Below are 72,089 nucleotides of genomic sequence, written 5' to 3' on the forward strand. Positions count from 1 at the left end.
CTCACTCTGTAGTCCTTCCCTGAAGCACGCCACTGTTACAAATTTCTGTATTCTTCTAGGTATATAACTTGCATTGTACATATATTATATTTTACTTTCTTTCTTCCCTATAAAATTGGCAGTGTTATCACATTTTTCTGCAGTTTGCATTTAATTTAATATTTCGGGGTGATTGTTTTCATCAGTACAGAAAGAAAAGTCTCTCTTTTTTTCCTTTCCTTCTCCTTCTTCCCTCTCTTCTTCCATTTTCTCTAAGGTAACATTAGTTTACAAAATTGTACTCATATTAGCATATTGCACCTACTACCAAATCACCCACCCATAGTCTTCCACATAAGTAACTGAGTGCCCTCTCCTCTTTGCTTTCCACCCCCCCCCACTGCTAACCTCTGTTTTTATAGTCATATTTCTAAGGTTTGTTTTTGATTTGATTTTATCTATTTTTTCTCTATTTTCCACATGCAAATGACACTATTAAGTATTTGTTTTTCTCCTTCTATCTTATTACCAGTTCTATCCATGTTGTTGTAAATGACAAGAGTTTATTTTTATGGCTGTATAATTTTCCACAATGTGTATTTACCACGTTTTTGTCCACTTATCTGTCCTTGGGCCTTGAACTGGTGTGTTGCTTAGTATATGTAATCAAACTTTGCGCTCTATTAGTAGATATTTAGATTGTTTCCAATCTTATTATGATAGGCAATGTTACCACAAACTATTAGCATGCATCAATATGCATATTTCTCTGGATTAAAAGCTATTTAGAAGAGAAATCTGAGTCAAAGTAAATGAACATTGTATTTTGAAGCTGCTGTCATTTTCTCCAGGTCCTTTCTAACACAATTCTATGAAACTTTCATGAAATTTTGTTATTGTAAGTGAGAAATAGTACTTTGTAGTTTTATTTGCTTTTCCTCCTATGAACAAGATTGACCGTCTTGTCACATGTCGAGATTAATTTATTTTTTCTGTGACTTAACCGTTTATAGAAGTTTGCCCTCTTTATAACTACTTTGTTTTGAATTTGATATTTGGGGCAAATATCTTTACTTATAAGAGTTGAACATATTTACTGGTCAATATTAATTCACCACTTTTTACTAATAGTGTATTTTGCCTTGCAGAAAAGTTAGATTTTTATCAGCCAACTTATTTTGTGTTTTGCATCATATTGATAAAGCCCTCCTTCATGCTTAAGGTCTCAAACTTTACTATCTTTTATTGCCCTCAAAATTTAACTTTAAAATTGAAATTATTGAGCCATTGTGGATTTACTTTTTCTGTAGTACATGAGTTAAGGTTCCAGTTTCATTTCTTTTTCCTGCCAATGTCTCATAATTATTTATTTAAAAGATTTATTTCTGCATACAGAACTGGGGTACAGGCCAGAGGCTCAGGGGCAGTGAGAGGCTTCACCGGAGACAGAGTGGGGAACAGAATAGACAGATAGATGAAGTACACTGCTGAGGGGAGCAGTGGGCGGGTCAGGAGGGGTCTGCTGCGCCACGTGGTCACCTCCGGGGCAGGCGGGGATGGAACTCATGCTGAAGTGGCCGTAGCTTCTCAGTGCTGTGCTTTAACCCGCTGCGCCACTAGGGAGGGCCTAACTCACAATTATTTTAATATTACTTATTTCTCATTCAGCTGTGCCTCAAGAGTCAACATTATTACACTACTGGTTCCTGAGTACTGGAGCCTAATCTTGGACTTCCGTATTGGTAGCGGTAGCACTTACCTTCCTATGTCTTTATGTTTTAGTATCATGTGATTTTAATTATTAAAGCCATCTAATGTTTTACATAGCTGCAGGGTTATTTTTACAACATTATTCCTTTTATTTCCTATGACTTCCTAGCAACCAGATATTTATTCACGTGCAGTTTAGGACCAATTTGCAATTCATTATTACCCACGAAAACATTTTACTTGTTGATTTTATCATGTGAAATTGTTGTATTAGCACTTGAAAAATTGTCAAAGATTGAGGGCTGTTTTGACTTGCTGATTTATTTATTTAAAGATTTATTTATTTATGCTTACAGACCTGGGGTACAGGCTACAGGTGTGGTGGGTGAGAGGATTCACCAGTGACAGAGGCAGATTGACTGACTGAGATACTCTGCTGAGGGGAACCTGTGGGTGGGTCAGGGGAGGTCTGCCATGCCATATGGGTCAGCTCCCTGGTGGGGGTTGGAATTCTTGCTGCAGTGACTTTGGAGAGCTTCATAGTGTGGTGCTTTACCTGTTGCGCCACCAGAGAGAGTCCGACTTGCTGATATATATATATTTTTTATGGATGTCTTTATGAGATCTTATATATATTTCTTGCTAAATTCATTTTTAAGTCTTTTTAAAGGGTCTTTACAAAGGAAATTTAATTATACTTTATCTTACTTTGTTAATTTTAGTCAGGGATTTCTGTACAGTAACTTTTATAAAATCTAGCTTCTTGCCAAATTCTGCTTTTGTTGTAACAGTTAACTTTCTGGATTTACTGGTAAAAAATTATGTCACCTTCCAACAAAGATCACTTAAAAATCACCTTTATTGAGGTACAGTTTATATGCAATAAAATATACTCATTTTTGTTGAAAAATGTAAATGTACATGCAATCATCATCAGATTAATGATGTAAAATCTTTTTCATTGCTTCAAAATTAATCTTATGCCCTTCCCAGCTGTTGACCTGCTTCATAGGTAACCTCGGGACTTGATTTTCCTTTCTTCTATGATGATGAGTATTTGCAAAAAAGGACTTCTGAAAATGTACAAAAGTAATATTGAAGATCTTTGTAGATGTTTTCTCTTTAGGACCAAATGAACTAGACGATCAATTATTTAATGATTGGAGTGCTTTTGTCAATATGCTTCAGAAGCTACTCATATAATTAAAGGGTGCTGTTGTATCATGCAAACACTAGTCACACCCTGTGCTACAGAGAAATGAGAGAATTATTGATTTTCTTTTGCATCCATGTTGATTGAAAACCAAGGTTCAAACTAGAAATACTTCTTTTCAGTCCCTTTTAGGGCTTCCTTTACACCCTGGTTTCTCAGACTGTAGATGAGAGGGTTTAACATGGGGGATAATCATGACATAAAATGTGGAGGCCATTTTTTCTTGCTCCTGAGACTCACTGATCCTATGGTGCAGATACATGTAGGATAGCGTCCTATCCAAGATGGTGACCTCTGTGAGGTGGGAGGTGCATGTGGAGAAAAGCTTTTCTCCTCACTGCGACAGAAGACATCCTCAGGATGGCAGCCAGGATAAAGATGTAGGAAAAGATGACAATGGACACAGTGAATGTCAAGATAAACCCCACAGTGAATGTCAAATTAAAGACTGTTAATAGTAAAATATTTAAGTCAGTACTGGAGCATGACAGACAAGAATTGGGAGTTCATCATAGAGAAAGTGATTAATTTTATTAGACTTGCAAAAGTTCAATGAGAAAGTGTGTTCAATGTGTTTATAGATGCCCATGATGTAGGAACCAACTAAGAGTTGAACGCAGACTTGTTGGGTCATGACTGTTGGGTATAGAAGTGGGTCACAGATGGCCACGTAATGGTCCACTGGCATAATGGCCGGGATAGCACTCACTTGTTGCAAAGGTAGCATAAGCCAGTCTTTGTGCTATTCAGACTATGAATGAGATGGAGTGGTCTGTCTCAACAAAGTTTTGCAACATCTTGGGAGTGATAGCAGAGGAATAGCAGCAATCAACAAATGTCAAATTTTGGAGCGAAAAGTACATAGGTGTTTCCAGGGAAGACTTAGTCTTGATGAGGAAGATCATGTCAATATTACCCACTAGGGTGACAGCATAGATCATGAGAAAGACTACGAAGAGGGCCTGCCAAAGCTTGTGTTGATTAGCAAATCCCAGGAGATTGAATTGAGTAACTTCAGTGTTATTGCTTTGTTCCATTGCTAGCACAGATGAAATATTAGCTGAAAAGTTACAAAGAAAAAAAAAAACAATAACAAAGGAGAGATAGCTAAGACTATTAGGATCCTTTAATTAAATAATTAGAATAAGTAGAATATTTATTTTCACAGTGAGGTTAGAGAATATTTTCTATGACATAATTGACATATTTTAAAGACTACATCTTGATGTATGACTCCATCTTTAGTGTGGAGAAATTGCTAAGTCTGGTAGGTACCAACTAATAGGAATTTATGAACATACTAATCAGGAAACACAGAAAAGCATATTTTTAGTTAATTATGCTGCCTTATAAGTTGTCTCTATTTTAAGTAGAAAGCCCAAATTGCCTAAATTCTAACCACAGTATTTACAATCTTGACATATCCCTGAAGTTCTGTATGATCTTGCTCCAACTTATTTCCATATTCTCATTATATCCTTTTGCATTCCTTAGTAACTCATCTCTGTCATGGGACTCATGTATGTGAAGTTCTCTGTAGATGTGTTTATCAATGTGCCTATAGTTTTATTTATAAAATGTTAAATCTTTTGTGGACTAATGTTTTGTAAAATACAATAAAAAGGTCTCAGCACCATCAAAATTCTAAAGAAGTCTTACATCTTCAACCTTACTTTCTGTGGTGATCTTACCGTAGGCTGGAAACATGTTCCAAGAAAGCACTTGTCCGTGGACAACACATTGAATAGCATGATCTATAGTGTCCATCTGTCAAAATTAACCTACATGCTTTTAAATTGTTGGATAGTGGATGTTTTATGAATTGTCTCCACTACAAGTAAACCAGTGTGAATTTTTCCAGGATATATTCCTAGGTACAACATTACAACATTTTTCAATCTGAGGGTATGCATACATTTATCTTGAGCAAATTTCCCCCACCCACTTTTCATGACAGAAATGAACAAGCTTCCCATTGTGCTTAGTCATTCTCGTATATTCCCTCTTATGAATGTTAGTATGTTCCCCATGTCTTTTAGCCAGGAAATAAATGTAAAGTGATATCTAATTTTTGTTAATTTTTTTCTCTTTCATTGCCAGTGAATTTAATTAATGTTTATATTTTTCCTAGAATTTTGTTACTGTTTTTTTGATAATGGCTTGTTTTTATATTCAGTCAGTATTCCTATTGTATTGATTTTTAGATGTTCTTTATTTACCCCAGTTTGAATCTCTTGCTAGTTGTTGATATGATAGACATAGTCTCACATTCTATCACTTGTTAACTTGGCCAATGATGACCATTATGATGCACTTCTTAAATCTGAATTAATTATTCATCATTTTTGCCTCATGGTTTGTGTTTTTGAAAAATAATTGAGTAAAGTCCATTCCTTTCCCTAGCTAATTTCCTAGGAAGATTTTTTTTTTGAAGATTTATTTATTTGTGCATACAAGAACTGGGGTACAGGCCAGAGATGGGGGGGTGAGAGGATTCACCAGAGACATAGTGGGGAGTAGAACAGGCAGAATGACTGAAGTACACTGCTGAGGGGAGCAACGGGCGGGTCAGGAGAGGTTTGCCACACCATGTGGGTCACCTCCCTGGCTGAGGATCAAATTCATGCTGCAATGGCTTTGGATAGCTTCATTATGCTATGCTTTAACCCATTGTACCACCAGGGAGGGCCCTCTTAGGAGAGTATTTTTCCAACATATTTTATACCACTGATATAGTTTGATTTATGTTGTTGTGTCCAATCAATATTTATTTATACATATTATATTTATCAAAATCAAATATTTTATTAGGTGAATCAGTAAAATTTCAGTAAACTGGAGCTACAACTTCTGTGTGCATAGATCTTTCTAATGCAAGACCCAGGAATAAAAAGCAAAGTACATAATTCAGTGTGCTATCTGCATGTATTAAAATGGCACCAATGTAAAATATATAGAGAAAAATTTTGTGGGGAAACAATTAAATGAAAAGCCTGTTGATGTGATCTTGGTAGCAAGTTACAGCTTGCTACAGTGAAAAGAAAGACAAGAAATGTAGAATCTTCTCATCAACTTAATTTTCACATTTACACAAATTCTTAAAATTAAGAAATTTTAACTTATTATCTAAACCTTAAGGGAAATAATTTTCATATCTAAATTTATTCATTTATTTTTAATCATCTAGCTCTCCCAATAGAATAGTTGCACTGTTTCCCACAAAATGCATAATGTGTAATTACTTTGTCTTGTTTACTGTTGATTCCATAGAATGTAAAAGTTAGACAAAATTGTATTCTAATGACAAAATCTTGGATGAATAAACCATACCTCAGGTCTGGAAAACCAAAAGAAATGAAATCTGTCTACAAATCTGTAGGAAACATGACTTCTAGTTTTTTTGTATCATCATCTCGAGCCTCTAAGCAAAACTGCACATTATATTTCAAGGACTGCATTACTGGGTAGGCGTGATCCTGTCCCTAACAGATGCCAAATCACAGATGGATTCAGACACAACATAATTTGAATTGTGCTCTTTACCCTTTCTGAAATGTGAGGACCTGTTTCATGCAGTGACTTCGGGTATCAGGCTGTAAGACAAAGGAAATGCAGTCTCGTCAAGAGGTACCTGCTGAAGTACCTGCTGAATGGATAAAAGCACTTTGGTCAGAGGAAGCTTGAAATGGTCAGCGGGCCATTTAGATTAGACTCTGGGTAGGACAGTGGCGTTTACCATATCTCTTGAATCATTTCAAATTAAATAACAGGTAGGCATTACAGGTATGTTTGTAGAGAGCTATAAAAAAATCAGTGCAGGGAAACCGCGGGGATTACAATTGAGATGAAAAAAAAAATGTACAAAATGATGTAAAAATTAACTGTTATAAAAAAAATCAGTGCAGGGAACACACACACACACACACATACACACACATTCTCTCTCTCTCCAAATACTCCATGTTTTGCACATGCTTGGCCTGAATTGAACCTTAGTGCTTCTGAATTTCATTTTTATTCATTGATGTGCAGGGACAGGCACACAGGCAACCCAGTTTAAATTCTATTCCCATGAATTCATAAAAATAAACAGTGTGTTCCTTCCTGCCTCATTTCCATTGTCCAAAAAGGGGATCACAGAATTGTGTGAAAGGTAATGATGTTTATTTAAACAGTTTACAGTAGCAAAACATTTGAAATAGGGTTCAGTAAATATGAGTAGCTTCCTATTAAGGATCATATAGACTAACAAACAGGATCAATAGTCTTATGGGAAGATGCTCATGTCTTATTTTAAGTTGCAATGATATGCAGAGAACCCTTTTACAAGTAAAACTTTCACTTCTCCTGTGTTTTTCTCACTGTCTTTATTTATGCATGGAGAGCTCAGAAAGGATCCACACCACTATTTTATGGGGACAGTTGGCCATGGGAGTTGAGAAAGAGAAGTCATTAAACACAATAACCTCCATCTGTTTCTTTTTAAAAGAGCTTTCATTGTTCTAAAAAAGAAAAAAAGGAGAAAGAAACCTGCTTTGTAAAGATGTAAAGTGAAAGTGAAGTGATTTATACGTCTGGCCAGATGGGGCCAGGCATTAAATAGCCACTCCAAAAAAAGGAATGGCCAGGCTAGCACATAAAATTATATATCCATTCCCTCCATTCATTCACTTGCCCTGGGGTCCATTCCCTCTCTACCAGCCCCTTTTCATTCCTTCACCAGCAAAGCTCTGGGTCTGCGGTGGAACTTACTAGACTCTTGATGTTGACCCCTTTGCTCTACCTGTTCCCCCCACATACCTGGGTGGCACGTGGCTATTCCTTGGGAAATGGCATCTGCTCTGTTTACTTACACCAGAGTTCCTCTGGATTCTTTCTGTCATTGATGCAGGCTGATTGCCCATCATGCTGTTACACTTGCTTGTAACTGGGGGGTTTATACCTGGGACCTTAGGGATCAATGTTTCCTCCCTTGACAATATCAGGCTCCCAGGGCTGAGATGAACATATGAAAAAAAATGTTCAGTAATTATTTTCTGTAGAACATTTACCTTTCCTGAGAGGATAAATTTGTTCTTCATATTACTGTCATTAGGAAATTTTTTCCGAGTTGTCTTGGTATAGCACAAATAAATACTTATTTTTTTCTTGTTAGGAATAAGGCTGAGTGTCTTTTCATAGTTCTAAGAACTACTGTGCTGGTCCAGATAATTGACTTGTCACGGTAATGAGCAAAAAACATGACTATCCAAAAAAAGAAAGAAAGAAAGAAAGAAAAAGATAATCTCAATTCTCAATTTAAGGGCATAGAGTCCCTAATGTGAGAAATGAAATTGCTATTGACTTTTGTCCAATTTGCTATTGGAAGAAAAAATTTACTCTAGATCCTTTATTTCTATCTCACTCTGAAATGTATATACTAAAAAAAAAAAATAAACCTTAGATAGAGACACCCTATCTCCCATTACACTTTTACTACTAGAATATTCCAGAAATTTTGTGTAGTGTATGGCTGTAAACTGACTGGGTGAAGTCATGAATTCAATCAGCGTGACAGAATAAAACCAGAGATAGTATGTTTGTGGCTCTTTGACTAACACATATCCAGATGAAACAGAGTTGCTGTGCAAAGAAGACAGGTGAATTGATGGCCAGCATGACTCCACATTCTATCTCTTAGTTAGGGATGTTGCTTGACACCTAATAGAAGGATTTCAACTTAACGTTGACTTAAATAAAAGTAGTTACTTATTTTTCCTCCCAGCAATCATTCGGAAGGCGACTAGCACTTCCCTGCTTTGCTTAGTCTTCCCCTGGTTACCTCCTCGTCTCACGTGTGTCCTGTGGTGCCAGACAGCCCTTCCCATTCAAAGCAGGGAAAGGGGCCAGGAGGCAAGGGTGACAGCCGCATGTCGTCTCAAAGCTTGCGGCTTCTTACGAATTCCACAGGTGCGGGCTGTGTGACCCGGAGTAGCAGGAATCTCGGAGTCTCGCGTCTCATCCTCAGCTACTGGGCTCCAGTCCGTTTTGCAGAGAGCACAGCCTCTGCTTCTAGGTGTTTTATGGTCTCTCTCGGCTTCTCAGAGATACCTCAAAAGACATGGAAGATCTTGGGTCATTAAATACGGTGGAAAAGGGGAACTAAAGTGTGTTGTAAGCGCTTGACCTCTAGAGGGAGTTATCAGTGGAGCATTCTACACAGTTCATCAAATTTCCATGTGGGATTGAGTTCTAGTTCCCAGGGTGTAAACCAGCTACTTTATCTGCCCTTGAGTTTCTACCCACTGAAGTTATTAGTCTGGACTAAAATGATGGTTAGGACTTTTGTAAAAGAATGAGCACCATTTAGGCTTTTAGATCCACTTCCAGTCTAGATTTTCTCTCTCTACTGGAGAGACATTTGGAAAATGTTTCCAAAATTTCCTTATCTTATACAAAAAAGAGATGGACTCAGACTGGAGAGACTAGGTAATGACAAATATAAATCATAATATAGAGATAAGAGTTTTCAAATGTGAGAGAATCTATTCATATGAGGGTATTAGGTGGAAAGAATAATCTGAGTCATGAAGTACTTTTCAAAACAATTTATTTTACACTCAGGTTTATGGTGAATCAGGAGAGAATATATGAGCATTCTCTTTGTAGACAATTTAGGAAACTTGTTTAATGGAAATTATGGAAATTTAATTTTGATACGGATTAAATACAAATGGAGGTTTTCTAGTTTTAAGGCGTATTTAAAATCCATTTAACACAATTAAGTGCTTTGCAAGGTCTACATATAATTCTTAACATTTTAAGTAATATTATAAAACCGATCTTCATGGGCAGAATGAGATATGTTTCTTAAGTTATATTCCAGGGCATATTAGTGCCATGATATGTGATTATATTCATCATTCTAAGACTTTATCTATAGAAGGAGGAAGTATTGGTTTAAGAAATGAGCATATTTCCTATTTCAGAAACATTACAGTGGTAAAATATCTCTACTGAATGAGTTAATGTGCTGAATTTTAATAGTTGGGGTTTTGCCTAGAGGATTTTTTCCCTATCAATTTGAGAGATTCTTTTACCTCCTTGTTTCTCAGACTATAGATCAGGGGGTTCAACATGGGAATCACAATACCATAACATACGGAGGCTGCTTTCATGTTTTCCTCAGAATTATTAGAGGTAGGTTGTAAGTACATATAGGAGAGCGTCCCATAGAAGATGGTGACTGCTGTGAGGTGGGAGGCGCACGTGGAGAAAGCTTTTCTCCTCCCTGCAGTAGAAGACATTCTCAAGATGGCAGCCAGGATAAAGATGTAGGAAAAGATGACAACGGAAACAGTAAACATCAAATTAAATCCCACAAAGACAACAATTAGCATGACATTGACGTCAATGTTGGAGCATGAAAGGGCAAGAATTGGGGGACCATCACAGAAAAAGTGATTGATGGCATTAGACTTGCAGAAAGACAGTGAGAAGGTAAAGCCTGTGTGCACAGAGGAATTGATTGAGCCCACGACATAGGAGCCAGCTACTAACTGGATGCAGACTCTTCGGGACATGATTATGGGGTAGCGAAGTGGGTTGCAGATGGCCACGTACCGGTCGATGGCCATAGCGGCCAGAAGGTAACAGTCAGTAGTTGCAAATGCTGCGTACACCAGTAGTTGTATGGCGCAGCCCCTGAATGAGATGGATTTGTTCTCTACTATGAAGTTTTGCAGCATCTTTGGGGTGATAGCAGAGGTATAACAGAGGTCCACAAAAGCCAGATGTTGTAGGAAAAAGTACATAGGTGTCTTCAGTCTGGCGTCTATCTTGATGAGTAGAATCATGCCCACATTCCCCACCATGGAGATCACATAGATGAGCAGGAACGCCATGAAGAGGACATGGCGATGCTTGTGTTGAGTGTCAAATCCCAGAAGAAAGAATTCAGTCACTTCAGAGCCATTTCCTTGAGTCATGGTGACCCAAAGTCTAGAAAAGTTCAAAAGGACGGCTGAAAAAAGTTGGGGAATGTGTGATTTCTGAAAGGAAAAAGATATATAAATATCACATTACTTTTTTGGAATCAGATATTTATGACAAACCCATAAAGAGATGAATAACCAACCAAAAAAATACCCCAATTATAACAATAAGCTATAATAAAATGATGTAAATGTTGTTTCTCTCTCACACCCTTTCAGTATATCTTATTAGCTAATACTTTTGATCTGTGACTGATTGCAGGTAACTGAAGTCATGGACACTATAACTGAATAAAGGGGAACTCCTCCTGTGCTATTGTCATTCAAGAGGTTAGGAAACACCAAGTCAGTCAAAAGGGAAATTGAGGTATCTCAGTTGTTAAATACAGAGAGCCTGAAATGGTGAATGACTTACAGCCACAGCCTGTAAATTCCTTTTTTTTTTTTTAAAGATTTATTTATTTGTGCATACAGAACTGGGGTATAGGCCAGAGGCGCAGGGGTGGCGAGAGGCTTCACCAGAGACAGAGTGGGGAGCAGAACAGGCAGATCGACGAAGTACACTGCTTAGAGGAGCAGCGGGCGGGTCAGGAGAGGTCTGCCGCGCCATGTGGTCACCTCCGGGGCAAGCGGGAATCGAACTCATGCGGAAGTGGCTTTGGCTTCTTAGTGCTGTGCTATAACCTGCTGCGCCACCAGGGAGGGCCTGTAAATTCCTTTTTTAATGCTGATTTTCTGTGATGAAAGCCCGAGTTGATAGAGTCCAAGAGGACATCTGAATCACATGCTATTTGAATTTAATTTAGGGAATGATCTAGAAATCTCCCTGAAATAAGTGGCTTTAAAATTGGTTCTAGAAATGTATTTGAGATTGCATAAGATGGAGTTTTGTGGAGCCAAAGGAGGCAACTTCAAGCAGAGGAGGCAATCTGATGAAAAGCATGGTGATATCACCCCATAAACTAAGGGCAAGAGAAAAGAGGGTCTCATGTTATGTATAACTAAAGAGAGTTATGCTAATTACCAGCATTTTTAAAGTCACAAGGGGCATTTCCTGTATCGCTTTCAGAGATATTCCAGCACCAGCATTATTGAGATAGAACTGATAAGAGCATTGTGTAAGTTAAGGTGTTAATATAATAATTAACACTTATCTATGTAGAAATGTTTCCCACTGTAAGGTTAGTTAACATATTCTTCACATGACTATTTCATTGCTGTTATTTCAGAGTCACAAAGTTTAAATCTACTCTTACAACAGCAGCGTTACAGTATACAGCGCCCTTTGGTAACTGTTGTCACCCGTTGTAGTTAGGTTGGTGATGATTACCTCCCATAGTTGGAAATTTGTATACTCCTTGCCCAACATTTTCTCATTTCCTCCACCCGCTGGTCCCTGGTGCTCATAGTTCTACTCAGAGATGTTTTTAAATGAGCAAGTGTTGAGTCTGGCTTTGAATTTTCTTTTTCTCAAAGTGTTAGGGGTGGCAGTGAAATGAATTATTTTGGTCACAAAGCTCTTGCTAAGCATGAACAATATCTAAAACTTTGTTATAACTAATGAAGTTTCAAAAAAAACTCCCAACTCACCCCATCTGCAGATCAGGCTATTCTGTTTTCACTTTTGATTTTCTGGCCTTGGCAAAAAATCAGAGTCAAAATTCCTGGTATATTTCACTGACTTGGCTTTCCCTTTCAAATATTATAGCCATGTGTGTCTGTTAAGAAAAATGAAAGTTATTTTAAAAATGCTTATATTTGTGTTTAAATCTCTCTACATTTCCTGCACGGGGATATTTTTGCTTTTACTACAAATGTGTGGGAGGTTGTTTTTGAAGGAGGTGAACTGGGAATTATTCCCATGAGCATCTCAGACTCTTAAGGGCTGAATTGACTGGTACCAAGCTTCTCAGTTGAGACCATTAATTTTTTTTTTTTTTTTAGTTTCTGTTCTTTAGGGACATCTTGTTTACTGCATGGGCTCAGGGACCATTTGTTCTCTCTGAGACTGCTCTTAGATTATGAAAATTTGCTTTCTGGATCTTCCACTTAACTCTCCACTGAAGTTTTTTCCATCTGTGAAGTACAGTTAACACTCCAGACCTGGGCTTCGTCACTAGTGGTGGAAGACAAGGAGGGAATGGACATACAGTCACTTTTTGACTATGAAGGGCTTTCTGTTTAAGGGATGAGCAAGATTATCATGGCTAGGAGGTTTTCTATCTGAGAACCCTTCTTTGCTTTTTCACTAGTGCAACTGTCCCACTGTCACATACCTGAAGGGCTCTCTGGGGTCTTACCAGTTGGGATCTTCCAGTGCTGCTCTGTACCCAACATAAGTGAAGACATCTGCATGTCTTTATAGCATGGTCAGCTCCCTGCCTCCCTTTATTAACCACATGGTAATCCTTGGAAGAAGAAAGTTCACCTTCATTACCCATAGTTCTGGACCATCCTTCCAGAGAGCCATTTTTAGTGTACTTCTGAGCCTTGTCACCCTGAAGAGTTGAAATTCCACACCCCTAAACAATAGACACCCTGGCTGAACAATGAAAGATTGTTATCGCATTAATGATTTGCACATAGGTACAGAAGACAAAGAATGTGCATTGGATGGAGAGCTCCTTGCAGGCAAGCATTCTTGTTTGTTTTTGTGTAGGTGATGTCCAGTATGTTGTCCGGAAAGAGCATGTATTCAGAGCTTCATGGAATCAGTACATCAATAACAATCATCATCATCATCATCATCATCGTCGTCATCGTCATCATCATCATCATCATCATAAAGTAAATGATGGTGAATGAAGGACACCTGGTCTCTGATAGAGAAATATACCCCTTCCACCTTGTGCTGATGACTACTGCGAATACAAGAGTCATACCACCAACAGTAATGATGTGTATTACGGATTTGCCATTTTGAGGCACTCAGTTTATATGTGTTATTTTCTTTAACCCACTCACAACCCTAAAGTATAAGTCATCTTATTGTCAGCATTTTGCAGATAGAAGAACCAAGGCTCAGAGACATGAAGTGACCAGCCATGGCACAGGACAGTACATGGGCAGGAATACAGATTAGGGATCTAGAATTGAAGAGCCCATCCATCAGGTTGAGCCCACCTCAATGTGTGAAAAGAACCAAAGTGGAGAAATCATCAGTCTTGAGGAAAACCTTAAGTTGAATAATGCTGTGTTAAGTGTTCTGTCAGTACAGTAGATAATCCTAGCACCTACTATGTGCTAAGCACTAGTCTAAATTCTGGAGGCACATAGTGAGCAGAAGAATCTTGGTGACACTCAAAGAATTTGCCTTCCAGTGCATGTGGAGAACAGACTATAAACAAGGAAACTCACGAATAAGCTTGATTATTCTGATAGGGTCAGGGGGGTGAGGAGAATAAAATGCTGTGGTGTTCTAGTGCCTCAAGGTAGGCAGCACTTTAGTCAGGGAAGGGTGTGTGGGATAAACAGGCTCACTGAGTAAGATGATAGTTAAGTGGAAACTGGAGTGAGATGACCTTGTTTGTGTGTTCCCAGAACAAGAGACTGAAAGGAACAGATTTACATGGAGTAATAAGAAGGCAAGGCCTGATTTTGTAGGGCCATTGGGGTCTTGGTGAGGAATTTGGATCTTATGCTAAGTGTAATGGGGGTTATTAAGGGCAAGAGGGGGAATGAAACGAGCTGGATCATTGCACTAGACAGATGATTTTGGTGCTGATTGGAGAACCGATGATAAGAGCAAGAATGGAAGTCAGGAGACTATTATGAGGTGCAGGCAGCCGCCCCATTGAGAGATAATAGTGACTGGAATTAGGTTGTACAAGGGAAATTGAGACAACTCACTAAATTGCACTATTTGAGAAGGCAGAGTTCGAAGGAATTGCTTTTGGTTCGGATTTAGAAAGTGAAATAAAGAGAAATGAAGTTTGATGCCTCGAGTCTTGTTCTGATCAGCTGCGTGAACAATGTGCCATTTAACTGTGATGGAGAAGTGAAACAGGAGGAGGCTAAAATGCAGATGAATCAAATGAGGCATTACTCCAACCCCTATCCAACCCCTCCCCCCAAACCAACCCTCAGTATAACTGGGACATAAAATGGATTGCAAAGGCTTTCTTTTTTTTGGTAAGGGACTTTGTTAAAGTTAAAAATGGTGAACAGCTGCTAAAGGGATTTAGCAGGGTCCAAGGGGACTAAGACTGGATTCCATCAGCCCCTTTCTGGAACTCCTCAGAGCCAGAGAAAACAAATGTGGGGTGCACCCTCAGCAGCCTGGGGCAGGTGGTGGTGGAGGTAGCTTGCTGCAAGTCAAACAAAACCAAACAACCAGAGTCTGTTCCATCAGGCCTGAGCTGCATGCATAACCTGAGGGGAGCGGGCTGCAGTTCTCAGGTTGAGGTGAGCTGAGTCCTTGCCAGCCTCCTGCAGACACGAGTCCAACAACTTTGAGAGAGCTGAGTAGCTGCTCTTCAAATCCCTTCCTTTCTGACAGCCTGAGGGGTGTTATGCAGAGAGCATAAGAAGATGCATGGATCCTTACCACCAAGACAGTTACCTGCTTATTAACACTCCATTCTGCTACAGAAAGAAAGTGATGCTTTATTTTGGTCACTGTCCTTGTGTTAGTTGATACTATGCTTTGCCCCCCAACTCTGATTTTCTTAAGCTAATAATATTCCCCTGAATATTTAAGCCCAGTGGTTCCCTGAATGAGGAAAGTTAAGATTCATGGTGGCCAAAAACATTGGTGGTATATGATTTCTGCATGGCCACGTAATTTTATCACAAAAGGTGAAAGAAGTCTGATCATTCCATCATTCAACTTTTGCCTCTTCTGCCTCATGCTTTCTCTTATGTTGCCTTTGAGGATTCCGCTCATCTTCTTTACCTCAGTTGACCCATTTTTTTCTCATCCTTCCTCTAGAAGCATCTTTAAGAGGCCGTCAAATCACACTTTCTCCTCTATTCTTGTTTTGGTGATATCTCTAGGAAGTATGTCCAAACCCAAATGTTTTGTTCTCATGTCTCTCCCAAGGCCCTGAAGGACATTTCCTGCTAGGCATCTCCACTTAGGTTTTCTTTCATTACCATCAACTTAGGACTTCTTAAAGCAACCTCTATTTTGTTTCTACTTGTCATTGGCATTGAGGTCCTGATTTTGTATTGTCTTTAGTGTTTCCCATTATTAGTGTCTCACCCTGTTTCCTGGATCCAGCTTGCACAGGGAGTCTCCACTTACTCCTTTGTGTTTCATATTTGCTTCCCCAGCTGAACTCAGGTTCTTGCTAGCTTTCTCCCCAGGTTGTTGCAATAGTCACCTTGTTGGTCCTCCACCTCTATTCATTCACTCTAATCTTTCCCTTTGTATGGTTTCAAGAAGGTTTTCCTAGAGCCCAGTTCCAATGACACTGCTCTCCAGCTCCAAGTTTCCCCAAAGAGCTGCAGAATCTCCTAACCAAGTGTATACTTTCCAGTCTAACATTTTAGATTTTTTTTTCAGTAGGAATCTGATTTAGCTTACCATCTTTAGCTGACATTTCTCTATTCATCCATTCATTCATTCATCCATTCATCCATCCATCCATCTACCCACCCATTCATCCATCCATCCATCTATAAAATTTATTTTTGCATCATTCTTCATTTTGTGCCTTTTCCATCTCGATTGTAAACTCCGTGGGCTTTCCCACCACCAAATCACTCTGTGCCATCACCATAGTCCTGTATACTTCCCCCCAACCCACCATTTTTGATCCCATTCCCTACTCCACCCCTGTAGGATGTCTCTGGTATATAGTTATTCATTGTTTTTCATTTTTCTTTATTACAATTGCTTCCCCCTCAACCCCGGTCCCTTACTAGTTAAACTAACTATCCATTAAATGGTAACAACTTTCAAATTTTTGACTGATGTTCATTGTAACTTTTTTTCAACATTACTATTTGTGAACTTTCATCAAAGATGCTTGGACAACAAAAATATATGAGTCTATTACTGCTCTTAGTAAAGCTGATGTTCCACCTATATTTTCTGCATCTTTAGGATAGGTATCTGTGGGAATTAGTCCAAAAAGTCTTTATTTATTGACGATAAAAACAAAGAGTACACTTGCATTCGCTATAATTGCTAATAATGATCTTGTGCACTACCATCGTTAACCAGAAGGTTGGACCACTGGAACCCTTAACTCTCTGCCACTCCCTAGCCCTGCCTGAGATCTGGGTGCTGTCCCAGAGGACTGGAGATAGGAAGAACTGGAAGTTGACTCCTGGGCGTAACTTGTTGCAACAAGTAAACTTATTTTCTCTTTTATGACTCATAAGTGTCTCATCTGGGGAAGGTGCCCTTGTCATTGTAAATATGATTCAGTGTTTCCATCCTGTGGGTCTGTGTGACACAAAGTCTCTCTTGCTTTTTAGTGGGTCTGGGCTGGGAGGAACCCTCATTGCTATAATAACCATGACCGGTAATTCAGTGGGTGTTCCTGGCTTATGAAACGATGCTATTTGCCTTATTTCATTTGGTTGTCCCCACCTTGCGATGATCCATAGAGGTCAGGACATAATAGTTTGCACCACACCTGCTTTTCAGATTGAGGTATAAAGTGTATCATTGACTTGGCTAAGTTCACTGTAGGATATTCAGTTAAAGAGCTGGCACCAGAATATGGATTTCTGAGTTCTAATCCAGTCACCTTGACTTAATGCCCAACTGAAAATGCAGGCAATTTCTCAGTGCCTACTTTTGAGGCACCAAGGAGTGAAGTTTTAGAAGAAATAGAGCATCAGGGGTGCTCAGGCAATGGGAGAATGAATTTTTTTCTGGGCTGAATTCATATGATGTCACCACCAAATCTTGAATCCATTTCTCCATCCTGTATTTCTATGTGGAATGAAAAGTCTTCCCATTCTGAAAAGTTAAATCTCAGCTTGGCTCCTCCCAAGTGAAATTTTTGTGAGCTGGAGTCCCTTCTAGGACAGGTGAGTAGAAAGATAGCTGCCAGGAGCCCTGTCTAAGTTGCCACTGTGCCTGTCGCTGCCCCTCCCTGGATGCCTGTTCTCCTGATGGAGGAAAGATAAATACCTCAATGTTTATGCCATCAGCTCCTGGAAGGCTGTTAGAGATAATTTAGAAAGGCCAACTGTGAACTTCCATGTCTATTAATGCCAATTAATTGCCCTTCATGTTGGGTTTCCTGGCATGGAAATTAATGAGCACTGATTGCAAGCCAGACATCTCTGTCTCCTCCACCATGTCCTACCTGCGACTTCAGGTAGGGAACGTTGCTTGACTTCCATAAACCTTGGACTTCTCATTGTAAAATGAGATTAATTGTAGGGCTTGCCCATTGGGCTGCTGCGAGGATTAAATGGAATAATATCCATGCAGGGTGTAGCTCGGTTCTTGTTGCTTGGTAGATGCTCATAAGATTTGGTAAGAATCTCAGTCATCCAGAGATAGAATTCAGAAGTGCTTCTCTTATATTCGATGCAAAATATCCTGTTTTGTTAGGAGGAATTATATATTCCTCCCTCCCTCCCTCCCTCTCCCTTTTACCCCTTGCACTCCTCTGCCACTTGCTCCCTCCATTTCAGCCCCAGTGACTTCTTTCAAGTCATCACATTCCCTTCGGCCACAGGATTTTGCTCCTGGACATGGGGATTTCATTCAGAAACAAACAAAAAGAGCAGTGTATAGGATTTGGGCCAGATTAATTGCTTTTTGGTGGAACTTCAGGCAATAGTCAAACATGAATGCGGACTTGCTTGGAGCTGAGGTTGGGGCTTGTGCTGTGGTCTGTTACTTCTCTGCAGCTGAGGTCAGCTGTTCCCTGCCCATCCACTCCGTAGATAGCAGAAGTGTAGACACTAGACCCCAGTATGGTGCTGAACATCCACTCATCTTTCTAGCACTGCAACGGTTTCCTCTTAAGGCATATTTAATTCTATATCAAGCTTGAAAAATACCCCTACACAGCCTCAAGTCTACTTGGTTGAAAAAAAGATATTTCTTTATTGGAGTCACGCAATAATGAAGTGTGGACGTTTTGGTGGTTAGGGATTGGGCAAACACATCATGTATTCAGAGACAGACTACATTTTAGCAGAACACAAGTTACCTTTAAATATAGAACCTTAACCTGCTTGATTAGTGTTATTGGGTTTGGCTGTAGGAAGCCAAATGATATAGACATGTTAATTATACATGCAGAAACAATAAAGAAAGGCTGAAGTCAAAACTGAACTGTCAAAAGAGACTTAAGTGTTCATTACACTCCACTTTTAAAGAACACGCTGAGACACTTAAATAAGGATAAGCAGTACATGGTGCTTCAACAGGCACTTTTTATTATTTTGAGCTCTTTTTACAATTATTATTCTATTAATTCAGCTCTTCTTAAATATAGGATCATCTTCTAAGAGGGGCTGCCCTGTTTCCCAAAGTCTCTCCTATGGCCTGTTCTGCCCAGACCCACTTCATCAGTACAAGATCACCTCATTCCCACCCTGGGGCCCCAGAGACCAGTCAGCTAATGTTCAGGGTCCTATTGCCAAAATGAAATTGCCAAAATGAATTGGTCTCCCAATTCTGCTTTGTTGTCCTGGCCAAAATCATCTTGTGGTTTTCTGCTTCTAATTTGCAGAGGGAACTTTCAGGAAGGGGGTGAGCATGTCTGGGGAACCACCCCCCGGCCCTCACACCCTCCCCCCACTCTCCCCACGTCGGTGGCCTTAGGGAAGTCATGGCACCCAGAACCTAGCAGGGGAGAGCTCTGAGGTTCACAAACCCTCCTCGGAGCTGCATTTACATGTCCAGGATGGCGCATGCCTTAGGTTTCATAGTAGATGTCGGCCCAGAGGGCTGCGGATTTCTTCAAAGCCCTGGGGGGGGGGGCAAAAATAGTCATCAGGAGGGGAGACCGTCAAAGAAGTCACCCACCGGAATAGTCCGTCCTTGCCCAGGTCGGGTTGTTGTTATGTCAGCTATATTGGGAAAAATGAGGTTCCCTGTGGGCCAGGGGAGGGAGTTCACCTCTGTCTTGGGGGGTAAGGGAGGTAGCCCTGAATTTTCTTTCTTTTCATTCTCTTCTCTACCCCAAACCATCATTTGGCCTTTTCTCTAGAAAGTTCATGTAAGATGAGGTACACACCCACTTATTACCCCATCCTGTATCCACACCCCCTGACCCCCCATTTGAAATGTGAAAGATGGGCCCTCCTTGGTGGTGCAGAGGCTTAAAGCTCAGCACTATGAAGCTATGACAGCTGCTTCAGCTCAAGTACGATCCCAGCCCAGGTTGCTGACCCACAGGGTGCAGCAGACCTCTCCTGTCTCACGGCTGCTCCCCTCAGCAGTGTACTTTGTCGATCTGCCTGTTCTGCTCCCCACTCTGTCTCTGGTGAATCTTCTCACCTCCGGCACCTCTGCACTGTACCCCAGTTCTTGTGTACATAAATAAATACATCTTCAAAAAAAAAAATCTGTGACAGCCGCCATGTCAGGCTCTGGGGCCCGCAGCACAGCCCCAGGACAGAGGTGTGACCTGCCCGCGTGGTCCAGCCGGGGAGCACAAGTTCCAGGGCTTATGACCCAGTGTGTTACTGACTCCCAAGTGCGGTAAATCTCACCAGTGAGGAAACCAGGAGCCGGGTTTTGTAGGCATTGAGATGCACCTTGGGGAGTGAGTGGAGAGGGCCAGGCCATAGGGGGACGCTGGGAGAACATGTAGGCTGAAGCAAAGTGGGTGAAGGACGTGAGAATGGCCAAGGCCAGGGAGTTGTGCAGCAACAAAAGGGAGGCCAGTGATTTGGGGGACAGGAAAGGAGGAGGGGAGGGAGAAGGCAGCAACCGGGGCACTAATCGGGAGTCAGAGCAGACTGGGGCTGGCCTTTGGCTTCGTTGGAGAGACTGATTGTTCCCAAGAGAAAGTGATTAAACCCAGATCCCTGGCTGTTAATTTGACCACACAGTAATCTTGAGGGATCTGTGAATGCTTCCCGATGAGGGAGGATTTTCAGTCCCTACTGCCTCACCACATTCGGTCTGTCCCCTTTGGGGTCAGCACCCAGGGGATCCGTCTCCCCTGTCTGAGTCAGACCTCTCAGTTCCGCTGGACACTGCAGGCATCTAAATCTGCAGCCCTGGACCACATGACTCGAGTGGCCTTTTCCTCCCTCCCTCTAACACAGCTCTGTGGAGGAGAGAGAGACAGAAAATACACAGTCTGGCATTTAAGAAATTGAATAGGACAGGGGGCATTTTCCCTAAGAACTACCTAGGAGATGTGCGTAAATGGCAAGAATCACATTATGACTGCTGCCCTCCGTCAGATTCCCATGTCTGCGCTGGGCACCCAGGGGCCCCTTCGAGACTATTGCTGGGAGAGTGAGTCACAAGCCAGTGAATGACCACTTGGGATCAGTAAAGATGGGAAAAGAGAAATGTGAGCCCAGAGTGACTGTCATTACCTGGCGATATCTCCAAATGCCTTCAACATGGGCTTGTTCACGTATGGCAGTCCGTGCTTGGCACACAGCGACCTCACCAAAGGTGCCACCCGGTGATAATTATGGCGCGGCATTGTGGGGAACAGACTGGGGAAACAGAGAGGGGACGGCAAGCTCAGACGTGGACAGACATCCCAGGGAGTTTTCTTTCCCTTAAGTAAAATTCTATCAACCATGCAGACCCAACCTTGAACTTGTGCAATTACTTGAAGTTCAAAACTCTTGCTAAGATATTCTTGTCTTTTAACCCTCTGTGAGTCCTGTGGGAGGCTGATGTTTGGAATGAGCTAAGAGAACACATATGAGGTCCATCCAGTGTGGTTTTTGGTACCAGTCCAATGAGAGTATTTTTTTTAAATCATTTCTTATTACCTAGAGAGCTGCAAAAATCCATCTCCCCTGCCTGGTTGACATCTACCAAGAGCACATGATATTCAAAATAGTCATTTTAGGGTAGAGATGGATTTTTATTCAAGGTTTTCACTAATGAGCCAGATGACTTTCTTACTCCCTGGTAAAATATGAAAAATCATTATCTCTTGTTGTGCTGAGATTTTAAAGGACTAATGAGAGAAAGGATGAGAAAAATCCCAGTAATAGGTGTATGATGGCTTTCTTTCTCTGACAATGAGGAATATAGGCTTTTCAAAGAGGATGTGCAAAATCTCTTCTCTGAATATTCTGGAAACTCTGAAGCTATTATCACTTTTACTTTTTTAAGCAAGTCCACTGAATCTACTGGTAAAATATTTCTAGATACTATTTGGAAAATTGCAACAGCAATTTCATTGCTGATTATTTTATAGATAGAATAAAAACAGATATGGATATTTGCATTAAATTGTAATTAAGTTTCAACATAGCTTGGTTACCCAAGTGGCATTCTTTTCCTTGGGTTTTGCTAACAAATAAAATGTATAGGAGCAATCACCACTTCTTAGGAATCTAGAAACTGAGTCACCAGCACTTTTCCAAGGTGCTACTTAGAGTTTTACTTACAGTTATCTCCTTTTCTTTCTTCCCTTCCTCACCATTGATGTTAAGAAAAAGAGAGACTCTATAGACAGTTTTGGTTGCCTAGGGCTGTGCTCTAGCCTGTATGGGGTAGGAGGTCATTATAATTTGTGGCAGACCTTGCTCACCACCACTACTATCAATGTTTCTGTCACTCACTGGTGCTCGATTTGGAAATTCAGGTGTCCCGTGAACCAGTCGTTGAAAAAGGACTGCTCAACATTACAAGTGCCCAAGACCTGCAAAGGAAAGCTTGTTATAGTTGATGGAAGGATGCCCAAGTGTCAAACTAGGAAAATGCTTGTTTATCCTTCTATTCAGTTAAGCACGCAACAAGTGCTGACTGAGAATCTATTAGGAATTCTAAGGAACAAAAGGGGCATGCTATCCTAGGTGTTATATATTTTGCTAGGAATTATGTTGGAAGCCATCGGATGAAAGAACATTCGAGGGGACAAAGTCACTATCAGGTCTTTACCACAGAAGACTAAACTGTCACAGGTGAAGACTGTGAAGATGGTTGTGCGATTGTGGGATTTGGGTAGAGATTGTAGGTTCTCAGTTGAGATGGTAGGATTGCCAAACGAGAAAGCAGTAGGGCACTGAAGGACTTTTGCCAAGGGTTCTGTGAATAACTATACCTTCTGATATAAGTGGTTTTCTTTGTATTTCTACTGTACTTTATGCATTTAAAAAATATTCTCCTGAGGACTCAGACTTCTCCAAGCTGATGAACATTTATAAATGTGATTTTATTCAATGCCTTTCTAAGGTCTAATTCTAATGGGGTTGTCATTTTGAGTATCATTCTTTTGGTAGTTCTATGTCAGTGTTTCTCAAAGTGTTATTTCACAAAAACTTGGGGTCCCCTAGGGCCCTCTCAGGGGACCTGAGAGGGACAAGGCTATTCTCATCTACTTCTAAGACCTCATTTGCCTCTTCTTTCTAATTCTCTCATGTTTAGATGGTGGTTTTCTTTTTTTCAGAAGATAAGTAGCATCACTGACTTTTACAAGCATGAGTATTCTTGTAACTTTAAAATTTTTATTTTTAAGTTTCTCAGTATAATAAGTATACATGAGTATAATCTATGTAATAAAAAAATTTATTGAGGTTATCAGTGACTTTATGAATTTGAAGTGGCCTTGTGACCGAAGACTTGAGAATCACTTTGTATGACATATGGAAGGTCCACTGAGTTTGGGAATGAGCTTGGAGAAGGAAAAAGGGTACAACTGTCAATTAGTTCTGGGATGGCCAGTGGAAGTGATATTGCTGTAGGAGATAGCTGTTCTCTGTACTGGTCACAAATTTGGGTCATTCTAGACAATGACATGAAATGAAATCCAGGGTCTTTCTATGTGTGAAGTTCATTCTATTGTTCTGGAGGTCACAGATTCACTTGAAAAGCTGTGTCTTACAGAAGTTTAGAGTAGGGTTCAGCTAACCTTTTCTATAAAGTGCCAGCCAGGAAATATTTTAATTCTCTTTCAAGAGCTCCTCAACTCTACTATTGCAACATGAAAACTATCAATAAAATGCAAATGAGTGAGCGGGCTGTGCTCCAATAAAACTTTATTTAAAACATATGCCCAGCTTGGCCCTTGGTCTGTAGTTTACCGATCATTGGCTTAGTACAAGGTTCTGAAATCACAATGCTTAAGTTGAAAACTTGGTTTTGCCATTTATTAGTTGTGTGACTTTATGCAAGTTACTCAACTGCTTCTGTTTTATTATTTGTAAAATAGCAATGATCATAGCATCTGCCTCATGTAGTTGCATGCAAAGCAATGGAGTAGGCTTTACCCTGGAAAGCTGTGGATGGGTATGATTATATGAGGTAACAGACTGCAAAGCAGTATGAGGTGAAGAATCCTCTCCAGGATCGCCTTTGTTACCTGAGTGCTGAGCCAGTCCCGGTTCTCCTCATTGCTCATTTTCATTGGTATGTGACTCATCTGGGTAACATATGCAATCCAGGGACTTTCAAGAACCCTTTTGAAGAACGAAAAGAGGAAGTAATGACTCCTTGGGTGTTTCAGTTCCAATTACTGGACTTGCATAAGTCTTGGAAGAGCTGGCTGAGCATTAGAAGAAGTGTGGGGGGAGGTGAGGATTCGAAGGTTTCAATAAAGTTTATAGGCCATTTGTCTTCCTCTTTGGAGATCCTTCATACCTAGAGAAGCCATTCTAGGCTTTAATTCACATGACCCATCTTTCTGCCTAGTGTACGGGGATACCATGTGTACTCCCAAACTCTACTACATTGGTGCAAGCATCAAAAGACACCTGAAGAAATAAAGGTCATATGCAAAATGATTACTGGCTTGTGTTCTGTCATCAGACATAGCTGGGTTGAAGTTCTGGTTTGTACTGCCACTGGTCCTTGCTTGCTCTATAAACTCAGGCAAGTGATCTAATCTTTTTGAGCTTCGACTCCCTTAGAAGAAAAATGAAGATATTATTTACATCACAAGGTTATATGAGGCTAATCAAATAAGATAATGCATACCGAGTCTTCAGCAAAGTGAGTGATGCACAAGGTCACTATCATTATCCTTAGTGCTATGAAGGATTTAGAATAATCAGGCAAAAGAGTGAGGAAGGAATAAATTAGGAAGCTGAAGAGGGCTATTAAGTTGGAAATCATTTTGGCTTTGAGAAAATCTCTAGTCATAAAATAGCTTTAAAATATTCCTTTCCTTGCATTAATTGTGATGTCCAGCTGGATTGCAATTTGAAAGGGTTTAGGGATTGGACGATGTACTGCAATTGGATGTGAAGCAAGTGAAGGAAAAAAGAGAAGACTGAGCAACTTCTTTTTGAAAGAAGGCTTCAAGTTTTTTCTTCAAACTTCAAACTATTTCAAGTTTCTAGGAAATTTCTCAATTACAGAGATAAGGGAGGTAAGAGTTTATGGGAATAAGGGAATATTCTTGCTTTCTTACTTGATCCAAAATATGAGCACGATTGTTCCAAAGATTCCATAGAAAGGGCCATATGTGATGAAATAGCGGATGTAAAAACTACTGACCCAAACAATGTCCTGGAAAGAGAAGCACTCAAAAGTTAGATGCCCTGAATACAATTTCATTTACCCCTCACTGGGGGCCAGTCTTCTGTTCTGTTACTCTAGGGAGTCACTGCGGGGGTCTGCTAGAATGAGCTACCAAAGCCGCCATTTTGACTATGCAGTTCAGCCTTCTCAGTACGAAGTCCATTTGGCCTAGTCAATCAATTAACTTTTGACCCTGCAGAGGTGTCTCTCAAGTTAAACAATGAGTGCATACCACAAGGCATGAACTTGAATACCTGGGGAGCTATTGAATGGTATGTAACTTGGCCTTCCAGAGAATCTTCAGCGGAATGCCTTGTTAACGAGATTGGTACCGGGGTGGGGGTCTGCAAGCTTGATTTTGATCTTCAAACTCTGGGCCATAAATCTGGGCTATAAATCTAATTTGGATTCGTAGGCTCCTCTTCCCCAAAGTCTAGGTAACCTAAACATACATTCCTCCTTCCTAACATTTTTCTCTTTGTCTTCTGCCCTGAGTAATTGACTCTGTAAAATCATTCAATAAAAGGCCAGGTTTTGTGTTCTCAGAAGCATCCTGCCAGAACAGTTTGCTCCACGACTCCCTTTTCTTTGACAGTGTGGTGTTGCCTGCTGCAACAGTTACAGCTGGAAGGGACCACACATTTGCATGCACATTTTTTTTTTTTTTAAATCTGATCTAGCGTTAGAGAATGAGTCGGGTAACTTACCGCCCAATACCTCCGGAGGTACATCTCTTGCATAGATTGTAGGTTGAAATATATAGGCATGAGGAGGGGAAGTCCAACTAAAGAACAACAAAAAGATGGAGACTAAATGAGCAGAATGCCATCTCCCGGCTACGAGTCTAGCTCCTCGCTGTCCCTGAGCAGGGAGCTCCAGAGCCACATCCTGGACTGGACTTTCTAAGTCTCTGAGACTAAACCTGGAAATTGGTTCAAGCTTCCTCAAGGAGTCTTAGGGAGCTCTGACAATTTGAGTCACTCTGATGGAGGCATCTGGGAGAGTTTTGCTACAGGCATTCACATACTGGTGGTTATGGAATCTTTCAGTTCCTTGCTAACCTTAGGACTGGGTCTTGTTCCAGTAGGTTGAGATAGCAGAAGTAAAGTAGGAATCCTCGTTTCCTTAGAGAGATTTTTTTTAATTAAAAAGTTTTTTCACCTTTCAGATTATTTTTTTTCTCTTCCTTTTTAAAAGTAATAATAGTTTATTTTTACTAATTAATTTTTAATTGAAATAATATTGGTTTATATTATACAGGTTCAGGTATACATGTTATAAATCAACATTTGTATATGCAAGTATGTTATACTCACCACTAAAAGTCTACTCTTTATCTCTTACAAGATAATAACCCCCTTTATCTCACTAACCTACCTTCTTCCCTTCTGGTAACTACTATCTTCTTTTAATGACCCTTTGGGTCTCAGAGACTCCACTAAATGCAGGCAGGTCCTCTGCATCCTCTTCTTGAGGAGGCCTTAGGGTTGGCTTCAAATAGGCAAGCTTGGCCAACCCTCAGCACATGTGATTTCACCCTCCCTCAACACTAATACAAACCCTTGCCTAGTTTCTGACAGTTCAAAGCCATGTTTATGGGGTGACTTGAAGCCCTTAAGGTTTCAGCCAAAGCAAGTTCAATGTTGTTAAAAGGATTACCTGTATGCTCAAGCTGAGATGTGGTTATAAGCCTCTGACTTCTCCTGATCTAGAACGTTTATGTTGGGAAACTCACAGTAGTAAAATCCTGTCTGTGTCCTGTTGCATTATATCTTCTATAACCCAGGAATGTCTCTCTTAGGGGCCTGCGAATCATCCCAGGTGAGGGGCTGGGCACCAGTCTCTGTGGGAGGGTAGGGGCCTGATGTCCATGAGCACCCATTAGCAGACACAGATGCCCTAACCACATGCACCGGTTCCCCTCCCTTCAGTGTCTTTCAGGACTTTCCTTTGATGTTTAGGAAGCCCTCCACATTTGCTTCAGCAGACTTGAGCTCACTGTAGACTGAAGTGTCTCCCTCTCCTGTAACAGCCTGCGTAAAACCTATCATGCCAACTTTAACAAGTGCCATCTCTCTCTGACAGTTTCATTTGTCCCCCAGATGCTAATTTGGCATTTGAGGGAAAGGGCACAATGGACCAGCTCCTGAGGGCAGAGTGGTTTGTGAGGGGGAGCTTTTTGCAGTGTCCATGCTACCCATTCATTCTCATAAGCTCATGTTATAACGCTGAAAGGAAACTCCAACAGCCCTTCCTATGTGAACACACCTGGAGTTAGACCAGGGCACCTTCCTCATGTCCTCCTTCCTCCTCACTGTCATACAAGAGAGGGAGTGGGTGATTATCACAGGCCACCAGTCAGGCCCACACAGAGGACCATTTGGTGCGGGCACTGGGTGATCAGATCACCTGCCAGTTTCTCAATCTCTGCTCTCCTGGCATTTGATGCATATGATTGTTGCTCAGAGCTATCGTCTGTATCCCAAGATGTTTGAAAAGCATCACTGGTTCTACCCCCTGGATTCAGGACCATCCCTCCCCCTTTGTTGTGATGACCCAGAAAGTGTCTAGACATTGTCCCTGCCCCTCTGGGGTAACATCACTCTGGACGAGAACCACTGGTCTCCAGGAAATGTTGGGACCTTTTCTGATGGTGGGTGATTCTCAAATGTGCAGACATGTGGTGGATCTGCACATCTGGGCTCCTTGTGAGTGCTCATGAATTTATTTCAGTTCAGAGTAAAACCACTTTTGCCTCTGATTTTTTTTTTATTGGTATTGACGTTATTCAGCCACATCCTTTCAAGTCTGGACCCATATTTAGAACTAATCTATAGAGAGAGGAATGATAACGAGAAAGAGAGAAACAGAGACATAGATTCTATAGATCTGTATCTGGGTATCTGTCTTGAACTGTCTCTGTCTAATGTCTTCCAAAGTCATGGGAACAGCCAACTTTCTGCCACACGAGCTCTACAGGGACTTTTCTCCTGGACCTCTACATTTCCTGACATCATATTGTCAATGCTCAGCCTTAATTCTCCTGGTCCTCCTGGGTACTCTCTACCCAGATTCTTAATTCTTTCCTTGACAGGTGTCCAGTCTTTCCAGCAGGAGAGTCCTAGTTGCAAGAGCCCTGGATTGGCAGATGACAGATTTTCATCTCTCTTGGAGTGATTCCTGTTCTCCTGTTAAAACTCCTATTTACTTTTCCATTCTCCTTTTCATATTATCTTTTAGAAGATTATTTATTTATTGAGGTAATGCTGGTTCACATCATCGTTTGTGTTTTAGAAGGATAGGAGCTCCCTCCTCAGGCGTTGTTACTACACCACACCCACCACCAAGACTCCCACAGTCCTCCACCATGGATGGTCCTTTGCTCTTCTTCCCCACAGGGGCCTCACCTTTCTCCCTCTTCCTCTGGGAGCTCAGTTCTATAATTAGTTTTCTAGCGCTAGTTTTTAGTTTGGCTTTGTCTGACCCTTTATCGGCTTCTCGTATTTTCACCCCTAGCAAGTCTGAAATAAGATGCTGCTTTTCTTAATCACAAGTAAGACATAAACTTGTCTCTGAGAGTCCAGTCATGACTTTCAGACTGGCAACTGCTACTTCAAGGAAATGGGTGAGAAGGAATGTGCTTCTAAGTAGACTCACCCATGTAGAAGTACAGGTGCTGCTTCTCATAGTCAATGTATTTGATTTTCTTCTTGCCATACTGAATGAAGAGAAAGACTTATATAACAGACAATACTTTGGGTCATTACAGTAAGACAACTCTCTCTCTCTGTGTGCCTCTGTAAAATCTCAATGGAAAGATCCATCTGATCAGAGTTCATTCATTGTCAAATTTGAGGCACTAGAGGAACCATAAACAGAATGGGAGGAAAAAACCCTGCTACCTTTTTGCTTTAAATAATGTGAGCAATTCCAGCCTGAGTAATTTATTTCACTTGACTTAAGGGATTGTCATCATTTTTTTTTATTCCCATGGAATCCATTTTGAATCTTTCTGTCTTAATGTGGAGTGCAGTGATGACTGAAGAAGAATATTACTGAAATTTTCAACTTTGTGGTGTTTAGAAATCTGCTTGAAGTTCAGTCTCCATCTACTCTCATTCACTCAGCAGATACTTATTGAGTGCTTATGTAATAAAAGAAATTAGCATGACCTCTCCTGTGTTCCAGTACTCCTCCTACATATTGTTAGCAAGGATCTCATGCTGTGGTTGACTATTTATAAGGTATGATGATATTTTTTGTTTGTTGTGCAACAAAGTTTAAGCAGCACCTGAAAAAATACCTGCTTTTATTTTTATAAAAGTTTTAGATTCTTCTAGAAGGAGACATCTGTCTCTTCCTAAGTATCCAACTTTCAGGAATCATCATTTTCCCTTAAGGAGAGACAAACATTCTGGGACGGTAGTCCTCCAGCTCCACTGTTGAAAGCACATTCCCTTCTAAAATCTTGATAACAGTCCTTTCCATGATGACTTTAACTTGATTTTTTTTTAAAATCAACCAGTGAAAAATTCTAGATTTGACTTTCTTCCTTCTTTCTCTGTTGTTTCAAAAGTCCAAATCAGAGGAGTCTATCAATGTCTGACAAGCCCATGGGCCATGGCTCATGGCACAAGTGAATAAAATGACTGCAGACTAAAAATAACAGTGTAGTCTTTTCTAATGGAGGTAAAACTAGTTGAGGTAAGTAGGAATTGGATGCTTGTGATTTAATGCTTATTGAATGTGCCCACCTATCTTACAGGAGTGGATGTCTCCAAGTTCTTGCTCAGCTTTGGAGCCATCGCCCCTCCGTCATCTAGTGTCAACATCTAAGAGTAGGCTGTGTTGCCTCAGGGACCTGCCAGTAGGATTGCTCAAGCATCACAATATAGGTTGGACTGTGTTACCTCTAAGGTCAGAAAGTCACATAACCCACACCTGCATCTCATCTTACAACTCTAGCTTCAGTTGTTACTATTTCAGGTCTATATCCTAAGCCTAAAAGGAGAGATGCTCTTAGAATATGCTTGAAGCTGGAATGTTCTAGCTTCATCTTTCCAAGAACCATTTCCAGAATGTTTCTTTGGTGCCCATGATCTCCAGACATACCTTGATTGGTTGCAAATCTCCAACCAGAAACAGTGGGCCCACATTAATATCTGGGTCTTTGGGGTAGATGTTGGGTTTGACATGATGCTGGAAGTGTCGATGATTCCACCAGTTGGTTGAGAGGCCCTGAGAAGAAAGTGCTCGTTAGTTGAAAGATTTCCTTCCTAAAATGTCCATCACTATGAGAGTTTTCTACTTGCATCTCCAAAGAACTAACACCGAGCTAAAATTGCCTTTGAGTAGGGTGTTTGTGACTTTCTCTCTCAATGAAAGTCTGAAGGTCTTAACAGAGGAGTCAGAGGCACATCAACCACCTTTCACATACTAGGCTTATAAATAATGCGTGAGCTTTGGGGAAATTACCCTCTTTCTTTGCATTTCAGTTCCATTTCCAGAATACAGAGTGTAATGACATTTATCTCTGTGGGTTGTTTGGGGGTGACATGAGATGCTTTATGTCAATATTGACACATTAAAGTATTCAATTTCCCCTCCTTTCCCTTATTGTGTTAATCAGTTGAGGAGAATAAGCAGCCATTGTAGTTTTCATTACAGATTTGACATCTCTCAGTTACTATTCATGTTGTGGCCTCTAGTGAGTCACTTGTTTTTATTAAGCATTTGTTATCTGACCAAATCAAGATGGGTTGGGAGAATATCATCACCCTGGAATTTGAGATTCAGGATGAAAAAACTGGAATGTAAAATATCTTACTAGTACTTTTTATGCTGATCTACATGGAGATGATATTTGAGTATATAAAGGGAAATTAAGTTGCCTTTAAAAAATGTGGTTATAGAAAATTAAAATGACTTGTGTCATTTTAATGCAATTAGCATTCTGTTTCTGTTGCATTGTGTGGGCCTGGATATTGCATATCTATGCTAGAGGATACTGTGCTCTCATTGCTGTCTTTTCTACCAATGGCAGCCTTCCCTCACCCCACCCCCAATCTACCAGGAGTGGCATTCTTGTCTCAGCACTGATACACCTCAATAACCTTCCAGTGGAATCTTTCTCTCTCTCTGGTCAGGATAGGCAATCACTTTCCAAACATGTCCTTTGAGACACCTCATGATATCTTGGCCTCAACATGTCAGTTTCTGTCCCCTGCTGGGCTTTCATCCTGCTTCTCTGCACGTCTATCAAATTGCATGCCATGCACTCACTCTTAGTAGGCACGCATCCATGCATTCACCCACTCATTATATATTTTGAGGTCGGTACCATGTGCTGGGTACTAAGTTAGGCATTTGGAAGATGGACATGATAAAGTGGAGCTTCCACACTTAAGAAACATATAATCTATGGGAGTAGTAGACAATTAGCAAGGACACTGATAAGCAATGATTCTCTTTTTCCACTAAATCCTTCAAGAACCAACATTCTGGCCTCTTCCACTAGCACGCCGTCCCCGTTTATCCAATGACTGTGGTAATCTGAGACAGGTTTTGGTTCATGATGCATGTTTTGACATGTCAAGGTTCTGGAGTTTAGAATAGCAGTGGTCAGAGTAATTATGGGTGTGGCCTACGGCAGCTGGCCCTTCCCTGGCTCCTCACTCTGAAAGCCACAATTACCGGAGATAAGTAAAATCAGCTGCTCCTACACCAGGTTTCATAGAGGAACCATGCCAAGTCATTCCTCACTTCTAAGTTGGGTCTCTATTCAGTACAGCTTAAAGAATCCAGGCTTTGAATCAGAGTGAGACCATTCTGAATGGAAATCCCTGTTACTGTGTGTGGGGCACTGTGCGTGGGGCTTTGGGCAGTTTCCTCATTTGTTACATGCTGAGGTTACTGGAGAGGACAAGTCACTCCCTCAAGAATGTTTTAGGGCATAGCCTTGGAAACCATACAGGTCGCTTTTAAAGGGAGGCCTCTATTTCAAATACTCTGCCTCTTTATCCCCATAATGGCACTCAATTTTTACAGTTTTCATAATATGTTTATGGGTGTGTGTGAGGAAGAAAAGATAGGAATTGCAGCTTGATTTTAGCATCACACAAAATCCCAAAATGTCTGCTGACATTTCTTCTCTTTTATTGTATAAACACTGTGGAGATCAGAACATATATATTTTTATGTAGCTAGTTAGTGAATGAAAATTCCAAAGACTCTTAATACCTGTGCATTTTCCTAGGGGTGGGATATGTTGATGTGAAATCAAGTTTCGAAATTTAAAACTGTGATAATGTTTAAAGCAGGAATGTTGCAGCGTTGCTATTTATATTGTAATTTTTTTTGTTATGTCCCTCCCACCCACCTTTCCTTTCCTCCCCACTGGTAATTTTTTTCTCCTGCACATATTGAAGACTATATTTATTTTGCTCGCAAATCACTGGGTTTGCCTGTGAAGAAAGGCAATGTGCACTTGATTTACTTTAGAACCACTTCCCATTTGATTGTTCTGTTCACAAATTATGGTTCCTTAATGGGGTGTCAGGGGTTGGGTCAAATAGGTTATTGGAGTAAGGAAAAATCCAAAAGCTTCTTCAATAAAAATAAACCTTTCTTTGTAAAAATGTAAACTTTTCCTTTTAGCATCTATAATACAACATAATACTACATTAATATTACAACTACATTGCTAGTCTGTTTCCATTTATCTGGGGGTGTGCATAGACTTATTTTTTACTAGCGTAAATACACAAAATTGGAAACCATTGCCGTGGGAGGTGACACCGGGGAACGGCCCCTCCTCCCCGAGCATCCTGTACCTTGAGATGACACATCACAAATTTGTGCACCAGGTGGTTCCACTTGGACTTCCTAAATACCGAAAGGTGTCCCGTGTCATGCTGCAGGAAGGAGCTCTGAGCCTGGGAGAGACAAAGCTGCTGTTAGAAAAGTTGGGGAGTGAAGATGAAAAGCATCTGACAGCCCACCGGAAGATCAGTCCCCAGGGTGATTCAGGTGCCTGTCTGAGAACAGGCGCCATCTTGTCGACCTCGAGCACAGACGGCTTTGCATTCCTGCACGGCCATGTTGTTGTCCACCTCCCTGCCTCCACACAGGTGGTTCTTGCAGACTAGAATGCTCTCCTTGCTCTGTCAAATTCTTCCAACGTGGAGGGGGAAGAGGATGCCCACTGGACATAGGCAGGTTCTTCACAAGCGCCTCCTGGTAGGTTACCGGTTGCTCTGAGGCTCCGTTATTTATGTGATAAGCAGGAACACAGCTTCCTCGGGTCCCCTCAGCATGAAATGCCTCTTTCTACTTCCCAGCACCTGCCTGGTCCTTTCCTTGGCCTCTAAGCCATCCTGTCAGCTAGTATGTGTAGATAATTGAGGGACTGTTTTTCCTTCGGAGGACTGATTTCCCAAGGTCAGGCACCAACCAGGTCACTTTCCCTTCAATCCCACATAGAAGGTCCTGCTTTGCTTAACAGAGTTATCAGATGCTCTGCTATGTCCCAGGTGCTGTTACCATTTACCATGGAATTCTATGTTCCTATTCTCATCCAATAAGATAGTCTCTGCTCTTGAAGAACTCAGGGTCTGATGCATTGATCAATGTGGGTTGGTAAGTGAATGAAAGATGAAGATGAGTGTTTGGTAGTTGAGAACAGAACTTCACTTACTAAACTTGGGTGGCTAACATTTGGCAGAACAGCAACTATCATGAGTTAAATAGTTACTATATGCCAGGCACTAGTCTAAGTATTCCACACATTCACTTGGTTAGCCTTAGAATATTTCCATAAAACAGTTGTTATCCATTTGGGGCCTCCTTCGTTGCTAGGGTTAAGTTTCAGTTCCACCACCACAGTGGCCCACTGTGGTGGCCTGAGTTTGATCCTGGCTGGCTGTGAAGCTTGACCCACATGGTGCAGCGGACATCTCCTATCTCCCCACTGCTCCCCTCAGCAGTGTATTTCAGTACATCTGCTTGTTCTGCTCTCCACTGTGTCTTGGATGAATCCTTTAACTTCCCAGTTCTTCTACACAAATAAAATTAATAAAATAAAAGTAAAGTTAAAAAAAAAGTGTTATCCTTTTGAAAGGACTTTGGAAAAAGTTGTTATTGAACTGGAATTCAACTAGGTTGGTAATTGCTGGTGTCACACTCCTATGAGTAGCTTGGCAGGAGGTGTCGGGCAGCAGCTGACACAAACCAAAAAGAAATTAAAAAGCATGGCGCCATCCTCTGCAGGCACTGCCGGGGCTCCGAATACCTGCTTACCTGAGAAATTGTCAGAAGAACCGAAATGACTGGTATGGTAGACCAGCTGTTGCCAAAATGCCACAAGATTAGCCAAGCCAGGGCTTCCAAAACCAAGATCTGGAGCAGGTGGAGGGAGAAGAAGCCCAGGTTGGCGTCAAACATGTTCATGGCCTCGCAAGACCGCCGCAATTCTTGGAAATCTGCCACCAGCTGGGGCTGTGAAATAAATATAGGAGGAATTAGACCCTTCAGGGGCGGGCGGTGCAAAGGAACAGGATTCATCATGTATTTTATTAACTTGTCAATACCTTCATGTTATGAATACAAATTTATTATTAATAAATATAATTGAACAGAAAGAAAAACAAAACAAAACAAAAAACAATGCACAGACAAAAACCTTTGAAATGTTATGATAGTTTATTTCCCTCTGAAGTAGAGGCGGTAAGTAGTGATTTCTAAACTGTCCTTAAATTGCGATAGGACTCAGAATTCCTTTCTGTTGCTGGAGGGGGTGGTTGTTAGGGTGTAACAGTTGCCTTTCAGGTCACTGGTATCATTTCGGGGGATGTTGGACCTCCTGTTTATGTGTTGGGGACTTTGCTGGTCATGTGTGTCTGTGTTACAGTAGAGAGGGGTGCAATTTACAAGGTGATTTTTTTTTATGTCATCAGCTGTTTATATGTGCAAAGGGTTCTTTCATAGTCATTGACAGACATACAGTAAAATTCACTTCAATTAATTCAAAAGATGAATTTCCTTGAGCTGTTCAATGACCCCACAGTCAAGACAGGGTTCCAGAGACACCGTGTGACCTGCTGGTTGCAGGGTCCTGGTTCTATGTTCCTGAGTGGGGCATGTTGGCATGTGTATATATCCAGTGCCAGCTTTGGTTTATGGGTTTGTCACATCATGTTGCCACATCACATTGGGTGTCTGCATGAGGGCCAGGAAGGAACATCTCTTGGTTTAATGACTGTAATAGATTTGAAACCAGAGCAATTGGGAAAGTTACCAGGGTACTAGAAAGAGGGCAGGATTGTTCAGCTATGATGAAGCAGAGAAACTGGAAATTAAAAGATGCCACATCCCCTCCTGAGGCGCCTAAGTGAGAAATCCTTAGAGCTTGGCACGGTGAAGGTACCGGGCACACAGGAGGAATACGTGTCCCTCCAGGAATAAAAGAATGGCTGATTCTCGAATGGTCACTGCAACTTTTAATTTGTTTCCTGATTCTGCTGACACACAACGTACTAAACCAAAGAAATGTTATGAACACTGTGCTTCGTTCTAATGATACTCTTGAAAGGAATGTAGCCTCCTCTGTTCTCAATATTGATTTAACTCTGAGAAACTTTTCTATAATCTATTAATCTATTAACTCCTGTATACCAGGTGGCTTGTAAAAGAATGGAGAGAACAATTAAAAGGATTAGCAAGGCAAAAGTGATGGATAGGGCATTTGTTTAGCACCACTGAACCTTGAATGCACAATGGTTTCTCAGGGCCCCAGGTTGGTTTCAGGCCCCTGATGACATCTCAGAAACAATAAAAAAATGTATTATCTGTCATGCTTCTATTGAAAGAATCATTGTACCCCTATATTTGCTTGCCAAGAAAAATTATATAAATGCTCCGCACTCTTAAAAATAAATTACATTCAGATATGCACTCTTAGAAGTCGTGTCTGTCTGTCACTCCACTCATCCTTGTCCACCGTGTGCCAGAATTGCCATCCCTGAAACTTGTCTCCTGCTCCTGCTGCACTGGTCCGCGGCAAAAAGAAGCTATGAATATAATTCTAGATGCCAAAAAATTCATTGCAAAATTCACTGATGCAATTTTCAAGAATCCACTACCTCAGGAAAGTTTGGAGAAGCTCATCTCTTATGCTCCTGTTAACTGTGGAATCCTGGTGGCTACAGATAATTTTAAGAGATCATCTTTAGGGACCCTCCAGCCTGGTCATCGTTACTAGCCCATCATTACCAGTAGAGAGTAGGGGGTCTCCAAGCCCAGAAGAGTGGCTGGTTTGACATCCCTGCTGCCAGTACTGATCCATGTATAAGGGCATAAATGATACATGGATCAGCACTTTGTACAAATGGATACAAAAGATCTTATACAACAATAAGCTATTTTTATTGGAATGTGCAGTATTAGTTAAAAACTCTTTAAGCTTTAAAACCTAGTGAATTTTATTAGTGAATTTTCAGTCTTGTAATGACCTTTCCTCTGGAAGACACTGTTTCAGGTAGTCAGTGTAAGGGAATGAACGCATGGCCCCCTTTCTGGGCACTGCTGAAGGAATAGCAGTCAGAAAGAAGACTCTCGGAGTCTCAGCTGTGGGACTTTGAGAAAGACACATAATCTCTCAGAACTATAATTCCCCAAATATGAAAAGTCTGTGGTGATGATATCGTCACATCTTCATTTGACAGCTATGTATGGCATTTCCCCAACAAGTCTGCTCCTGTGCACATGAGCCCTGAGGACACAGGAAGAAGCAAAATAAACATATTCCCTGCTTTCATGGAAGTTAGTTGAGCCAAGAATACCAAAAAAGCAATTATAAGCAATCACTGAAAACAAATGATACATGGGGCCCTCCCAGGTGGTGCATCGGATTAAAGAGCAGCACCCAAAGCTAGCCGCCCCTCGGCACGAGTTCGATCCCCAGCCAGGGAGCTGACCCACACGGCATGGCAGACTTCTCCTGTCTCGTCGCTGATCCCCTCAGCGGTGTATTTCAGTATCTCTGCCTGTTCTGTTCCCCACTCTGTCTCTGGTAGATATTCTCACCTCCAACCCTCTGGGCTGTACCCCAGTTCTGCATGTATAAATAAATAAATAGATAAATAAATAAATCTTAAACAATAAAAGAAATTATACATGTAAGTAAATGGGCATGAAGGTGCTTGGAGACACGGAATTACTGTTTGGGGCAGGACCAGCAATTCCACCCCAGTTCTGCAGCTTTCAGAGTTCTGAGGGTTGAGGATGCTGGTGCTCTTGTGATAGGTGAGAAATCTTCTAATTTAGGCAACTGCTGCTCCACCTAGGTGCAGTGGCTGTTTTCTAATAAAAAATAACACAGTGAACTCCAAGTATACCTTGGCCCATCCCTCCACACACTCACATGTCCTGAGACCTCACTCACATTTTTGTTTCTCTCCTGGCTGGGCTCCTCTGGGGCAAGCTCTCCGACGAGCAGGGGCTTCAGGTACAATCGCATGATGTCCGGCTCTGGGTGCATGGCTCTGAAGGCATCCTGGAAACCAGAGAGCATCTTCAGAGGTGTAGAAGGCACCTGCTTATCCGCAGGCTGGCCCCCGCCCCTCCCTCAGCCATCTCGGGAAGCAGAGATTCTCTGATAGAGGATTTATTTCTCACTACAGATTGATGTTTCTGTATTCCGAGGTCTTCAAAATTATCCTCAGAAGTACTCTATGAGAGACTCACACTGAAAAACCCATCTACTGATTCACTAGGCAAGAGAAATGCAGTTGAACTATCCCCAAGCATTGGAAAAATCTATTTCATTGAACATCTGGAGAAATACTTGGCTTGAGTTTGTGGATTGTGACCAATCTTCAAAGTCCAACATCAGGCTTGCCGGGGGAGATGCTCAGACTATATAGTGTTTCCAGCCATTATGCTCCTATTAAAGTTGCCCTCTTGGTTCTTGACCAGGAACCAGGGAAATGAAGCCCTTGTATAAAGTTATTTTAAAGGAAAGACAGGTTGAAGTTGGTGATGAATGGTGACGATGGATGTATAAGAGACCATGGAACTTGAGCCCTACATTGGCTAAAGAAGCATTTCTGGTTAAGTTTGTCACTGAAGGGGCCTCATCACTGTTCCTGACATACACAGTGGCCATCTCTGAAGGCGTTTGGAACAGCCTGGAACAGAGCAGAGCGACAAATGGCCTTTTTTCTATGTCTGCCCATGTTAAGTAGCAACTCCAAGTGGCTTTGAGAAACAGCAGAAGTCTCCACTTCTGCTTGTATTTGATAGTAAGATAAAGACTCCTTTCACCCAGGGATTTAAATAGTTTTTGGGGTGGAGGGTTTTCTGAGAGGAAGGTGCTGGATTTCCTGCCAGTAGAGAATTGGGGACAGGAGTCATTAAAAGTAAACTATAACCAAGGTTGTCACTTGGAACTGAATGGCCCTTTCAGAAAGTGGACCCTGGAGTAGTCTTCCTTCATCTAAAGTTTGGCTTTGTCATTGTCTAGCCAGTGATGTGCACAAGTCTCTTGACCTGTCTGTATCTTTTTCTAATATGGCGGTGATATTGGTAGCTTGTTATGAAGATTGAGTGAATTAATTAGAATCTGATTGTCATGTTGTAAATTCTCAGTGCACATGAGCTACCTCTCTTATAGGTATGTTTCTCATGATAAGAACTCACTACTTACCTTCTTTTCAGCATAGAGATTTAATTTCTATGATTTAATGCCTAATGTGGCATCAGAATTATCTTGGTGCATATTACTAATTTTCCATCTTCAAGTCCTAAGGCAACTTTAGGCATATGGGCCTATTTATAAAAAGATGCTTACATAGACATAAGGTTAATTAGATGGGTGTAATATGAGACTAAGGGTCTCTAGCTTCCATGATTAAAAAAGGGCTTTGTATCTGCTGGAACTGGGCCAGGCTCCCCTTTAGGAAACACTGAACTATATGATTTCTAAGGTGATTTTTTTTTTTACTGTCATAGTATATGAATCTAATATTTTAGTTCCCCTTATCAGAAAGAGGGTCACTCAGTGATTATGAAGGTGATAAAGGCATTTCAGGGTGAACCACACTGGAAAATCATGTTCTGCTTTGTGTTTGACAACACACTGGCATGGAAGACCTTCTGTCGGATCAAGATAAGGGTGTAGAGGAAAGGGAAGCTATTGTAATCTCATTTCACTCTGACCAGTCATCCAGATCCCTGGAGTAATCTCAGTATAGCAATATTCTTTTGGGTTCACAATTTATTCAGATCCTCAACAAGAGTCACAGGGCAATACTGTGCCATCAATTACTAAAATCTACAAAGTTTTCCAGAATGGCAGGCATTGACCTGATCTGCTAGCTTCTTTCAAGTGTTAATGGGAAGTTAAGTAGTCATAAAATATTACATTTAAGAAGTTTTCCTAAGACAGTCTGGATGTTGAGTAAGTTGTGAAATCACCTTCTTGAAAGACCTGCAGTATCAAGTTCTGTTATCAGCATTCTGGGTAAGTTTGTTGCTGCTGAGGGAAGGAGAGGGGATACAGTGAAGGGAAGAAGGATGAAGAGAATGGATCACTCTTTATTGAGTGTGACATAGGTGTTCAGTGCTCCATGGGCCCACTCATAGTCATCACCTTAGTTCTGTGAGTTTCCAACCTCTCTGCTCTACAGAAAAAGACCCCACATCTCAGAGGGGAGAAAAGCCTTGTTCAAAGTGTCAGAGAAAATAGTAGAGTGAAAAGATTTAAACTTAGGACCATGGGACTTTACAGTCCTGAAGTTATAAGGGTCCATTCCAGTTTTAGCATAGATAGTTCTTTTTCTGAAATGTCCCTCCAGAACAGAGCAATGCCAGATTGTTTTGAGATGATGTGAAAATTAATAAACATTTATGGACAGATAGTAATTTTGTCTCCCTTCCTTAGGTTTTAGTCATAAAAATCATGTTGCCTCAGACTCCAACTTTTGCCATCAAGCTAACCTCTAATCTCATGTCCCACTTTGTTCCCTGGTTCTCTTCCCACTCCATAAGCATTCCAAGGACCCTCTTGGCTCTAAAGCGTTGCACATTGTTTCCTTCACTTTGACTGCCTTTCTCCATTTTTCTCTACGTAAAAGCTCCTTCCTGCCCTTGAAGGTCCAAATGAAATATTGCCTTCCGTAACTTACTCAGGAAAGTTATTTCTGATTTCCATGGGACTTCTGTGACATTTGCTCCTAAAGCTTTTCAGATGGCGCTGTTATTACCACAGCCTTTTCTCTAGATGTTCTTGCACTACAGATTAAATTTTCATCAATATCTATCACTGCACCTGGAATACAGTATGTGATGAATACAAGCCTGAGGAATAAAATAAAGGGGGAATGAATGGATGAGGATGGGATTTCTCTAACAAGGAGTCAGTTGGGATAATATAAGCGCTGATTCCAGAGGTTACAGGTCTTGAGCACCTCTGTCCCTTCCCTAACCTCCACATCTTTATTCCCTGACCTTCTTGCTGTGTTAATGAGTTTTATTTGCAGCTAAGCCCTCTCATTCTCTTCTAAACCATCATTTCTTAAGCTATTCAAAATGTGTTTCATAGCTCATCTTGAAACTGATTATCTTCAAAGCTGTATCAACATAGAATAGAAGTGATTATTACTTTGTTTTCAGAAATAGCTCGGAAAGTCTGCACTTCCTGCTATTTAACGGTAATCAGGAGATGTAAAAGCACAAAGTTCCCTTCCTTTTCTCTTTCTCTTCCTCTCTCTGTACCCCCTCTCCAACCAGACCGGCTCATACTTTGCTTTCCTCTCTTATAATGAACATCACCATCCGGTTACCAAGTCAGATAACCCAAGTCAGATAACCCAAGAAAGACTCCTTTCTTCTGTTTGTTGATCCATTCATTCATCAAATACTGTAAGGCATGTCCCCAAGATACCCTTGACACCCTTCCTTCTTCCCCATTTTCTCTGGTCAATGCTTTGTTCAAGCTTCAGCATGTTGTCTGAACTCCTTCCTGCATTTTAACTGACTTTCTTACTTTCTGCCTTCTTTTCACCAGATGCTCCCTTCAGAAAGGCAGCCTCTCCCTGTGGTCCACAATCACCTGTTAGCACTTCAGCGATCTGCCTCCCTATCAACTCCATCTACTTTTCAGCTCAGACCATCATTCAAATGAGAATCAGATTACTTAAATTCTAACAACGCAGGAAAGATGCAGTGATTACTGATTATTACTTCCATTTTGCTCACAGCTTAGAAATCCTCGTTGATTATGTTGTACTGATTGGGGGTAGAGAGGGAAGCTGTGCTGGGTAAGTATCATCATGTACAGGGGAAGGAGAGGAAATATACAGTGTTAGCTCAGCTCTCAAGGTCCTTTCTCCCTTCTTCCTCTCTCTTCTCTTTCTCTGTACTTCTTCCATCATTTTCTCTTCCCCCTTCACCTCTTCTCATCCTCATGATTGTCAGTGGCTTTAATTAATTAAATGAGCATGTACTATTGGCCAATATCATCCCAAACAAAGGAAGTAGCTAAGCTGGCATGCCTGTTGTGGCTGGGTGCTTACTCCTGAGATGAGTCACATCTGTGCCCCACCCACTCACATCCCATCTGTACACATCCTCACCTCCACCTGCCTTGGCCTCGGTTAGCAACACACAACTCATGTGGAGTTGCATGTTGCATGGTTTCCATATTGTAGTCTTCCAGCTAGTCGAAATGGATTTGGCTGTCCTTTCTCTAAGTCCCTGGCATGCTTTCCTTGCTATATTGACCTTCCACTCTGATGAGAAAGAACTTTTCTCAGTGTCTCTCTCAGTGTGAAGATGTGTATAGAGGTACATAGTGGGCCGCTCGGTATTCTGAACAATGAATCTGTGTCTGCATTCTGGACGTGCTGCCCATGTGAACACATCACAGGGTTGAGTTCCCTCCTTTCAGGGAGCCTGGAACACACTGTGCTTAAAAGTGCTAATTATTTATTCATGGACTTTTCATGTCATCAGATGCTTTGTAATCCTCATTTTACTGATTGCACAATAGCCCATTTTAGGATATATTGTAATCTCCATAATTAATTCTATGATTAAAAATGAATAGCACTGGCCCTCCCTGGTGGCGCAGCGGGTTAAAGCACACACTGAGAAGCTGTGGCCACTTTGGTTTGAGTTTGAGCCCCGCCCAGGAGATGATCCACAGGGTGCAGCAGACCTCTCCTGTCTCACCTGCTGCTCCCCTCAGCAGTGTACTTCATTGATATGCCTTTTTTGCTCCCCACTCTGGCTATGGTGAATCCTCTCACCGCCCTGCACCTTTGGCCTGTACCCCCAGTTCTGTATGCATAAATAAATAAATGAATCTTTAAAAAACGGAATAGTGCTAGTAACTAGAGTCTGGTCCAGTTCTTCTCACCTGGAAGAATTCATCTAGGAAAATGGAGAAACAACCTGCAAACTTGACATGAAGAAGTAATTGAGGAAATGAACATGAAAGCAATCAGGTAGCTCAGACTGATGTGCTAATTGGGTTTGAGGGACTTATTTTTCTTAGTAAAGTTCTTTGGTAAAGATTACAACCCATCTCAGAAGAACTAAGTAATAATTAAACACAAGAGCTGCCAATTTAGTCATTCAATGATGTGCCATTAAATACCATAGACAACATTTCCCTTTATCCACACTGACTTTCACAATGACCCCAAAATGAAGATATTATCCTCACTTCCTAGATAAGGGACTCCAGGCCCCATGAGCTTTAGCAAGTTCCTCAGAACATTCCTGGCTGGTGGTAGAGACCAGAAGACATCAGTTTCATTCTGAAATCTTTACCCTTTTGGCTGGATCCTTAATGTGGGTTTTAGAATGACTGACTATGTGAGTGAGTGAACAGATGACCCCATGAGGCAGAGGACTTAGGCATCATCATTCATCTTTTGTAAAGAAGATGGAGGTTTGCAGAAGAAAGTCTATGTAAATAAGAAAGAAGGTGTCTCCTCTGGGCAGGTGCGGCATGACACTCAGAGACCATATTCAATACACATTTGCCTCTAGGGCTCAACCTGCAAATTCCTCTGAAGTTGTAAAAGGAGCATTCGACCTCAGGTTTTCCGGCTTTATGTTCTTCCTTCTATTCCTTCTTTCACTAGAAAGCATGATGCTTCTCTACCATGTCCCCTCTGTTCCCAATATAGTTAGGATCGCTCAGCTGGTGGTGAACAAGAAGTAAGTAATCACATATCAGAGACTAGGGATGCTGGTGAGATGAATAATAACAGCTACAATTTCATGAACCTTTTTTAAATGCTGACCACTTGAAAGCTTTAGTCCTTTAACCATTCATCATCTAGGTGGGTAATGCTATTCCTATTACAGATGCTGGTGTTGAATCTAGGACATTTAAATAACATTTAAATAACTTTTCTGGGTATACAGAATTGATTCCAATGCTCAGGACCCCTGTCCTCTGAGTGACTACAGAGTCTTGTGATGGACAGAATTTCCCTGGCATCTTCTAGTCCCTCTTGAATTACCTTACTCTGGAGCGTCTTTTTTTCTGAACATTTTTGGATGCCTAAAATCTAAGGTACATGTCTGACTGTGCTCAGGATTTTTATCTTCTAGATAGAGATCCTAAGGTGGCTTGGGCATTTTCCTTGTTTTATTCATTTTCTGTTTTATTCATTGTCTTCCTAGTTAGTTGGGATTGGATGCAGAATCATGGCCCTTTCCTAGCTCCTGGGAAATAAAAATCATTAGCAGGCTTCAGAATTATCAGCTGAGCTGCCTCCAGTTGAGTGACTTAGCAGTTATTTGCAAGCTGGTCTTGTCTTTGTTGTTCACCCTGTGAGCTAACTCTGTGACTTGTGTTGGAAAAGGCTTATCTGTATTTGCTCTGAGTTGCGGGAATGAGGGATCAGGCTAGATGGGGATCTGTAATATTTGCACCTTTCTAGTTTTGTTCATCTTTCTCCTGTTATTTTTGCACACATGCTTCCACCTGTTCCCTCTACCTCCAGTCTTTGCATTCCTGCAGCATGTGTCTTTCTGACTCATGTGGTAGTCCCATTCCAGACTAGAAGTTCATGCACATTTTTCCAAGAATAGGTTGAACCTTGGTTTAAAAAATATTGGTTCTGACAGATGTGGTGTGGATGTAGCGGGGTATGTTCAAAAGTGTATTCTTCTGACGGCAGAATCAAGACTGATGGGTGGTAGAAGGTGATCCTGGTCAGTCAGTGGATGACTGACTAAAGATGTATATGTACACATGATGAAATACTTCTTAGCTATAAAAAGGTTAAATCTTGCCATATGCAACAACGTGTATAAACCTAGAGGACCTATTATGCCAAGTGAAATAAGACAGAGAAAGATAAATACTATATGTTTTCACTCATATGTAGCAGATAAAGAAACAAAACCAAGCAAAAACAACCCCTTACGTGATAAAAACAATGTGGACCTTACCAGAATAGAAGGAGAAAAGGGGAGAGGTAAATAGGGTAAAGAAGATCTATGTAGGGTGGGAGGTAAAACTAGACTTTTGGTTGTGATCATAATGTAACATAGACCCAGGTCAGATGATCACAGTGTACCTGAAACCCATATAAAGTTATAAACCAATGCTACTTCAGTGGGGATAACAAAAGGAAATGGTCAGAGGGATGAGATGGGAACCTTGAAAAAAATGAAAATTGAGGAGAAAAAAACGATGCTCATAGTCTCCAACGATGGAATCTTGTTTACTTTGCATATTTGACAGGTGTTTATGTATTTTGTTATTGTTGGCTTAGTACCTTCGCAGAGTGGTGTTTAGTGAATCAAATCAATGTTTTTAATGCTATGTTTTGAAACCAGTTGGATAATTTGGCAAATTATCTGTGGCAAAAAAGTAAAAAAAAAAAAATGCCTGGTTTAACTTTGTGCTCCCTATTTTATTAATTTTCTATTCTTGGATTATTTAGTTCCTCTTAGTCTACATTTCTTTACCTGTACATCATGGAGCATAAAATTGATAATTGGGATAAAACAAAGATTCTGATAGAAAATCTTGAGAAAGTATTCATAAATACATTGAAGGACTAAAGAGATTCTTATTAAATATTAAATGGAAATTTTGTTTTTTAAGGATTCTGCTTTTAAAGGCTCCAAAACCTACCTGATTTCAAAAGTTGGCACTATTATTACTAAATGTGGGATACGCTATTTGCCTCCTTAAACATTTCTTTTCTTATCTGTAACAAGGGATAATATCTACCTTCATCATGATGACGTTTAAATGAATTGGGAATGCATTTGAACATGTCTGAATCACTCTAGGTAGCAATAAATTCTAGTTCCTTTTTAAAAATCCCTTACACCATTTAGATAAGAAAAAAAAAGAAGCAGTGAAGAAAATTGTAAAGGCTGGAAGTTAAGAAAGATACAGTTTTCAATTTGCGACCTCTTTCTGGGTGACCTCTCAATTTCTTCTTCCATAAAAGTGGGTAGTATTGGCCCTCCCTGGTGGCGCAGCAGGTGAAAGCACAGCACTAAGAAGCTATATCCACTTCCCATGAGTTCGATTCCCATGTCCCTCGGAGGTGACCCACATGGCGCAGCAGACCTCACCTGACCCTCCTGCTGCTCCCCTCAGCAGTGTACTTCGTGGATCGGCCTGTTCTGCTCCCCACTCTGTCTCTGGTGAATCCTTTCATTGCCCTGCACCTCTGGCCTGTACCCCAGCTCTGTATGCATAAATAAATAAATCTTAAAAAATAAAAAAAAGTGGGTAGTATGACTATATCACCCTGAAGGAGCTCTGGGACACAGGAGAGCTTTGCAGCACTTAAAAAAGCCTACAAAATTGCAGGTTTTCATCATTGTTATTAGCAACATTTTGATGTTGCCAGATGGCTGTCTGACTTTAAGACTCTCAAATTATAGCCGCCTGAGAAATTTTTACCTGGGTAAAGGTTTTATCACGTATTTTAACTTTTATCTTACATGACAATACCCCACTCCAAAAAAACCCAAAAAACCAAAAACACAAACCAAGGGGGAGGGGGGGTGGAAGTGGGAGGGGAGGGGGAGAACCCAAGACCCCGAATCCACACACACACAGTGTCCACTGTCAACAAGTGAGTTCGTCCCAATCCCAGTACAGATACTAACTAGACACCGAGGCTTAATTTGCTCTCAAATTCTTGCTGGAAAGGAATCCTGAAAAATTGGTTTGGGAGGAGATGAGTGATTGTGGCGCTTGAACACATACTTGAAGTGTTCTTGGGCACAGAGCCAAGATCCCAGTCACCCAGCTGGAAGAGAGAGAGGGGGCAGGGCTCCTTACCGTGGCGTCCTCCCCGGCGTAGTGGTTGAGAACCTTGCGCCCACCTGGGTGCCTGGCGGCCCAGTCCGTGACGTTGTACACCTTGCGATCCACCACCAGCCACTGGTCCGCCTCCTGGCTGTGTCTCTGGATCTCCTGCCAGCTGTACGTGTGGTGGCTTTTTCTGGGCGCACTGCACGACCCGCTTGTCTTCTGCTTTTCGGAACCCGTGGCTGTCCCATTTGCTGCCGACTTCCCGTTGGCCAGGTGCCTCTCACCTAGGAGTGGCTGACTCGTTCCTTCCAGGCTTTCTTTGCCCATCGGCTTATCTTCCAGCTTCATCATTGAGCCCCTGGGAGTTCCTAGTTGACGCCTGAAATGTCTAGCCCTCAACTCTGCATGGACTTTAAAATGACCCGTTTCCTCCCTGTTGAGCTTACTGCAGGATGATGGCTACACAGAAACCCTTTTACTTAGTTGTGTCTTCGCCAGCCCCATGGAGAGCACTTTCCTGGCCTCGCACTTCTCGGTCCCGAGTCTTTTCTGCGCTGGTGGAAGCTGTACCACCTTTCTTCCCTGGATGGTCAAATTACCTTGCTCTTCTCATGTCTCCTGCCCCTGCTGGCTGGTCCCCTCCCTGCCAGCTGGTCTCTTGGCAGCATGCTCCTCATCATTAAATGTCCCTGGGCGACGCGCTGGGGCCAATGGCCACCTGTCTGGATGCTGTGTCCCGCCCCCAGGGGGCGGGGCCGCACCGGGTCACCTACCTCTCCTGCTCTGACAGAGGTGAGTGAAGGCGTCACACCAGCCGAAGCCTTCCAAAGCCCCGGGCTCTCGAGTCTTTGGCGGATTTGGGAAATGTCTTTTTTGATAGCTGTCATCTCTCCAGAAGACTTTTAAACTAAAAAACAACAACAACAACAAAAAAACAAACCCTCAAAACTTTTTTTTTTTTAGGAAAGGTTCAGTTTTTCTCCCAGAGCACATAAATCTAAGCCAGTTTTTCTTTTATTTCTCTGTGGAAGTTGTGTAGCAGCTGTCAGCACACTGCTGACAGCTGACATTTGCTAGGAAACGTGATTTCAGAGCCCTTGCCACATGTTTTATCTGCTCGAATCCTCGCATGACTCTCTTGAGAGAGGTTATTGTCCCCACTTCCCAGGTGAGAAAACACAAACTGAGGACCTCAGGTAACTGCTGGCATCACCGTTAGGACAAGGAAATTGGTGAGTTTCTGACTGCAAGTCCCAAACTCGTTCACTGCATTCTCCAAACTTGGCGCCTAGATTGATGACAATGACTTAGTGTTATAGAGGAGGCTTCTTCTTAAAAACAGAGAGTCTGGGGGAGGTGATGAAGGATGGATTGTAACATTCAGGGGCTGAATGAGATAACAGAGAAGCGTAATCTCACATTTGGTAACCCTCCCGAGGGACCACTGGTCACTGCTTAAGGTTTCTGTAGGCAACCCTTCTGTCGGAGGGGCTCCCTCCAGCATTGCTTGTGATTGATAAAACTCAAAAGTGGCTTACGCACCCCCAATAAGAAAGAAAATGGGTATAGTAGGATTATATTGCTTATTATATCCATGTAAAAATAGAGTTTTAAAAATGTGCTAATTTTTTGAGGTAATGCTGATTTGCAACAGTGTATATAATTATTCTTTTTTTAAGATTTATTTTTTAAATGTATTTGTGCATACAAGAACTGGGGAACAGGCCAGAGGTGCGGGGGGTGAGAGGAATCACCAGAGACAATGTGGGGGAGCAGAACAGGTGGATTGAATGAAATACACTGCCGAGCAGAGCGTCCGAGAGACGGGAGAGATCTGATGCCCCTTGTAGATCACCTCTCTGGCTGCCAATAGCTTCATAGTGCTGAGAGTTAACCCCTTGTGCCCCCGGGGGGGGCCCAATGTGTGTAATTTAGACGTATGTTCGCACTCCTGCAGGTAGTATCACCACACAACACCCACCTAGCACCTGTAGTTCTCCAGTAGTGCATTACCCCCACTTCCTTCCTTCGCTCCATTCTGACGCGCCCCTCAGGGAGCCTCATCTGCAGTCATATTTCTAGTGTTTGTTTTGGCTTAGTTTTGTCTGTTTTGTTTAGTTTCTTCAGATCCCACATACGTGTGACATCAGCCAGGATTTGTCTTTCTCCTTCCCTCGGCGCCGTCCCCTCTAGTTCTGTCCTTATCTTCACACAGAAATAATTTTTAGATAATTTTTATTTTTTAGATGATTTTTAATAGCATGAATTCATGTCTTCAGTAGAACAAGTGAAAAAAATTACAGATTCTACTTGCTGAGTAGTTTATTACTAGAAAGAAAGAAAAAGTGCTAGAATGTTTGCATTAATTTTCTTTAGACTGTGGTGTTAATGAATTTTTTTCTTTATTCTATTTCACAAACTTTTTGTGGATGAATACATGTTTTCCTAGTCTAGAGAAAGCAGGTTTTTTTTTTTTTTTAAATATGATAGCAAAGAAAGAAAGGTTTAGAAGCTAGATAGACTTGGGATATTTTAGCTCTGCTATTTATTATTTATTTATTTTAGAGATTTATTTAGTTATTCATACAGAGCTGGGGTACAGGCCAGAGGGGCAGGGACGGTGAGAGGATTCGCCAGCGACAGAGTGGGGAGCAGAATGGGCAGATGGGTGAAATACATCTGCAGCTGAGGGGAGCAGCAGGTGGGTCAGGAGAGGTCTGCCATGCCATGTGGGTCACCTCTGGAGCCAGGGATCAAACTCTCACTGAAGTGGCTGGGAGTCTCACTTGCAGTGCTGTATTCTAACCCATTGGGCCACCACAGAGGGCCCTTTGCTATTTACTAACTGTATAATATTGTGCAAGTCACTTTACTTGTTTGAGTTTTAGTTTTCCTATATGTAAAAGTGAAGAAATTAACACAATGCTCAAGATTCCATTCAGTGAACATAAGTGCTATGTCATGGCCAGAAATCTTCAGTATTTTCATGTAATTTCCATTTCTGTGTGGGAGTTTTGTAAGTCCAATATATATGTATCAGCTATTTATAGGTTGTACATATAAATTCAGGATACCTCTTGAATTTCAGTATAAGTGAGATTTGAGGGCAACAGTCTGGTTGGAAGTTTATTGGGGGAAGTAAGGGACTTGTTCAGGGGGCTGAAGTTGGCTGGCACTCACATAAGCTTGAGATAAGGCGGTGTCGCCCTGTCACACAATGCAGGCACACTGGGGGAAACCCCACTTCTGTGCTCTCCTCCCCACCTCCGTCTGTCTTAGGAGAGATGCTAATGACCTTCATATCTGTCCACTGGTGTTGCCATTGGAAACGTGTTGTGTAGCAGGGCTCTGTACTCATCACTGTCCATTTGGGCCCACCTGGACATCAAGTAGACACCATTTGTGCTGGCTTTGCTTGCAGGCATTTTAGACTAGCTAAGCTGAGAATTCTTGTGCAAGATTCTTACTATTCCAGTTTTTATTCTCTAAAATGGGGTAAATAAAAACTGCACTCATAAATTTGTAGTGCAGGTTTAATTATGTTACTGTGTTATCAGTCCCAACAAAAAGGCCAGGTAGGCTTTTCTCAACATGCCCAGAGTAGATCTCTTCCAATAAACGTCACCTACATATGGAGAAGTGAGGTGCTAAGGAAGTCTGTTATCATTTCTCTGAAAATGCAGACCAGTGTAGGCTGAAAACATCAAAGGCCTAACGCCTGAGAAATGTTTTGACATTGTCAGTCATTTGCCTTTTTTCCTAATCAAAGAAGCAATGGTGGCCCCCCCAGTTTTATGGCCTAGAAGAATGTAGTTTGGGGAGCAGAGGTAAGTCAGTGTATATCCGCGAACATGTCCCTCCTGTCTGAGGGACTAGGCTTGTTTACTCTGATACAAGAGAGGAGGTCACTCCTGCTCCATCAAGTGAAGTCTCGCCTTCTTTCTCCTTGATGCCCAGGTCCTTAAACATAGGATATATATCTCTGATCCACCTCCTTTTACTTTAGGATTTACAACCATGTATGTTTTCCCTAGGTACATCAATAACTTAGTTTTTCATTTGTTCACCCACCCGATCTTTCATTACCTTGCAGCCAGAGAAAAACCCAGAGGATGGGGAAATCAACACTTAGGCTTCAACAGCTTGGTAGGCTGACTTCTTACCTGCGGACACCGCTGGGGAAGTGTGAGTAGAATCACTGCATCGTGACACTTGCCGAGGCCTCGGGGGGGTGAGAGCTAGCCTCCCTGCTATCATCTCCACACCACTGACATGGCAGGGACCTTGCCACACTCCTGGCATGCTGTGAACGGGGCTTCCCGAAGGGGGAGGGGCTGCCAGGTGGCCATGTTGAATCAGGTGAAAGGACAGAACCCATGTGGACAGATGCGTCCTCTGGTCTCTGCTCTCTTTTTTCTAGTTTTTACACTTGGACAGGAGACAGCACCATACTGCTCTCTTGACAGACAAAGCAGCCACCATCCTGACCTGGGTGGTATATCCAGCTTGGGTGGTACATTGTGAACTTCAGATCTCTCCTTCTCTCCCAACCCTTTGGGTCTGCACAACGTCTTGTTTGCATTTCCTGCTGGGAGATGTATTGGATTCATTCTCCTGGTAGCTCTGCTTTTGGGTCCTACCTGTTTGGCTAAGAGCCTGTCTACCAGACAATTTTTGGTTCAGATTGGAAGTCTTTCCTTTCCGTTCTCTTTTTTTTTTTTCTTTATTCCTTGGAATTGTTCACCAATGAAAAGTCTTTGTATGCGCTAGAGCTTGATTAATTTGCTTTTACGCGCATGGGTTGAGAAAAACCCTTAGAACATGCAACACGGGTTTATAAGAAAGTATCAGAAAGTGATCCTGGATTTCTGACAAAGCTAGTTAAGAATTTTAACCAATTTGGATTCCTAAATCTCTGCCCACATCTCTAAATTCTGAGTTGACAAAGGAAGAATATTATGTGGCTTTTGTGAATCTTGTAACTGTGATTCTTGAATTTCTGACTTTATAGGATTTTAACCTTGAATATTGACTTCTTACTTCAAGAAGCTGTTCGCTTAAACCCTTCCCTGCTTGCCTGTTATGATTTTGTTTTCACACCCCCTTGTCTGCCCTTCGTCAAGACATTTAGGACTTTTATGTCCCCAAACTTTTGCAAAGTGAGATTTGGATATCAGTAGATTAGGTTCGTGGATGGATCTGTTGCCTTTAAGGATTTTGTCCTTAATGTTGATTGACTCACTGACTTCTGTTTCTTCCAGAGTCTCTCTGAGAAGTGAGTTCTGGCCAAGCTTCCTTTGCATTATGTTTTTTTTTTTCTTTAAAGATTTATTTATTTATGCATACAGAACTGGGGTACAGGCCAGGGTGCAGGGGAAATGAGAGGGTTCACCAGAGACAGAGTAGGGAGCAGAACAGGCCTACTGATGAAGTACACTGCTGAGGGGAGCAGCGGGTGGGTCAGGAGAGGTCTGTGGGTCACCTTTGGGGCAAGGATCGAACTCATGCTGAAGTGGTTTCAGCTTGTTAGTGCTGTGCTTTAGCCCACTGCGCCACAGAGAGGGCCCTGCATTATGTTTTAGGTGCTATTTTATGATGTGCGTCCAAGATTTTTACCTGGAGGGTTGGGTAACAGGCCTACTGTTACCTGTTGTTCTAGTTTGTTCATTGGTTTTCTCCCTCAGCTCTGTCCTCTCTTGAAATCCACTAAAAGTGTTACCACTTCAAGGTGATGTCTTCAGTGTTGATTTTGTAAGAAGGAAAATCTTAATGTGCACTAAGGCAACAGCTGTTGCTAAGGAAATCTTGGAAGCCAAACCCCACAAATGTTGGTGAGCATGGGCAAGTGTTTAAAAGCGCCTAGTATGCTTTTCTCCTTAGAAATTTATTTAGAAGGATGAGTTGGTCATGAAAAGGGTTAGATTAGCATCTGCAAGGAAATGGCCACGCAGCTTTAGAGGTACATTATAAACCAAAACACACTTCAAGTCCTGTGGTATATCCATGGGTTATAGTTTCTGACTCCCAAGGGTTCAAGACTTAGGTGAAGACTGTTAGTGTGTACTGGGTCCTTTTTTCACCATGTCACATGCTGAGAGTGAGTGACTTTGAAATTTTGAGTAAATGATTAAAAATCCTATTTGTTTTTTGAGTCACTGTTAAATTGGGAAAATTCTCAGCTTTTCCCTAAATTTCTTGTTAGGAAAATATTAAACTGTTAGAAAAGAAAAAGAGAAATGTAAAGGAGTATTGTGGCTGGTTTGAGGAATTTCTTAAAACTACCTGGTAACGAGTATTATGGTCTTTTGAAAATTTGACTGTCACTGGGCCCATGATACCAAAGAAACTGCAAAAGTTTCACTGGCCACTAGGAGGCTCCTTTGGCTTCTAAAACGGGTTCAATTCAAAAGCAAGGATTTAAAGAAAAAAGGGGGAAAAATAAGTAGACTGGTATGGGTCCATGAACAGCTGAAAAGAAAACAAGCGATCTTAGGCACTTCCCTTCCTTGTCCCCCTTTTGAATCATCAAGGCCTTTCACGTTCCTAAACAGGTCTTAGTCACAACATTTTGAATTGAAATTCCCTGTCTGTTGTTTGGTTATCTGTGGGATAATTCTGAGGTTTTCTAACATTGTCAGAACTACTTTGTGTTCATCTTAGCTAAATTTTGACAAGATACTTGAAAGCTGTCTTTGTGATAATCCTGTGGCGAGAAGTTTTGCAAAATTAGATTATGACATTCAGACTTTAAAACAAGAACTTCCTTTCTCAAGAGCAGTGTTGCAAGTTTTTTTTTTTTAAAGATTTATTTATTTATACATACAGAACTGGGGTACAGGCCAGAGGAGCAGGGGTGGTGAGAGGCTTCACCAGAGACAGAGTGGGGAGCAGAACAGGCAGATCAATGAAGTACACTGCTGAGGGGAGCAGCGGGCGCGTCAGGAGAGGTCTGCCACACCATATGGTCACCTCCGGGGCAGGCGGGAATCGAACTCATGCGGAAGCGGCTTTAGATTCTCAGTGCAGTGCTTTAACCCGCTGCGCCACCAGGGAGGGCCAGTGTTGCAAGTTTTAACAGATAAGAAAAAAAGAGAGAGGCAGAGAGAGGGATATAAATTTAAGTGGGTTTCTTTGCTATGATTTTTAAAGGAAAATATAGAAATGGTTAACTCCCCTCAGAGAATACACTTAGCCGTGCAAAGATCAAACTTAGTTTGATCAACTAGTTATAAACTAGTGGGCTTTATGTTTAAGATTTGGAAAAAAGTTGAAAACTACAAGGTTTCTGGGATCATTTTTGGAGTGTTGTGTTGACCCAGTGCCCTCACAAACAGGAGTTGTGCAGCAGCTGTAGGATGCAGGACATTGTGGAAGAGCAAGATCCGGGACTTTACAGTGATAGACTAATCCTACATCCTCAGTGTGAGGTGAACGAGGACAAAGAGAAACAGGAAGGGGGAAGCTAGAAAGAGTGCTACATCATCCAGAGTGTCTGGGGGCTTCAGTTTGCCTCCCGGGCACTTCTAATGACTCAGCATTGTGGGTTTTGTGATTGAAGTCAAGCCCGTGGTCCCCGGCTTGGGTTTCAATCTGATCAAGGCTTCCACTGATCAGTTTCTGGGGTCCCTTGTGTTATATCACTCAACACCCCTCTGGCCTTCCCAGTCAAATCTCCTGCTACACACCCTCCCCAGGGTGAGCCAGCTTTCTGCTCTTGATTGATTTGAAAGGGACCTTGTGGAGTTTGGCTCCTTAAAGTGACAGCCCGGGCTGTTCTGAGTTGTATAGGATTGGGAACAAAAATGATGGCTGACCAAGCTGCTTAGACTTAGCAGACCCACGTTGGTTGATGAACTCTAACATTAAATTTTAACGATTTGATTTGAAATAGGTTATGTCTTTAGAGTTATTCCATTGGGTGTAATGCTTTTCTACCACTTGTTTTTTAACCATGCATTTTAGCTCATTTTGTCTAATAAGGACAGGAACTGATTTGTTCTCCTGAGTTTTTGTGAACAGGCCCAGGAGTCATTTGTGTGGGATCCACAGTGTCAGTTTGAATCTTCCTGGTCGGGTAAACTTGCTTGAGAGAGGTCGATGTTTAAACAAGTAAGGCAGGAATCCCTAACAGTTAGTTTTATTGGTCCCTCAGATAATTGCATAAGTTGACTAATTTTTATAATTTTAGAGCTAAGTTATATTAAATAATGGAAATTCATTGAGTATCTAAATCATTCTTCTGAAATATTAGTTCCTAAATTTACAGGTTTACCTTTGGCTTTTCATGATTACAGATAAAAACATTTGAGTCTATAAGGAAGGGCTGTTTGTGTCACATTGAAAGTTAATGCGGGGCCCTCCCTGGTGGCGCAGCGGGTTAAAGCACTGCGCTGAGAAGCTAAAGCCACTTCCGCATGAGTTTGATTCCCGCCTGCCCCGGAGGTGACCACATGGCGTGGCAGACCTCTCCTGACCCGCCCACTGCTCCCCTCAGCAGTGTGCTTCGTCGATCTGCCTGTTCTGCTTCCCACTCTGCCTGTTCTGCTTCCCACTCTGTCTCTCACCCTCCGCATCTCTGGCCTGTACCCCAGTTCTGTATGAATAAATAAATCTTTAAAAAAAAAAAAAAAGAAAGTTAATGCGATCATGGATTTTAAACATTTGATCTAGAAAATGCAAGAACCATTTTTGCACCATCCAACTTAAAAGATTGCTGATATATGTGACATTTTCCCCTAGTGGCTTACACTTTAGGAATGAAGAGTTTTAAAGGTCGTGAATTTTAGATTAATGTGTAAAATTAAAGCTTGTGAGGAATTATTTATAAATGTAAAAACAAATAAGATGTATGTTTCAATCAGGAAAATCAAAGGAAGATTTTTGTTTCCGATGGAAGAGAAAGAAATCTTTTAAGATGGGATTTAGATGGGTCAAAACAAATAAATTGTTTTAAGAATTTTAAAGTGAAAAAATAGTACATTTATATGAAAACTATTTTTTCATTTGCTAAAAGGATAAAAGTGCCTAAAACAGCATTTAGCTTTTATGGTAGATTGTACACCTTATAAGTAGCTTAAAACTGCTGCTTCAAGTTATCTTTAGCCTCAGTTCTCTGGTTAACTAAGAGAAACCTAATAATCTTTGCATTGAGTGGTCCTCGTCAGAGGTAGGCATTTGCTCTTAAAAATCTTTCATTTTTTCAAGAGAAGAGATGAGGTGACCACGTCCTTGTCTGTCAGATGGAGTCTTCCCTTACTTTCCCAGTGATGCTCCGGATCCTTAAACACTGGATATAGGTATAAATAAAATGGGTCCACCCCATTTTACTTTAGAATCTGCAGTCATGAAAAATTTCCATCTCTATAGTATTGAGTTGGTTTTCCTCTGCTAACCCATCTATTATTGCCTTGATGACTCATCCAGCTCAAGAAGGCGTCTAGTGCTTGATAGCTGGAAAAGTCAACAGAGGCAGTTCTGGAATGTTGTCACCTATGTGTGTGTTTGTTATTCTCTCAGTTACTTGGGCCTCACTTGATTGTATTCTATTTTTAAAAAATGTTGTCATTAAAAAAATGTCGTTATAATGACATCATTCCTAAGAATGACTGGAAAACCCAGAAGTATTTGACTGTGAAGGTGAGTCTCTTTTGATTCTACCCACAAGGAAAAGTTTGGACATTTGGGACTTTCTAGGCTAGGATTTCTGTACTGTTTTCTTTCAGGAGAAACTGATTTCTAGTGGATTCCATTTGTGTTTTATTTAATTCTCAGTTCTGCTGTTGGGGTGAGGGAGAGAGGGAGAAGAAATGCATAAACAAGAATGAAATGAGATTTAAAAAGGGAATAGAAAAGAAAGAAGGAAATGGTGTGGAGAGGAGAAAGGAGTGTCTCTTAGATGGTGACAAGAATGTTGTTCTCAACATGGTGCTCAACTGACTACATTTTGTGTCTTGACTGGAACTCAGTTTCCTCATTTATAACATGAGAGTTGAAACTGATGGTCTTCAACAATACCTCAAGTTTATAGTCTGAGAGGACAAGAGAAACTTTTCTTACCTTATTTTATAGGGAACTGAAATAATTGGTTTCTGTGTAGTTTGGGTGTGAAGAGCTTTAGAATGTGGCTGTTCAACAGACCTGAGCACACCCTCACCACAGGGATGCTTGTGGTTTGGAGAACCGTCTAGAACTATTTCTTATACTGATTTTGTCACAGATGGATGACATGAACCTTTGCTAGTTGGGTATCAGAACCTCCTTAAATGAGGTGACTAGACATAGCTTGTCTCATCTCTCTCTTCATGTGCAAGGTGTCTGGAAGGCCCAGAGAAAACAGGTAAGGGAGGTTTCCTAGGAAAATTCTTAAATATGCTTGTCTTCCAGTAGCCATTCCTGAGTGGAAGCAAGTCAGTAGAATATGACTGTATATTGGCTGTGTTTAGATCTTTTCCAGACTTGGAGAGGAATGTCCCAGCCTCAGAAAGAGCTGATCCTCCCTCACTAGCTCATCTTCCTCATCAAGTTCTAACTCTCCCTTGGGGAAATTGAGGTAAATACCTGGCTTCAGAGGTACTACTAAAGATGGTACAGATTATAAAAAAATATTTTTAGGGCCTTTTCTGGTGGCACAAGAGTTTAAAGTGCAGCACTATGAAGTGTCAGTAGCCACTGAAACATGAGTTTGATCCTTAGCCTAGGTGCTGACCCACATGGCACAGTAGACCTCTCCTGTCTCCCCACTGCTCCCCTCAGCAGTGCATTTCAGTGGGATCTGCTTGTTTTTGCCACTCTGTCTATGGTGAATCCTCTCACACCCCCTACACCTCTGGTCTGTATCCCAGCTCTTGTATGCATAAATATATGTCTTTAAAAAATATGTTTAGGCCCTCCCTGGTGGTGCAGCGGGTTAAAGCACAACACTGAGAAGCTAAAGCCACTTCCATATGAGTTCGATTCCCGCCTGCCCCGGAGGTGACCACATGGCGTGGCAGACCTCTCCTGACCCGCCCACTGCTCCCCTCAGCAGTGTACTTCGTCGATCTGCCTGTTCTGCTCCCCACTCTGTCTCTGGTGAAGCCTCTCGCCGCCCCTGCACCTCTGACCTGTACCCCAGTCTATATGCATAAATAAATAAATCTTTAAAAAAAATATGTTTAACCCAAAGTTTCTTTTAAGGTTGTGATTCTGAGATGTCAATCCCCTCATGACCTTGGTGAAAAGCTACCATCTTTTCCTGGTGGAGGCTGAGTCATTTGTTTACCTGTTTCTCCATGGAGGCCTGGGGCTTGGCTCCTGTAGGCTGGCATGTGTCTCCAGGGCCCTTGGCATCTTGGAGGACAATGTGAGTCTTTTTACCCTACTCTTCCATAGGAAGTCAGAGTAGGGCTTACTAGACTTGAATAGGAGTTTCAACTACTTAGGAGCCTCGAGGCAATATTCCCAGGACAGACAGTTTAGACCAAAGGCAGGGCCATCAGAATCTGGATACCCAGCTTGGAGCTGGTCAGTCTTACAGAAATTCTTCCTGTCTTCAAGCATCGTTTCTTTACACAATTTATAGAAGATTTTGCTGATAATTTATTATATTCTGGTTGCCATGTTAGGTAAGCTGGGAACAAGACATGAGCTAAGCTTCTTTTCAGTGTATGGAGGGCCACTGTAAACAAAACAAATCAACAAAATATACCTCCCTATCAGCTCCCACATACCCCTAGTGACTTAGCTTCTTTGTAGAGTCCAGGTTTCCAAGCTTCAACATCCAGGACTGTTGGTTTCTGGTGCTGTGAACTCAGACTAGTGCCTTTTCCTCCCTGTGCCTCAATTTCCCCATTTATAAAATAGGAATGTGGCTGATACTCCAGGATTCCTCAGATACTTCTTCTGTGAAGATTAAATGGATTCATTCATGTAAAGGGCTTAAAGTCACACCGCATATGTGTTTAGTTCTTTATAAATGTGATTACAGCATCATTTCCTTATCTGACTCAGCGTCTCATTCAACCATAGTCAATGGCAGTGCTCACCACTGCCTGATGCTTCATTTTTGCAACACTGTTTTTTTTTACAGGAAATGAGAAGATGGTCAAGTGGGCAAGAAAAAGTAGAAACACCTCTCATTTCAGTAGCTAAAGGGCAAAGTGCATTGAAGTATAAACGCAGACTCAGTGCTCCTGCCTCTGACACTGGTGTTCCTTCCTAAGGCACAGTTCTCCTCTCCAGCCTCCTTGTCTCCTTGTAAGCTGACAAGTGAACCTTCCTTGGCTCTACAGAGTAACAAACACAATAGTTCCATTCACGCGCAATACCAGTGTAACGCCCTCAAAACCAGAGCTTTGTGCTTTGATGGAAAAAGTGAAAACTCTCTGCAGAGGGAATCTGCAGCAGACTCACTGCTCTATGATGGCAGTTTTGAGTCCTGAGGATTTGAACTCACTACTTATGGAGAAAGAGGACTCTGGAAATAGCACAGAATGTGAGGAAGCTCTGGGCTGAGCAGAACCAGAGCAGTCACTTCTGTGTTGTTTCCTTTTTTTTTTTTTTTTAAAAAGATTTTAAATATTTATTTGTGCATTTAGAACTGAGGTACAGGCCAGAGGTGCAGGGGCAGTGAGTGTTCACCAGAGACAGAGTGGGGAGCAGAACAGGCAGATTGATGAAGTACACTGCTGAGGGGAGCAGCGGGGAGACAGGAGAGGTCTGCCTTGCCCTGTGGGTCAGCTCCCTGGCTGGGGATTGAACTCATGATGCAGTGGCTGGGGTAGATTTATAGTTCTATAAAATTTATAGTCCTTTAACCAGTTGTGCCACCAGAGAGGACCTGCTATTTTCTTCTTAAAAGCCTTACTTTAGTTACAGCCTTTCTGAACCTCAGTTTCCTTCTCTATGAAATGTGTATAGTGATAGTCATTCTGCCTATTTTTAGTGTTGTAAGGCTCAAAAGAGATAGCAAGGTGGAAGTATTTTTTTAATGCAGAAAGCTGTTATTATGATCATTGTGATGTTTATAGTGAGTGCGATTTCCCAAGTTCTCCCTGGGAACCATTCCAGCTGGATTCATGCGTCACGCAGAGAGAACTATAGAACCATCTTACACCTACGGAATCACGTTGGGTGATGGCACCAGTAGAAGGGGATTCAATTGTTCTGTCAACGCACTGCAGTTACTTATTATTTACCTACTTATCTCTTTATAAGGTGCTTTGAACTCCTTGAGGGCTGATATATAAATACAGGTGAGTGTAGCTGTTTTTATCACTTGCTTTCCAGAAAGGATTGGGGTACGCCCTGACTCTGTGGCTGGAGTGATTATGTGCACCCACTTTTCCCAAGGCAACTGCTTGCAGGTGCTGCTTTAACATTCTAACAAAGTTTGTTTGAAAGACACCCCAATTAGCTTCTGGTGCTTTGTGTTTGAAGAGTCTCAGGGTTTCAGAGTAGACATTCAGGTCAAACTGCTTTGGGTTCAGAGGCCAGCAGCGCTTAGCCAGTCCCTGTTAGCTGGGATTGGCTGCTCGGCCCCTGCAAGGCTTCTGTCCTCAAAGACTCAACACAACTACTCCTGTGGTCTCAGCCCCATGTTGAGAAGGGGGAAAAAGAGACCCAGGTCGTGCTGTTCAAGTTAGGCAAAGGAGAGATGAAGGTGTTCTGTGGAGTGTTAACTTCCACCGAACAGGCAGGTTTCACTCATGACTCAAACCTAATGCATGTAATGACAATACAGATGGTTCCAGGGGAATTCGCATTGCGCTAATGTAAGGATGCCATTCAGTTGGCAGGGAAAAGGGGGAGGTTAACAAACCTCTTGGCAAAGTTCGGGATACAGTGACACAGAGTGGGTGGGGCTGGCCCAGAGCACTCCTGGCATCTGTCTGTTTACAGGGCAGGCAGGCCTCTGCCCTGAGCAAGATTCCTGGTGGCTCTTGCCAAAATCTGGAGATTTCAGGATGATGGACGTGATGTCCATTAAGCATCTCGAATTTTCCCTTAATTCAGTACCTATCGTGATCCCACTTTTCAGAGGCAAATCAATAGGCCCACCTGCTCATCTAGATTCAGGAAGGGCCTGTCAGCACCGCTAGGCTGTCATCTGTGCTTGCGTTGTGCAAATCTGTTTATCAGTGTGTTCCTTAACTGCCTGTTGCTTCTTCATTGATAACTTAAGTTGCTTTGCTCAGTTGCTGCTACCTTCCAATTACAACAGGGATATGAAGGACACAGGACTGGGAGACAGAACAAGGAATTGCATTCTAAATTCCAGCAGGGCAAGAAACTTGTCTTTTTGGTCATCACTTTGTAGAGTCTGGCCCAGGATTAGATTGTCGTTAAATATTTGTTAGATAGATGAATGAGTGAATGAATGAATGGGACTAAGTTGGGTTTGCCAGTGACTTTTAGCTGGTCTCTCAGGTATGTCATTTCTAGAGAGAATAAATGAAGAGACATTTGTCAAGCATTTACATGCATCCATCATATTTACTTACCTCATTTTATTTAATTCACACACTTAATTGTATCCTAAGTGTTATTAGCTCCAGTTCTCAGACTGGAGAAAATCAGATTCAGTGATTAAATATTGATCACTTAACAGTGGTGGTGATGGGAAGGCTTCTTATAATTTTCCTTCTAAAGACTGTGCTATTCATGGAAAATCAATGCATATCCTGGTGGTCATGTTTTAAGTGGCTTTGAGTGATTGGGTGATTCAGTTTTATTTTAAAACTTCACTGCAATTTTGCTTCCTGCTCTGTAACATCCTGGATAGTCTCATCTCAACTTTGGGAAATACTGTAGGTTTACTTTGTGGTTTCATGAGACCACGGTCTCCATGTGTGACTCATCTTGTATAACATCCTTTGGCCTACCAGGCTTTGAGAAATGTTTGTACCATGATAACATATTGATTTTGGGTACAGAGTTGCAAGATGAGGGAAATGAAAGCTCACATACCTACCATTTAGATTTACCAACTGCCAACATTTTAGCACATTTTGCTTTATCTCATTCAAGCACTATATACCTACTACACACCGAGGTATAACCTATTGGGACTATTGTCACTTGGCCTGTCATTGACCAGAATGTTGGTAAGCCATGAATGATCGTCTATGCATACCAGGATAGTAATCATTTGAAAGAAGATGAATCCTTCCATTGGAAACCAAATGGACCACATGCTTAGTGAAAAAGTAATATTGAGAAAGACGAACACCATATGATTTCACTTGTATGCGGTAGGTACAGAAACAACTGAATGAACAGAACCAAATAAAAATAAAGTTTTAGGCTACAAGAACAAAACAGTGGCTACCAGGAGGGAAAGAAGAGGAGGGTGGGGAAATTGGGTGAATATGTGTGTTCAGTTGTGTGGTGTTGATATGGTGATGGATGAAAACTAGACTTTGGTGGTGAACATCATGTAGACATACAGATGTTGGTGTATAATGTTGACACCTGCAGCCCATATAATTTTGTAAACAAGTGTCACTTCAATAAGAAGAAGGAACACTTTAAAGTATACACTTTGTGTCAGAACCAGATCCTTTGCCTATTAATCCTACTTAACTAAAAAAGTGGTCACTACAAAAAAGTCTTTGAAAAGCCTAACTTTAAATGATTATATAAGTTTCAAAACAAAGGCTGTGCCATTCTTTATTTAGCAAATCTGTATGATTGATTAAATGATTCTCAAATTTTTTCCTTTATTAATAATGAAGTAATGAAATCATTTTATGTTATTTCTGTAGGAGAAATGGGAAATAAAGTGTCCACTGGTTGGTGACAATGGATTTGTCATATTTCAGTTGGTTGTTCTTATTTTGTACCTTCTAAATCTTAGTAATTCCAAGCTCGTAAAAGGAATTCTTCACAATGCTACAATATGTTTTTAGGAAGACTTAAAAAGCCTTGGAGAAGAAATATGCAGACATAATGTTCCCTACTAGTTCATTTATCCAGCCAATATTTGAGAAGTTCTTTTTACAAGCTCAATATTGTAGATCCAAATGAAAACAAGATGAAACAATAATTTGCAAATATCTTGGTTCATTGTGAGCGAGAAGTGTTTATAGCAACTATGGGAACCACAGAAAACAGAGAACCCTAAACTGTCTTTGGTAATTCAGGGAAGCCTTGGTGGATGGTACCACACTGGGTTTTGAAGAACGAAAAAGTGCCAGAAGAGACTTCTGGAAAAGCACACTCCTAAATGAAAGACTTTACCTCCAAAACTTTTATGGAGCCCGTGTGGTTCTTCTACTTTGTTCTCTAGAGTGACTTACCTTCCAGAGATGCCCAAGTTCGGGGACTTCTTCCAGGCCTGGCTGAGAGTGATTCAGGGCAAATGGAGAAATACTAGTCATGGTCAGCCTATTCCCTTGCTCCTGTCCAACTTCTAACAGAACGTTTCCAACATTTCCCTGACCAAGAGCCCATTTTCCATTGGCGATGCTAGGCCACGAGTCTTTAAAAAAAAGCTCCTTTTCTCTCTCTTCAAGCAACTTTTCCTTCTCTGCCTTCACTCTTGCCAACTTCTGGAGGAAACAGTCTTCAGGTACTAGTACTATTCCCAAGCACTTGCTCACTCTCACATTCTGGGCAACCACTCCCACCATCCCCAGAAATTTCTCCTCTGGTTTGCCACTACTGCTAACTGCCCGACCCAGAACTTGTGCTCAGAATTCATTCTCTTTAATCTCCATGTAACATCTGGCCCAGTTAACCAGCCCACTCTTTCCTCTCCTGGCTCCTGGATACTGAATTCTCTTGATTCTTTGTCTGCGCTGATCATTCATCAGCTTGTCCTCATCAGATAAACATTTCCTAAGGTTATGCCTCCTCCATATGACCATTCCCTGTGCAATCCCACTCACTCTTATGACCTTGTCATGGCATTACAAAGCTGTCTCAAGGTCTCTACCTCTAGTTCTGCTCTTTCACTAGCTCTAACTCACATCTGGCATCTGGTGAACCTACGTAATTCTTAGACACATTTAAATGCATAAGACAAAATACAGAATATCATAGAAAGTTCAATAATATAGAGGATGTGAAGATCTATCACCTTGCTCTTATAGAACTTTCTGCCACAATGGCAATGTTTTGTATCTGTGTTCTCCAAAACTTAGGGACTAACTACATGTTAGTAATTGAGACTTGAAATATGGCTACCTAGACAGCCTTCTTTACAAATTGTGCATTTTATTGAGGAAATCATTGATAACATTGTGTATGATTTAGGTTCAATCTTCTTTAGATGCAGGTCACTTAATCTCTCTAGTAAGTCAAGCTTTTTGCACTTGGCTGAAATCTATTGACCTCAGGATGCTGCCATGAGTGAAATATGGTGATCAAAAGCTCCAAGTGGCAGTTGGCTATGACTTTAAGTAAACACTGGGGACAGAAATTTTCCTTCCAACAAAATGATAGTTACTGGTCAAATGTTTGATTGAGACAAAAAGGTTGTGTGCTAAGACACAAAGGTTTTATTTTCTTTAATAATGGCTACCACCTGTGTCTTTGGATTTATTCTCCAGGTAGGCAGTAAGTTCCATCAACATGATTGCCATCAGATGCCTGAGCTATGCAACTATCTAGCTATTAAAACAATCTCATTTGAGTTATTAAAAGATAGTGCTTTCTATTTTAAAATATCAAGCTCATCAATGAATCTCAAGTGCATTGGTGATAGGAATGTAAAATGGCAAGGATCCATTGAAAATCAACTTGATAGATTTTTATAAAGGAATGATACAGTTATTACACTCCTGGGTATTTGCCAAGGCAATTAAAACTTACATTCACACTAGTGTGGGGTTCTTGTAAACCCCACACTAGAAACAACTCAGATTACTTTAACAAATAAATCTTAACTCTTCGTTTTTCCAAATAATAGAGTATTATTCATCTTTAAGAAGAGATATTTTATTGGTACATGTGACATCTTGGATACATGTGGCAACTCAGAGCATTATGTTAAGTAAAAGCAAAGATAATCCCAAAACTCAAAGGGCTATGTTCTTTATGAACAACATTGAAGTGATACAATTATAGTGACAAAGAAGAGGTCAGTCGTTATCAGAGACTAGGATTACTAAGGAGAGGAGCATATAATGTGATGGTGTGGGAGGTGAGGGAACATGGCTATTAAAAGGTAACTGCAGAAGTTTTGTGGTGATGGAATCTTTTGGGTTTTGGTTATGTTGATGATTACTTGAGCTGACACATGTAATAAAGTTTCCTGGAACTGTATATTCCCAGCCAACCAACCAACCAACCAACCAACCAGACAAACAAACAATCTATAAAGAGTGCATGTAAATACTGTAAAAGCTAAATAGTGTCCGTGGCTGAGTCAACCATATTGTATTACATCATTATTTTGGGTTTGGCTATGTACTGCGATATAGGTCATGTTATTGAGAAAAGTTACATAAAGCAGACATGGCAATTCCCATCCAATACTTTATGTGACACATGTGAATTTTAAATTATTTCAAAGTAAAAAATTAAAATTAAAGTTGATAAAAATTAAAGATCAACATATTCCACTTAAAATTTTCCCCACACTACCCCAAATCTTGCAGAAGTTCCACAATGATTCTGAGAGGCTTTCCTGTGCATTACCCCTGATGCTGGTGCAGGAAGGAGGGACCAGAGAGAGGTGCTTTAGTGAGCAGCCTGTCCTTTTACTTATTGCGATGGTTGTCCCACCTATTAGAGTTTCTCAACCTCATCACTAGTGACTTTTGGGGCTAGATAATCCCTTTTTAATATATTTAAACAGACCTTTAATGAGTGGTCTATTAAAGTGAAGACTTCTTTATTCCTAGAGAGTGTGTATGGGGTGGGGGAGTTGTCCTGAGACCATCTGAACCTCTACTGCTACATGTCAGTGGCATGCTCCACCCATCTCTCCACAAGTCATGGCATGCAAACTTTCTCTCCACCTACCCTCTGTTATCCATTGGGTACAACATCACTGCCTTTTTGACCATTCTTTCAATGGCAAGGGTGATATGGATGGAGAGTTTCCATAGGCTTCATCAAGGAAAGAAGACTCAACTCCAAACAACTCTTGTGCTTTGGGTGACAACTTGTAGCTGACTCAGAGCTGATGACAAAATACTGCCTCTACTTTCTGGGGTCTGCAGTTGGCATACAGACTTCAGTCTGACTTTCTCTGGGATTTATGGGATTCCTTTTCTCTACAGAAGGGTTGGATTGGCACTTTTGTCAGACTGTACCACAATATTTGGTTAAGTGAAGATACAATCTTTGTAAATATTGTGGGGTAAAATAATAAATGGGTCAGGCCCATCTTCTCCAAAGTGTCTCCTTCATCACTATGGTCTGTAGAGATCTCTCCCCTTTAATTCCCACTAATAGGTGTATCCTGCTCCATTAATGTATGATGCATAGCCTAAGTGAATTGGATTGTTACCTAATGAACTTGTGCTTAGCTTACCAACGAGAGCAAAGATCATAGAACATCAAATGAGCCAGAGGAAATAAACTTCAGAGAGCATACAGTTCTTTTAAACAGAGAGCCTGGGACTTACATGGTGTCACATGTAGAATGAGTTCTAGACAGGTTGTACTCAGGGTATGACTCAAGGTCAGCAACTCTGATTAATAAAAGATTAAGGAGTTTGATTGGTCATGCCATGTGGTAATTGAGTATTAACTATGGCTTGACCTCAAGTTTCCAATTTCAGTTCTGTGATTAAGCAGGCTAGGTGACCTTGGGAAAAACTTGCCACCTCACTGAACCTCATCTGTAAAATTATGTAAGATTATGATCTAATTTAATTCACAGATTTAGTAAGTGAGAATTAACTGAAATAAGGTATTTCTGAGGTTTAGCATAGCGTTATAGCAAACACCCCATTGTCCTCTTCATCATCATCACAGCAAGTGTTTTGGAGTTTAGAAAACTCTTTCACATACATTTCATCTTCCCAACCCACACAGGGCTTTGGGAGGCAGGTGTTACTATGCTTTGCATTTTATAGATGAAGAAATGGGCTCAGAAAGATTAGTGACTAAATCCACACATCCTGTTAACATGACAACATAACATCAGTCTTCTACACAAAGATTGCAGCTTCCCCTCCAAAGCTTCTGACTTTCCCTTAAGACTTTGTCCTTGATGGCTCTTATGGGGCTTTGCATTTATACAGTAGTTGCTAAATATTTTCCCGTGCCAATTTCTCTGTTGTTTCTTATAAGTTTGTCCACTGCTTCCCAACATGTTCCACTCCCACCATGTAGTTTGGAATGGAGCCCGATCTTTACATGCCAGAAATGTTCATCGATGGAGATGTTGTGATCGAATGCAAGGGGGGTGTGATGTAAGTTCTGATATCTAGGTCATCTATTATCTTCGTGAGAAGGTCAACCAAGAGGTCCAGATAATAATCCAGTTGAGGCAGGGGGAGTGGGGAGTGCGCGGGAAGAAGACCACCAGATCACAGCACATTGAATATTCTCTTTCACTTTGATTCTGGATAAAAACCAAACCAGACCCACAAACAAAAAACAATAGTAGAGTGAAGAGGACACAAAGGAAAGAAAGCAGTTACCTGTAATTCAAAGTACCAGAAGGAAAAAATATTTTTACCATAAGATTCATAATAATGGCGTGTTTTTCTGCTTTTTGTTGCTGCAGTGTAAGTGAAAAAAACAACTATTTAATAAGGTTTTGACATAGAGTTGAACCTCTATGTAAATTTTTGGTTATTCACCAAATGAAAAGCCTTCTTCTGAGGCTTGAGCCAGACGGTTCCTTCTTCCAAGTTTCTTCTCTGAAATATTCCCTCTCCAACCAGGAAAAGAAAATGAAGTTGAATTTTAAAAAGGCAGCTCTTTGTCTCATGTAATCATTTCATTGTACACCTACCACACTCAACGCTTAATCCTTTCAAAACCCATGTCAGGTAGAAATAATTAATAGTTACTATGCTTTGCATGCTAAACTAGCATCATGTGATTCATTGTAATAAACACAATTCTATCAGTTAAACCTGAGCTTGCTGAATGTCCACTTTTGCCAGTTTGGTGCTGGCTTCTATTACACTGAATGTTTCTATTGTTAAGCAGCTGATTTTGCTATTACACTTTTAAAAAAATATTTATTTATGCATACAAGAACTGGGGTATAGGCCCAAGATGCAGAGTATGAGAAGATCCACCAGAGACACACTGAATGGGGAGCAGAATAGGCAGATTGACTGAAATATACTGCTGAGGGGAGAGCAGGGGAGACAGAAGAGGTCTGCCATGTCATATGGGTCAGCTCAGGAATCGAACTCATGCTGCAGTGACTGATGATAGCTTCGTAGTGCTGTGACTTATCCCTCATGCAAGGAGGACCCTTGCCATTACACTTTCATACCTGCATTTCTGACCACCTATACAGTGTTTGGACAACAGGAAGACTATTATTTGTACTGAAGAAGGAAGCTTGAAAAGGTTGTAGTCCTTGGCCAAGTCAGGAGAAAATTTGGCTAGCGTTATCAAAGAATGTGGCCATTGGATAGATGTTCTGGGTCAAAATGTACTTTCCTCATTGTTACCTTTGTTGATAATTGATTGAGAGAAGCAGAAAGGAGAAGGAGTAGAAGGAATTCTGCAGTTCCTGTCATATCTCAAGGAGTTATCGGTCTCATTTCTTGAGTTGAAGTCATAAGACTATGTAGGGGATGTGCTACAATTGACATTTTAGAGTTGTGATTTGCAATGTTGACTCATGCTTTGGAATATTCTTTCGGCCTGAATGCCAAGTATGACCAGCAAAAAAATTCTTTTACCCAAAGAAGTGGAATTGGCACTTCATGATCACAGTATCCAACAGTGCAAGAGCAGTGCCAGGTTTGGTGGGAAGTGAGATTATATTGGAATTTCCTCTGCTAATCTGACGAGATCCACCCTGCCCTTGTCCGCAACCTCAAGCCTGTGATCTTGGAAGCTTATTACTTTGGACTTTGACCAAGTCCAAAAATCAGAGCCTCTGTGGTATGACAGCAAGCAAAATAGGCACTCCTCTGGAAGGTAAAATAAACGCATCCAGGAGTAGCACATTTGTTTGAAATAATGATGATGGCAATGATAATAATGAAACGTTTGCTAAACACTCAAGATGTGCCAACACTATTCTAAACACCCTACCTGCATTGGAAAAGTTAATCCTCACAGCAATCTTATAAGTGCAGAAAATTTGTGTGACTGCCCAAGTTTACACAGCTCGTAAGTGGTTCGGCTGGGAAATCACTCACTCAGTGACTAATCGCCAAACCCAGTTACTGCCTCACTGCTCAACCATGTGCTTTCCTCCTGCTACACTGTCCTTAACTTTGTTTTCACAACACGCTTTATTTGGAAGCCTCCTTTTTCTTCCTAGCCTGAGAAATTCATGCAGAACCACTTAAGGAAATCTGTGCTGAGTCCTCTGAGTCTGTTGGTCCTTGGTACATGTCTCCACCATACTAAATCATCATCATGTGTCTTTTTAAAAAGATTATTTATGCATACAGAACTGGGATACAGGTCAGAGTTGCGGGAGAGAGAGGATTCACCAGAGACAGAGTGGGGAGCAGAACAGGTAGATCTACTGAAACACACTGCTGAGGGGAGAGTGGGTGAGACAGGAGAGGTCTGATGGGTCATGTGGGTCACCTCTCTGCCTGGGGATTGAACTAGCACTGAAGTGGCTGTGCTAACTTCATAATATCATGCTTTAACCTGTTGTACTACCAGGGAGGGAGGGCCCTCACTATATGTCTTATTTTCACTTTCCTCAGTGAAGAATCACATTGACTTTTTCTTCGTATGCTCAGGACTTATGCCTAATATTATTTCAATGTCTAGTAAATATTTTATGGATGATCATTGAAAGGCTCACACAGCAACCTCACTAACGGAAAGAACTAAAACTGAGACAAAACAGAACAAGGCTCTAAATGTCCAAATAAAACCATGTTATTTTGTCAGTCCATCTCCTGACTAAACCAGTTTGTGGGGATTCTGTATCTATCTCAGTCTTCCCACAATGCTTTTCACCCAGAACACTGTCTGTCTACCACATAATGTCCATGGCAAAGCATTGGTGAATGGGGTCATGTTCTGCCCTCAGACAAGTGTGATTGAAATGGCATCAATTATCCTTCATCTCTGTCTAATGCATTATCTCTGCCTCTCTTGGATGTCATGGTTCCATGGGGGCAACGTGTCCCTGCATGAGATCCCTGTCCTCTGGGCCACAGTGGTGGAAGCAGGAGAGCTACCCAATCCAAGCTGTACCAGCAAACTTCTTTTGGGAAAGGCTATTATTCATTTCCCAAGGAGGAGATGTAAATGTAAGAGCTGTTGACAATGATTACTGCCCCACAGTTGGACAAGGTAGGCAAGACTCATCTGGAAGAAGTGTGAAAAGCAAAGAGAATCAGGGAGAAATGTCAAGTTTATAAATTCAGGAAAATTTCCTGACTAGAACACGTGTACTATTCCAGGCACCAGGATTCACAGGCCCCATGAGAAAACGACCATTTATTTGCTCACTGTCTTACTTCAGGTCTAGAACAGCAGGCACTTGATAATTGTTTGTTCAGTGAATGGATCAGCAGGGCCTAGAGCAGAGGAGGTAGTCAGATAAAGGAAAGGGACAGATGGTCCCAATTACCTGGAGTCTGGAAGGTCTTTGGTCTCACGTAGGAGACCATCATATCAACTTAGAATTTTTGGCTATAAAATTATGGCAAGAATGGAATCGATAATCATCAGTGTTATCTGGAGAACTTTTGTGCTGAATTCTGTGGATCACCTATGGACAGTCCGAATCAATTAGTCTCTCAGCAACTGCACTTTCCCAAAGCCCCCAGGTCACTGAGCTGAAAAGCTAATTCTTACAGTTCCATGAATTCCCACACCCTGGTTTACTCACCATCCTGCCTGAAGTTAGACTATTCATTGCATTGTTTTAGGTAAATATCAGTGGGTCATTTATTTAGCAACTATTTATCCAGTATCAGATATATGTAAGCATAGTATAAACTGATTGTTCTGCTTTTAAAATGTTCTGATTGGAAGACAATGACTACCTTCCTTCCATGAACAAAAACACAGTGCTTACTTTAGTGTTGGGAGTTTCATGGCACTATTGCATCACAATGTATGCAGTCATGAATTCTGTAATATTAGAGGGTCACAGAGTATGGACTCATGTACCCTGATACTGTCTGCTTTTCTGAGAGGTGGGAAACAGACTTAGTTCAAAGCAATCTGGAAGCTGAAGTTCTGCCCATAAAGGTAAATTGCACCATTGTATGTTACAAATTTGGATCTGCAGACACCCCGAACATCCTGTCACTGGTGGCTGCCTATTCAGAGGGCGACTGACAAATTAAGGTAAAGCAAGCATTGATTTGGGGTTCTGGTCCCTCCTCCTGATTACCTGGATGAATTACCAAGCCATTTCCCCTTCTGGATGTTTATGTCTTCATGCTGCATGGAGACACTGCATCTGATCAAATTGCCCTCAGATTCGAGGAATTAGGGATCTCGAGGAATAATAATTTAGAGTCCAAAGACTGATCATTTGTTGTTGAGGTGTTCAAAATCACAAACACACAGTTGTAAGCTAGAACTTAATAATAAGGTGGTCATCCTGAGGTACATAGTATTTTACAAGTTGAATGAAAGCAATTTTTTTTTTCATAGAGTAGCTGAAGATGGCAAGAAGTACCACAGAGATCATATCTGAGGTTCTCTCCAGCTCTTAGGTAAAAGAAAAACAATTCCCAGATGTGAAAATTTCTCCCCTTTTTCTCTGACCAACTCAGCAGAATTCTTCTGGTTCTACTCTATACAGGAGTAACAGATACCAGGAGCTTTAATAAAATCACTCACCTCCTATTAGGCATCTTAGATGACACAAGGGAGGGAGATCATGTGATCACTGTTCCCTTCCTCCCGCTGGCGCTTTACCATCTGCTACCCTTTGGCCTTTTCTGGGCTCCCCACTAAACTATTTGCTTGGGCACCCCACCCGGAAGTTCTAGGGGACTCCCTCATTCTTCCAAACTCATTTGAAACTCAGCTTCTACTTTTTGCTGATCCATCTGGATGGAACCGAAGCTCCTCTGTGACCCCACTGCCCCTGGGCATCATGTGATTATAGCTCTTGGGAATGTTGTTTATGTGGCTCTTGTTATTGTCTCTTCCCTCTGCTAGACCATCAATTATCAGAGGGTAGGAATCTCACCTTTTTCACTTGTGCATGTCTCAAACTTGGTAATGACTCTATAAGTGGATCAATGGGCAACTGAGACC

General features: G+C 41.3%; 2 protein-coding genes and 1 pseudogene across 2 annotated transcripts; all 3 read right to left on the bottom strand.

Moving 5' to 3' along the window:
- Window positions 1–3,004: 3,004 nt before the first annotated feature.
- Window positions 3,005–3,939, bottom strand: LOC101629238 (annotated as a pseudogene).
- Window positions 3,940–9,921: 5,982 nt separating this feature from the next.
- Window positions 9,922–10,869, bottom strand: LOC101629465 (putative olfactory receptor 5AK3). Its single transcript, XM_004683467.2, has one exon. The coding sequence runs from the start codon at window positions 10,867–10,869 to the stop codon at window positions 9,922–9,924; it is 948 nt and encodes a 315-aa protein (XP_004683524.1).
- Window positions 10,870–19,685: 8,816 nt separating this feature from the next.
- LOC101629688 (fatty acid desaturase 2-like protein FADS2P1) lies at window positions 19,686–47,164 on the bottom strand. The gene is made up of 12 exons (XM_004683468.2): window positions 46,794–47,164; window positions 37,902–38,012; window positions 34,760–34,957; window positions 33,295–33,396; window positions 30,575–30,700; window positions 29,120–29,180; window positions 26,170–26,246; window positions 25,353–25,450; window positions 24,303–24,399; window positions 22,564–22,643; window positions 21,352–21,477; window positions 19,686–19,764 (listed from the first exon to the last, which is right to left on the bottom strand). Exons 1-12 carry the CDS (start codon window positions 47,115–47,117, stop codon window positions 19,713–19,715), a joined length of 1,452 nt encoding a protein of 483 aa, XP_004683525.2. The 5' UTR covers window positions 47,118–47,164; the 3' UTR covers window positions 19,686–19,712.
- Window positions 47,165–72,089: the final 24,925 nt, after the last annotated feature.

Source organism: Condylura cristata, unplaced genomic scaffold (genome assembly GCF_000260355.1).
Source record: "Condylura cristata isolate star-nosed mole 26May11 unplaced genomic scaffold, ConCri1.0 scaffold00015, whole genome shotgun sequence".
NCBI lineage: Eukaryota > Metazoa > Chordata > Mammalia > Eulipotyphla > Talpidae > Condylura > Condylura cristata.

What these genes read in the sequence shown, in the direction of transcription:
- LOC101629688 (XM_004683468.2), bottom strand. Translation starts at nt 47,117, where the DNA reads ATGATGAAGCTGGAAGATAAGCCGATGGGCAAAGAAAGCCTGGAAGGA. An exon ending in AATTTCCAAATCGAGCACCA is followed by an intron (nt 21,478 to 22,563) that starts GTGAGTGACAGA and finishes CTGTTTCCCCAG; the next exon opens with TCTGTTCCCCACAATGCCGC. An exon ending in GCATTTGGAGATATCGCCAG is followed by an intron (nt 19,765 to 21,351) that starts GTAATGACAGTC and finishes CCCCCCCCCCAG; the next exon opens with GGCTTTGAAGAAATCCGCAG.
- LOC101629465 (XM_004683467.2), bottom strand. Translation starts at nt 10,869, where the DNA reads ATGACTCAAGGAAATGGCTCTGAAGTGACTGAATTCTTTCTTCTGGGA.